The sequence below is a fragment of the Salmo trutta genome, chromosome 20, assembly GCF_901001165.1.
Source record: "Salmo trutta chromosome 20, fSalTru1.1, whole genome shotgun sequence".
Taxonomy (NCBI): domain Eukaryota; kingdom Metazoa; phylum Chordata; class Actinopteri; order Salmoniformes; family Salmonidae; genus Salmo; species Salmo trutta.
In genome coordinates, this window is record NC_042976.1 from 12,874,910 (window position 1) to 12,946,998 (window position 72,089).

The 72,089-nt window shown below is 43.9% G+C and overlaps 3 protein-coding genes across 6 annotated transcripts; 2 read left to right on the top strand and 1 right to left on the bottom strand.

The window, feature by feature from the left end:
• Window positions 1–5,176: 5,176 nt before the first annotated feature.
• LOC115155563 (cyclic AMP-responsive element-binding protein 1) lies at window positions 5,177–29,258 on the top strand. Of its 4 annotated transcripts, XM_029702277.1 has the most exons (9): window positions 5,177–5,307; window positions 7,348–7,448; window positions 17,712–17,806; window positions 22,285–22,455; window positions 22,663–22,763; window positions 22,852–23,000; window positions 24,707–24,889; window positions 25,119–25,275; window positions 25,488–29,258. In XM_029702277.1, the coding sequence occupies exons 3-9, from the start codon at window positions 17,720–17,722 to the stop codon at window positions 25,630–25,632; spliced, it is 993 nt and encodes a 330-aa protein (XP_029558137.1). In that variant the 5' UTR covers window positions 5,177–5,307; window positions 7,348–7,448; window positions 17,712–17,719; the 3' UTR covers window positions 25,633–29,258. The 4 variants fall into 4 exon arrangements, with proteins under 4 accessions (XP_029558137.1, XP_029558136.1, XP_029558138.1 ...); XM_029702276.1 differs by lacking the exon at window positions 7,348–7,448; XM_029702278.1 differs by lacking the exon at window positions 7,348–7,448 and having other exon boundaries at window positions 22,288–22,455.
• A 5,745-nt stretch (window positions 29,259–35,003) lies between these two features.
• On the top strand, window positions 35,004–49,554 carry LOC115155565 (cyclin-Y-like protein 1). The gene is made up of 10 exons (XM_029702281.1): window positions 35,004–36,299; window positions 40,211–40,291; window positions 40,585–40,628; window positions 42,488–42,588; window positions 42,677–42,712; window positions 42,868–42,919; window positions 44,325–44,444; window positions 46,885–47,051; window positions 48,613–48,775; window positions 48,934–49,554. Exons 1-10 carry the CDS (start codon window positions 36,143–36,145, stop codon window positions 49,048–49,050), a joined length of 1,038 nt encoding a protein of 345 aa, XP_029558141.1. The 5' UTR covers window positions 35,004–36,142; the 3' UTR covers window positions 49,051–49,554.
• A 96-nt stretch (window positions 49,555–49,650) lies between these two features.
• On the bottom strand, window positions 49,651–54,368 carry LOC115155564 (frizzled-5-like). The gene has a single exon (XM_029702280.1). The coding sequence runs from the start codon at window positions 53,433–53,435 to the stop codon at window positions 51,600–51,602; it is 1,836 nt and encodes a 611-aa protein (XP_029558140.1). The 5' UTR covers window positions 53,436–54,368; the 3' UTR covers window positions 49,651–51,599.
• Between the last annotated feature and the right edge of the window lie 17,721 nt (window positions 54,369–72,089).

Genomic DNA, 72,089 nt, shown 5'->3' on the forward strand with positions numbered 1-72,089 from the left:
GAAAGCTTGCTTGGCTTTGGAACATTCTCAGCACATTTAAGGAACTTGACAAAAAAAGGTTATTTTCTTACTTTATTTCATTACTTTAACAGAACGTTATATTTCATTTTGGTAATGTTCTCCAACTGGTTTGACATTGGAAATGTTCTCAAATACTGTAGTCAAGAGAATGTTAAGAAACAATGTTCTTCTGTGGGAATTTCAGTACTTCAGCATAACGTTTCCTTGTGGTTGTATTTAAAGTCATGTTGTCAGAACAATAAGAAAACGTTCCACAAAAACCACAAGAAAATGTTAGTAACGTTTTAAGAATGTTATTTAAAAACATTCATTCCGTTCTCAGCATCAACAAAACTCTCTCTAGCCTCGCTCTTGTTAAGTGTGTTCAGGTGTGTTGGCCACGCCCACTTATTGGAAATACCTGAGCTTAATGAATTCTTGTTTCCTTTGAAATGGGGTCTGTTTGAATAGACTAAAATGAACAGCTTTGTATCAGTTAAGAAAACATGGCATGCTAGCTCCATCCTTGTCATGCATTGGAGTAATTCCATGGATAGAGAACAGAAGATCATTAAAAGTCTTATTGAAACATTCAGTGGAAGGTTTAAGGAACCTCCCTGCAACCTAAAAATGAACATTCCCAGAACAGGCAAAATTTTCTCTTCCGTTCTCAGAACGTTCAAAAAACGGTCAGTTTTACCAGTCAGGAAACGTATGGCTTCATTCCCAGAACCAATGGGAAACTAAAATGTACATTCCCACAACTTCCAAGGAACCAAATGTACTAGCTGGATTGTCCCTTGCTCATTCAGGCCTAGCTAGTTAACTGCACATTGAAAAAGCTTTTCCTCGCAGAGGGAGAAAAAGGTGACAACAATGGACCCTAACACCTCCTCAACACAGAAACTCATGAGTTCCTTTTAGCTGGGGATGAACTGCAAATAAATGCTTTTGGATGTTACATAAGGGCCTACAGTATGTAATCTAAGATGATCAAATAAAACAAAAACCATTACAGTTCTACTCCAAACTGATGGTAAAAAAAAAAGAACCATGTATAAAATCTAGCCTATATTTTGTTGTCGTTTGCTTCTGAAAACAAACACCACACAAGAGATCATTCATACATAGCTACAGTATTGGGTTGTTCTATTCAATTTCAAACTGAGTGTTTTGAGGAAGCTTTAGAGGGGGAACAACAAAGGGAGTCTGAGATACAGTGCAGACTGTGAGGAACAAACAGTGACCAATATTAGATAATACCACACCAAGCCCCTTTGGTAACCAGGGTAAATACACGCTGACAGAAATTCAGAAACGCACCATGAACAGTATCATACACCAAGCCACCTGTCTCTTTCCTTTGAATTACCATTTGGTTATTTATGCATTTTCAAAGCTTGCGGCATAGTTAGGCCTTTGATGCGCACACCCCCCCCCCCCCCCCCCCCCGCTTTTTTAATCCTTTTTTGGTGGAGCACCTTGGCAGTATGAAAGGGGCTCCTAAAGGAGAGCAGAGTAATTCAGCTAGCGCGTCAGGATGGCTCCATGCTAGCCCAGGGATACGGTGGCGGGGAGCGTGGGGCGGGGAGCCAGAGAGAGAGCGAGTGCTAACCCAGGGGAAGACGCACAGCAGGGGCTCAGAGGGAAAGAAAGCGAGCCTCTGCGGCCCACTCTCCTCCAACTGTGCCTGCTTTCTCAAGGTCAATCACAGAGCCGGGTACACACACACATGTAGTAGCTGAGCGAGCACACACACACTCACAGACACACTCACACACACACACACACACACACACACACACTCACAGACACACACTCACACACACACTCACACACACGCACACTCACAGACACCCACTCACACACACACACAGACACACACTCACTCACAGACACCCACTCACACACACACTCACAGACACACACTCACAGAGCCGGGAACACAAACACACTCACAGAGTCACACACACGCAAACACACACAGCCGGGCACACACACACACACACACACACACACGCACACCCTGAGCACTAGACACACATTCACTCAGGGTAAAAAGAGAAGTGGCTCCCTGCATCTCTTTCTATTGTGACATAGCTACAATATAATACATCCACTATTGTGACATATCTACTATATAATATGTACACTATTGTGACATATCCACTATATAATATATCTACTAATGTTACACATCTACTATATAATATATCTACTATTGTGACACACCTACTATATAATATATCTACTATTGTGACATATCTACTATATAATATCTACTATTGTGACATATCTACTATATATCTACTATATAATATATCTACTATTGTGACATACCTACTATATAATATATCTACTATAGTGACACATCTAATATATAATATGTATACTATTGTGACATATCTACTATATAGTATATATATATATATACTATTGTGACATATCTACTATATAATACATCTACTATTGTGACATATCTACTATATAATATGTATACTATTGTGACACATCTACTATATAATATATCTACTATTGTGACATATCTACTATATTATATCTACTATTGTGACATATCTACTATATAATATCTACTATTGTGATACATCTACTATATAATATATCTACTATTATGACACATCTAATATATAATATGTATACGATTGTGACGTATCTACTATATAATATATATACTATTGTGACACATGTACTATATAATATATATACTATTGTGACATATCTACTATATAATATATCTACTATTGTGACACATCTACTATATAATATAGCTACTATTGTTACACATCTACTATATAATATGTATACTATTGTGACACATGTACTATATAATATATATACTATTGTGACATATCTACTATATAATATATCTACTATTGTGACACATCTACTATATAATATATCTACTATTGTGACACATCTACTATATAATATGTATACTATTGTGACACATTTACTATATAATATCTATACTTTTGTTACTTATCTACTATATAATATATCTACTATTGTGATATATCTACTATATAATATATCTACTATTGTGACATATATACAATGCAATATATCTACTATTGTGACATATCCACTATATAACAAAATCTAGTATTTATTAGCAGTCAAAATGTCAACCACGGGGTGATAAAAAGCTGATTATTCTAACACAGATGCACAGTGTATTTATGGTAATAGACCAAATACTTCTATTGATTATTGTGTGTGTGTATGTGATCACTGTGTTAGCTCGATTGTGAGGTTTTTTTCTGCATTTAAAGCCCACTAAGTCCCTCTTGTAAAAGATCATTTCACCTCTTGGTCAAAATTGTATTTTTTTCTCCTTTGGGGTTTTAGCCAAACAGCTGCAAATTCACCGTTGGGTCATTAACGAGGCAGGGTCAATTCCCCAAACAATGTGTTTCATGTCACAATAAAAAGCCGTTTTTTATGCCTTGTATCTGTAAAGCAGTATTAAACAGATAAAACACGTAGAAACAAGCATCTGGAGGATTATAAAAAGAATTGCCTTGATAAACTCACAGATCCACGGCAGAAGCGACACCCCCCTCTTGAACAGGCAGCAGGAGGTTGAGACTGGAAACCATGGGTCCTTATCCTGTACACTGTGATATGCTGCCCTCATCTGGACACAAAATATGCTGTCAGTAACCAGGCAAACCCAAATATAGTGGTTTTATACCGCCCTCTTGCTGTCTTGACAGAAATTTCACACATTTGAAGTGACATTAAGAAAAAAACAGTAACACCAACCATTATTTGCGTACCTATATGTATATTATTCTAAAATAATAACTGTCTGTCATGTTGTTGGTGCTAAAGGATCAATCATTTTCGCAACTGAAGTTCATAATTTCATTGTTGGAAACATGTGGGGTTGACTTGAACTTTATCTGCAACTTTATATTCCAATTTGTTGGACTCGAGTGATACTTCTCCGTGTAATATAACGTTGCGGATAAAGTTTGGAATGACACAATCTCACGTGTACAACATCTAAAAACCTGCATCACTATACTGAGAGCCTTTCCGTTTGTAAAAGGACTTATTTGGGTGTTTTTGGAATGTACTGGGCTGTATGCACTACCCTAAAACAAGTGACATCACACAAAAAGTGTCTGGACACTTCTATAACATACCATTTACATCCAAAATATCGATTTGGTAAAAAAAAAGTGCTCTTGGAGGAAAGGTGGTTTCAATAAACCTCTTGGCGCTCAAAAACCACACCTCAAGCAATTGTAAAGACAGCGTGCATGGCCCTCAAATGGCTGTCAAACATGACAGCAACAACACCTGACAGCCTACCCAGGAAGTATTTTTGGTGTAACAATAACATTATAGGCCTACTATGCTATGCTATTATATTTGGTTCTCTAATGTAAAATGCTAATTAATCATTCTTTACTAAACGAGCACACATCTAACCTACAGTCTTTATTCTCACCACCGCCAGAGAAAAGACAGGGACGAAATCCTAATTCACTTACCTCTAGGTTGCTATACATATTTATTTGATTTGTCATTATTTTGTTTTTCATGGAATGTTAGTGGTAATTAAACAAAATGTATTTAGAATTTATCCTAATTAATTTTCCAGAAATAGTTTAACCAGCTCCATGTATTCTCAAATTGAAAAAAGTGAGGGAGCATTAGTTGCCCTGTGCTCCAGGTACCACTACACCCCTGTTCCTACACTGTCAATGGTAGAAATTATTAGTCTTGTTTTTTATTTATTTAGTTAAGATCAATAATACATTTAAAAACAGGTCAAATACAGGCTACATAGCTAATGATATCAAATAAATAAAACACCAGGTTAAGAAAATGTAAAAAAACGTATAGTCGTAAATCAAGACACACCACAGGTAGCCACATCCTAACTAACAATTGTACTTGGCAGGTGCCAACTAGTAGCTACAAAGTAACCTCCCAAAATGTAAAAAAAAAATATATATATATATATATGCTACATTGTAACAGAAAGATTACATTTTGGACAGCGTTTGCTGCAACGTGTCTAGCTTAAATGTTCGTTATTTTCCGTTCACTTTCGGGATCACTTCGGTGAACTCCGTCAGCCATTCGGCTTGTTCCGACTATCATTCGGTTGTTCTCGATTGTGCCGCTGACGATTTGATTTTCCTCCCTCTCGTTCTCTGTTGTTGTTCTCGGTGACGCGATGGAGGTGTAGCCTGACGCGGTCTCTTACGTGTCGGCCTGAATAAAAGTGGAGCTCCGAGGGCCCGGGAGTGACGGAGGGAGTCTGTATCGGTAAGAGAAGACTAGTGTCCGGGAGGAAGAGAGACAAGGCGCGTCCCAAATAAGATATAATCTGTCCGGGTTCGGCCCGGAGGGACAAAGAGATCATGGCGGCGGGCTTGTTACAGGCAGTCTTGGAGGGAGGGGAGGCTGCTGCGGCGAGTAGCCTGGAAAAGACAGGGAATGAGGAGTAGGCTAGCCCGCCAGCAGGATCGAGTGGAACGTTGCTTGTTTGGACAGCATATTATGTGATGCGATTTTACAAGCAAATTCGCCCTGTCATGAAACCATAGTTTGTCCCTATAAAGATTGAAGGATAATTTGCGCGCATTTGGTCTTGCCCAGCAGCCTAGCCTGTAGAACAGAAATGCAAAGGTAGCTGTCTAGATTGCATGTAGCCTACAAAATGTAGGGGTTAAACCAAACTCATCTGCTATATGTTTGTTACGAAAAATCTGGGTATTATTTAACTTCAATTCTTAAAGTGCAAGATTATGTATCGGCTTCATCATAATATGAAATTGAGATTTGCCGATAAAAAAAAAAGAAATTGTCCACTAGTTAATCAACTATTTTTGGGGAAGAGCGTTGTTGCTTGCCTTGTCTAAAATAAATGAACCTAGATACGTGCCCAGATTTGGGTGTGGTTTATGTGTCCATATGCCTGGGTCGCTACAATATGGCCCGTCATGCTAGTCTTTGTTTCTAGTCGTTTTGTTTGCCAAAACAAAGTTATGTAAGTGTAGCCTAGTCGAAACCTTCTCAAACACAGGCCACTGAGTATTTTTGCAGGCCTATTTTGGATATTTACTTATTATACAGAATTATATTGTTTCATATTGCTCCCAAAAGTTGACCTAAATGATCTTGAACTAAATGTAAAACCAATGGTAACCTATGTATGTATTATATGTGGCTCTCTGCCTTGTCACTGAGTTTAGCCTATTTTCTAATCTACTGAGTGGTAGTGATGTGCAGTTTGTGGACGATTCGTTCTTTTTGAACGACTCTTTTTCCTGACTGAAGAGATATGCTTCGTTTTTCCGAGTGACTCGTTCATTTTAGTCGTTCGTTTGACCTGCTGGCCGCAATGAATTGAACAGCACAATTACGCGCTCCTCCGGCTCAGTCAATTATGTATATAAACCCTGGATTGCTGATGCTATGTGTTGGCCATTGAGAGGCTCTGAAGCCGACGGTCTAAACGTGGGTAGCTGCAGTCCAATATGGCGGCCGGAGTATGGAAAACAAATCATCTAATTGGGCAGATTTGTTGCCACTCCTGACCGTTTTGAATGCGCGACAAGACGATAGGCAGGCGACCAGTGCTGTGTCGACGTGCCTGCGAACTTGAAGTGCTTCCTGCTGCCTTTAAAATATATATATATATATATATATAAATAACTAGGCAAGTCAGTTAAGGGACACATTTTTATTTACAGCCTAACCCAGACGACGCTGGGCAAATTGTGCGCCACACTATGGTTGTGATACAGCCTGGATTCGAACCAAGGTCTGTAGTGACGCCTCTAGCACTGAGATTCCGTGCCTTAGACCGCTGCGCCACTCGGGACCCATGCCTGCTGGGTATCAAGGTTGTGTTGCTGCGGGTAGCTAACTTGGCCATATTTATTTTTTCTCATGTGATTTTATTTCAAGCAGGATAGCAGCCAACACAAGAAATAACTAATACTGATAACCATGTAGATGTTACGTTGATACATAGTCTACTATCAATGGAAAGGTCATGAGGCGGCAGGTAGCCTAGTGGTCAGAGCGTTGGGCCACTAACTGAAAGGTTGCTGGGTCGAATCCACGAGCTGATAAGGTAAAAATGTGTCGTTCTGCTAGGAAGGGGCAGTATAGCGTATTTTATGATATCCCAGTATTTATGCAGGGACCGATTTGGGTATTTACTTTACCTTCTATACCGTTATTTGAATGTTTGCTTTGTTAAAATGTGAGACGCCATGTGTAATGTCAATTTTTATAGTTTACTTAGCAACTTGAGTCATCCCTCCGTTCTTTCTCTCTGCGCCACTTTCAACACAGACATAGCCACGCCCCCTGTCACTCAAGGAGCGCATTTGGAGTTCCTCAACCACGAGACCCCTGTGTTCAGTCTGCAGGGTAGTGATGGGCCTTCCAGCACAGTGAGCCGGCTCTTTAAATAAAATATGTTTTGTATTTTTTCCCTGACACGTAAAAGTACTCAAATCAAATGCAAATAGTCCGGGTAGCCATGTGATTACCTGTTCAGGAGTCTTATGGCTTGGGGGTAAAAACTGTTGAGAAGCCTTTTTGTCCTAGACTTGGCACTCCGGTACCACTTGCCATGCGGTAGTAGAGAGAACAGTCTATGACTGGGGTGGCTGGGGTCTTTGACCATTTTTAGGGTCTTCCTCTGACACCGCCTGGTGTAGAGGTCCTGGATGGCAGGAAGCTTAGCCCCAGTGATGTACTGGGCCGTACACACTACCCTCTGTAGTGCCTTGCGGTCGGAGGCCGAGCAATTGCCGCACCAGGCAGTGATGCAACCAGTCAGGATACTCGTTACATTTTGAATGCTTAACAGGACAGGAAAATGGTCCAATTCAAGCACTTGTCAAGAGAACATCCCTGGTCATCTACAGCCTCTGATCTGAAGGACTCACTAAACAGAAATGCTTTGTTTGTAAATTATGTCTGAGTGTTGGAGTGTGTCCCTGGCTATCTGTAAATAAAAAAACAAGAAAATTGTGGCCATCTCGTTTGCTTAATATAAGGAATTTGAAATTATTTATTATTTTACTTTTGATACTTAAGTACATTTAAAACCAAAAACTTTTCAACTTTTACTCAAGTAGTATTTTACTGGATGACTTTTACTTGAGTCATTTTCTATTAAGGTATCTTTACTTTTACTCAAGTATGACAATTGGGTACTTTTTCCACCACTGCAATTGAGTGCAGGAAATGCAGAAATGATAAAAGTGCTGAAATTTGTTTTGGTTGAATTGAACAGTATAAAACAATCAGAATGGAGGAAGACTCATTGAAATCACTTGTAGAATGTACGTGTTGCCACCCTAGGAACACTCACTACTCATAAAGCAAATGTGGAACTTGTATTATTATTCAAAAACTAAAAATACCGTCATACCGTCCAATTGTTTTAAAATACCGTGATATATTTTGGCCATATCGCCCAGCCCAACGTTCTGCCCCTGAACAAGGCAGTTAACCCACTGTTCCCCTGGGAGGCCGGTGTTGTAAATAAGAATTTGATCTTAACTGACTTGCCTAGTTAAATACAAAAAAACGAATGGCAACAACACGGGGGGATAGTGCCCTTCTCTCCAACTTAACAAGCACTACTGTCCGGCAAGGCATGGGAAGTCTACCTAGTAGCCAATATCAGGGTGACAGTCACAGTAAGCACACTCATACAACGCTTTAAGCAACAATACACCCATCATCAATACCTTTAATCCAAAATAAACAATCCGCAGTTTTCTAACTGAAAATGTACCATTATTTGTGTAAAACTAACAGTGATATACGACTAAGACTCATCCTCTGGCTTCAAAACAGAAGTCCAAACTTTTGCAGTATAATAGCTCAATGTACGGTAGTTGCGCAGTAGAAAACACAGCTCAATCAAGTCTAACCTATAGCAGGGCACTTTCAAAATACCCACTCGCCCATACTCCGGTCGCCATATTGGGATGCCACTACCACAGATTGACCAATAAACCAGATATTTCACCAGAGTAAAACATTTGAAGCATACAGCTGCCGTTTCCACTCACTACCAAATATGGCCAGCAGTGGGAGAAGATGGAGCGAGATGGATTTTGGCCGACATTCTGCTCATTTTCTTATTGATGAAACATTTGATCTCCATACAGTTTCCAAAACTAGAATGTGTAACAAAAGAGTGGACTGCGTTTTGTAGACTTTACCCTTCGCCAAAGTTTCTGAAAATTGCGTTGTTTAGAAGGAATGAAGGGTGAATTGAGTTATTACACACACGCACTTCACAGCTATAACGGAAATATACAAATAAATGCTACAACCAATAGGATCTCACTAGCTTGTGTTTGGCCCCACCTACCTCCTTGCTTGTTCTGCCCACTATGATTTATTTCCTCCCATTGGAAACGACAGGTTCTGGTCTATCTTGGGTTAGTTATAAAAATATTTACCTCTTCACGGGTCAGCCATATCCACACTCCACCTAGATGGATTAGCTGACAATGTTGGGAAAACGATGTGCACGCTTCAATAGGGCAGAAGTCTGTGAGTTGTTGTCATTCTGGATGGCCAGGTAGCTACCAACAAATATAAGAAACTGTCATGTGGGGAATTGTGACTGGTTTCATCTTGTTCTTGATAACATGTCTTGTTTAGAGGTGTTTTCACTGATTTCATGTCAATGCTAATGTGGCTACAATTTGCTATAACAATCACAGCAGGTGCTCATTGTGCAAGTTTATTTATGTTTTCAATAAACATTGGATGCAACATATAGTTTACATGTTGTCAACAATCTAAGCCGACCCCGTCTGCTTTGCCCCATAGTTGCATTGGTTTTGTTGCTAAACAACCAACCCGTCTATAGGAATACATGGAATTCTACACTATTTCAGTTAAATGTTTTAAGGACAAAGTTACGGTGCATTCGGAAAGTATTCAGACCCCTTCCCTTTTTCCACGTTTTATTACGTTACAGCCTTATTCTAAAATTGATTAAATATATGTTTTTCTTCATCAATCTACACACAATACCCCATAATGACAAAGTGAAAACAGGTTTTTAGAAATGTTTGCAAAAAACAGAAATACCTTATTTACATAAGTATTCAGACCCTTTGTTATGAGACTCGAAATTGAGCTCCGGTGCATCCTGTTTCCATTGATCATCCTTGAGATGTTTCTACAACTTGATTGAAGTCCACCTGTGGTAAATTCAATTGATTGGACATGATTTGGAAAGGCACACACCTGTCGATATAAGGTGCCACAGTGCATGTCAGAGCAAAAACCAAGCCATGAGGTTGAAGGAATTGTCCGGACGGAAGCCACTCCTCAGTAAAAGGCATATGACAGCCACTTGGAGTTTGCCAAAAGGCACCTAAAGACTCTCAGACCATGAGAAACAACATTCTCTGGTCTGATGAAACCAAGATTGGAGGAAACCTGGCACCATCCCTACTGTGAAGCATGGTGGTGGCAGTATCATGCTGTGGGGATGTTTTTCAGTGGCAGGGACTGGGAGACTAGTCAGGATCGAGGGAAAGATGAACGGAGCAAAGTACAGACACCTTCCAACAGGACAACGACCCTAAGCACACAGCCAAGACAACGCAGGAGTGGCTTTGCGACAAGTGTCTGAATGGCCCAGCCAGGACTCGGGACTTGAACTCAATCGAACATCTCTGGAGAGACCTGAAAATAGCTGAGCAGTGACGCTCCCCATCCAACCTGACAGAGCTTGAGAGGATCTGCAGAGAAGAATCAGAGAAACTCCCCAAATACAGGTGTGCCAAGCAGTGGTGGAAAAAAGTATAAATCATTTTAAATTCCTTATATAAAGCAGACGGCATCATTTTCTTTTTTTCTTTCCAGATAGCCAGGGGCATGGTCCAACACCATAATTTACAAACAAAGCATGTGCTTAGTGAGTCCGCCAGATCAGAGGCAGTAGGGATGACCAGGGATGTTCTCTTGATAAGTGTGTGAATTAGACAATTATCCTGTCCTGCTAAGCATTCAAAATGTAACGAGTACTTTTGGGTGTCAGGGAAAATGTATGGAGTAAAAAGTACATTATTTTCTTTAGGAATGTAGTGAAGTAAAAGTTGTAAAAAATATCAATAGTAAAGTACACATACCCCAAAAAACGACATAAGTAGTACTTTCATGTATTTTTACTTAATTACTTTACTCCACTGGTGCCAAGCTTGTAGCGTCATACCCAAGAAGACTCAAGGCTGTAATTGCTGCCAAAGGTGCTTCAACAAAGTACTGAGTAAAGGGTCTGAATACTTATGTAAATGCGAAATTGCCGTTGTTTTATTTTTTATAAATTTGCGAGAAAAGAAACAAACTGTTTTTGCTTTGTCATTATGGGGTATTGTGTGTAGATTGATGAGGGGGGGAACTATTTAATACATTTTAGAATAAGGCTGTAACGTAACCAAATGTGGAAAACGTCAAGGGGTCTGAATACTTTCCAAATGCACTTTAAGCATTTTTTTGTTGTTGTAGAGGAGACAGTAACATTAGTCATCTAAAATGTTTTTAGAAGTATGCATTAAGGTGTCTATAATAGAATACATCTGGCAAAAAGGAATGTAGACATTTCTATAGCTTCCCAAATATTTTTTACAATGGTGGGGGAGTTCCAAGATGGAGACATGGTGGCTTCAACACAATGTGTGGGGAGTTGCAAGATGGAGGCATGGTGGCTTCAACACGATGGTGGGGGAGTGCCAAGATGGAGGCATTGTGGCTTCAACACAGCACCCCTAATTAGTCATCTAGTGTGTATATATAAATCATTGGGCTCAGCATCTGCTCTGACCACCAACTGTCTGTCATGTGCGCGCAGAGAAATAGATCATGCTGCAGGCAGCATAGAGAGGGAAAAATACGTGTTTAGAGCTGATAAATGACCACACGGTACAAGAGTGAATGCAGTCAATTGATTATTGAATGTTATCAATGGACACAGCTTTGTAGAACCAAAACATGCATAGCCTGCCTCTGCTCAACACTCAAACTCGAATGAATCATTGGGTGGCTGCTGCAGTCCGCAAGTGATAGCCTATTGGGCAAATCTCTCTCGGGGCAGTCAAGCAATTGCATTCCGTTCATAATGTATTCCTGTGGCGGCCGCACCTAGACTTCGTTTCAAATGTAAAAAAAAATGACCTTATTTGTATGCTTAGCAATCACAATTGACATTGGTTTCACACGCAGTTTTATACGTGTCAGTCACAGATGACAGCTCCAATAAAGATGAGAGCCCCAATATGCCCCCTATGGTGAACGAGAGGCTTGTAGAATCATGATTCTTTAGAGTTTTTAGTTCAGCGTTCGCCGGTAGGGGATCCAGCGTGTTCTGGGCATTGCTGAATCAAATGAACCAAATGAGTCGAAATGTTTGTTATTTTGACTGAAAGAGTCTAAAAGATCCAAGTCAATAAAAAGAGCCGAACTTCCCATCACTACTGAATGGGCCTAGCATTAGCATTTAGCAGTTAGCATTTTTCGTCGTTGAATCTTGTTCTGGAGCCAGCTCAGCAGTGGTCACTACCTAGCACAACCACAAAGTCATCAAATCTGATTTTAAACCTAACTTTAACCACACTGCTAACCCTAATGCCTAACCTTAAATTAAGACCAAAAAACACATTTTTGTTTTCATACATTTAGCAATTTAGGATTTTTTTTACTTTTCAGCTGGCTTACTTGAATTGCAAGGCAGAGTTAGTGCATTTGGCTGTTTCTCTTCCTGTGTCTGCACCTGGCTCCTCTTCCATGACCTTTCTTTACCACTGAAGAGGAGGGCTTGTGGCTGCTGGCCCTCTCCACAACCAGACTTCCATGTCTAGCAGTAGGTGGATTTCCAATATGGGATTCTCTGACAGAACTAGCTCTGTTGGGGTGGCAAACCAGACTGGCAGCACAACAAGTCACAAAACATGAGTCGTGTCGTGTGTGTGTGTGTGTCCGTCCAGTCCTAGCTATCTCTGTTAGGTGAATCATTTCTCTGACTAGTCTGGAGACATGGCATGTTGACAAGACAGCAGAAGAGAAGGGGAAAAGGGTTTTGGAAAGCAGGGGAAGAAACGGCCTGTAGGGGACAAAGCCAATGACATGTTGGTTATTGGGTTTCTCGCAGTGCGCATGCCTGCAAAGTCTCTGAGTTGGTCAGACTCGTGGAGTCTAGCAGCAGCTTGCCTATTGGTGAACATTTGAAGCCTAAAAGTCCAGAAAAGGAAGAAATTGGGATGCGTAAATAATGGCACACTATCTCCTATATAGTGCACTACGTTTGACCAGAGCCCTATGATCCCTATGGGGCCCTGCTGAAAAGTAGTGCACTGTATGGGGATAGGGTGTCATTTCAGATGCAGCCATTAGGTGGATCTACAGGCCTTCTGCTGAACAAGGTGCCCCAGAGGACTGGAGGGAAATGTCAGCTGCTCAGACACACACTAGCTGCAGGAAGGAAAGTGACACATTCCTACACAATGAAATGAATGACTTCTCCAGGGAGCGTGTATGTATATATGTGTGTGTGTGTGTGTGTGAGAGAGATGTAGAGGTCTTCACCCGTTTTGAAATGGACCTGTGTCTTTCCCACCCGGACCCAATATGCATACTTTTTTTTGTATATATAGACCCGTTCCGAACGGACCCGAGGACAGCGAGGGAGGGAAGCAGTAGAAAAGTCATTTTTTTAGGCTAACTGAGGCTGCATGCACTTTCTCATCGTACAGTTGCAAACAACAACAACTCCATTCAGAATATTAAGTATCAGCCTACCTGTTGGCTCTTGGTCGTTGTAGTCTATCCTTCTCCTTTAACATGGAGCGAGGCTCTATGACTGTAGCCTATTGCTGCTTTGGTGACCTATGATTGGCCAATAACAACAACAAGCTACACGCGCCACGCTCATGAAAAGCAAAGAGCAGCAGCATAAATTATACAATTTTTCTCTTTCTCTCTCTACTGAAGCAGTCACGTTTGGATCTATATTGGTACTTCCGGACAAGACAGTTGAAATTACACATACCCGAGACCCATGACAATCAGACCCAGACCTGTGACATTATTAGAATTCTTGATCCGGACCCTCTCGGGTATAGGTGGATCTGTGAAGGCCTGTAGTGTGATGGGCTCATGTGTTTATAACCCAGAAATGGGCCACTTCCTCACTCCACTACAATGTTGGTCTCTAAGGTATTCCTCAGCCAGAATGGAACGTTTTTTCTTTATAATCATGCCGTCAGTTTTCCAGTGGTTGTCTCAGGACATTCCTAAAATAAATGATGTTGTTGAAGGGTTGGCCTAACTCCCTCACTTACATGTACTGTACATTCACAGTATATACACTGAGTGTACAAAACATTAAGAACACCTACCTAATATATACAAGGTGTCGAATGTTCTGGCCCATGTTGTATCAAGTTGCCTGGATGTCCTTTGGGTGGTGGACAGTTCTTGATACACACGGCAACAGTTGAGCGTGAAAAACCCAGCAGCATTGCAGTTCTTGACACAAACCGGTGCGCCTGGCACCTACTACCATATACCGTTCAAAGGTACTTCAAAATCCTTTATCTTGCCCATTCACCATCTGAATGGCACACATGCACAATCCATGTCTCAATTGTCTCAAGACATAACACTATTTTATTTAACCTGTCTCCTCCCCTTCATCTACACTGATTGAAGTGGATTTAACAAGTGACATCAATAAGGGTTCATAGCTTTCACCTGGATTCACCTGGTCAGTCTGTGTCATGGGAAAAGCATCTTAATGTTTTTTTATAAACTGTGTGGGTCGAAGCCCTGAATGCTGATTGGCTGACCGCCATTGAATATATCAGATCATATACCATGGGTATGAGACAACATGTATTTGTTCTGCTCTAATTACATTGGTAAGCAGTTTATAATAGCAATAAGGCACCTCAGGGTTTGTGGTATATGACCAATATATCATGGCTAAGGGCTGTGTCCAGGCACTCTGTATTGTGTCTTGATTAAGAACAGCCCTTAGCCGTGGTATATTGGCCATATACCACCCCCCTCCAGGCCTTATTGCTTAAGTATAGTCAGTGTGGAAGACTATGATAAAGCTCAGGAATAGCCTTGAGCTCTGTCTGTGACTGCCATATTAACCTTCACTTGACCTCTCAGTCACATCTGTGAGAAGTGGCTTCGCCCTGCCGTACTTCTAAGAAGGTACAAGCTATCATGTTGACATTTAAGTGACACAAGTCATATACAACTTTGTCAGTTATAAACAGAATCATTATCCACGTCTATTTCAGTTATTAGCTACTTTATTCATAAAAGATGGAAGGACATCTGTGGTCATAGTTTTATATGGACAAACAAACTTGGTTAACAGACAGAGAGTTGGTTGATTCTAGAGAAACTTTCCACTAGAGGTCGACCGATTATGATTTTTCAACGCCTATACCAATTATTGGAGGGCCAAAAAAAGCCGCTACCGATTAATCGGCCGATTTTTTTAAAAAAAATGTATTTATTATTGGTAATAATGACCATTACAACAATACTGAATTAACACTTATTTTAACTTAATATAATACATCAATAAAATCAATTTAGCCTCAAATAAATAATGAAACATGTTCAATTTGATTTAAATAATGCAAAAACAAAGTGTTGGAGAAGAAAGTAAAAGTGCAATATGTGCCATGTAAGAAAGCTAACGTTTAAGTTCCTTGCTCAGAACATGAGAACATATGAAAGCTGGTGGTTCCTTTTAACATGAGTCTTCAATATTCCCAGGTAAGATGTTTTAGGTTGTAGGTATTATAGGAATTATAGGACTATTTATCTCTATACGATTTGTATTTCATATACCTTTGACTATTGGATGTTCTTATAGGCACTTTAGTATTGCCAGTGTAACAGTATAGCTTCCGTCCCTCTCCTCGCTCCTACCTGGGCTTGAACCAGGAACACATCGACAACAGCCACCCTCGAAGCAGCGTTACCCATGCAGAGCAAGGGGAACAACTACTCCAAGTCTCCGAGCGAGTGACGTTTGAAACGCTATTAGCGCGCACCCGGCTAACTAGCTAGCCATTTCACATCGGTTACACCAGCCTAATCTCGGGAGTTGACAGGCTTGAAGTCATAAACAGCTCAATACTTGAAGCATTGCGAAGAGCTGCTGGCAAAACGCACGAAAGTGCTATTTTGAAAGAATGCTTACGAGCCTGCTGGTGCCTACCACCGCTCAGTCAGACTGCTCTATCAAATCATAGACTTAATTATAACATAATAACACACAGAAATACGAGCCTTAGGTCATTAATATGGTCGAATCCGGAAACTATCATCTCGAAAACAAAACGTTATTCCTGTTACATTGCACAACCTTCAGTGTTATGTCATAATTACGTAAAATTCAGACAAATTACCCAAAGTGTTGCATATACCCTGACTGCGTGCAATGAACGCAAAATGACACAATTTCACCTGGTTAATATTGCCTGCTAACCTGGATTTCATTTAGCTAAATATGCAGGTTTAAAAATAATACTTCTGTGTATTGATTTTAAGAAAGGCATTGATGTTTATGGTTAGGTACAGTCGTGCAACGATTGTGCTTTTCTCGCAAATGCGCTTTTGTTAAATCATCCCCGTTTGGCGAAGTTGGCTGTCTTTGTTAGGAAGAAATAGTCTTCACAGTTCGCAACGAGCCAGGCGGCCCAAACTGCTGCATATACCCTGACTCTGTTTGCAAGAGAAGTGACACATTTTCCCAAGTTAAAAGAAATTCATGTTAGCAGGCAATATTAACTAAATATGCAGGTTTAAAAATATATACTTGTGTATTGATTTTAAGAAAGGCATTGATGTTTATGGTTGGAGCATCGTGTACCTAAGCGATTATATGCAACGCAGGACAGGCTAGATAAACTAGTAATATCATCAACCATGTGTAGTTAACTAGTGATTATGATTGATTGATTGTTTTTATAAGATAAGTTTAATGCTAGCTAGCAACTTACCTTGGCTTCTTACTGCATTCGCGTAACCTCGTGGAGTGCAATGTAAAGCAGGTGGTTAGAGCGTTGGACTAGTTAACCGTAAGGTTGCAAGATTGAATCCCTGAGCTGACAAGGTATAAATCTGTCTTTCTGCCCCTGAACAAGGCAGTTAACCCACTGTTCCTAGGCCGTCATTGAAAATAAGAAAGTTAAGAACACAGACTTGCCTAGTTAAATAAAGGTAAAAAAATAATAAAAAATAATAAATAAAAAAATAAAAAAATTGGCGTCCAAAAATACCGATTTCCGATTTGTTATGACAACTTGAAATCGACCCTAATTAATCGGCCATTCTGATTAATCGGTCGACCTCTACTTTCCACTGATGTCCTTCCAATGAACTCTACAGGAAGATTCATGAAATGCATTTCTCACGATGTGCTATTACATGATAATACCAGTTAACTATCAATTGTGTTGAAGTCTTCAGAATATTTACTTGTAGAAAATACTACTAAGCAGTCAGGCTACTGCCATGTTGTCAATAAAAACCAGCTGAAAGGATCATTAGCATTACTGTGAGTTTCTCCTTGTTGATCATAACAAGATATGCATCAGAAAGTCTTCTGGAACCCTCTTATACTCCGCTCCTCTTTTCCCCAACAGCTAAGTCGATGACCATGGAGTCGGCAGTAGAGGTTCAGCAGGGAGGAGACACAGCAGTGTCAGAGACAGACAGCCAACAGATCGCCCACTCACAGGTTAGTACCCTGCCACATACTGGTACAGTACCTCATCACTACTACCACTCACAGGTTAGTACCCTACCACATACTGGTACAGTACCTCATCACTACTACCACTCACAGGTTAGTACCCTGCCACATACTGGTACAGTACCTCATCACTACTACCACTCACATGTTAGTACCCTGCCACATACTGGTACAGTACCTCATCACTACTACCACTCACAGGTTAGTACCCTGCCACATACTGGTACAGTACCTCATCACTACTACCACTCACAGGTTAGTACCCTGCCACATACTGGTACAGTACCTCATCACTACTACCACTCACATGTTAGTACCCTGCCACATACTGGCACAGTACCTCATCACTACTACCACTCACAGGTTAGTACCCTGCCACATACTGGTACAGTACCTCATCACTACTACCACTCACAGGTTAGTACCCTGCCACATACTGGTACATCTACCACATACTGCTACTACACACTACTACATACTCACTGACTGATAGGGTATGTGCTGACACTCCACACACACAGCAGAGATCTATGACTGACAGAGAGACGGTAATCAGCATGACCCTGTAGTACTAGAAATCTGGTCATCTACTAGAGGAGGTTGGTGGGAGGAGCTATAGGAGGACGGCTCATTGTAATGGTTGGAATGCAAGCAGGAGACAGTAAAATGGCCAGGTGACCAGGCCGAGACAGTAGGATGTCACGGGCCGAGACAGTAGGATGTCACGGGCCGAGACAGTAGGATGTCACGGGTCGAGACAGTAGGATGTCACAGAATATACTGTACATACTTACATCACTCACACTACCGTTTCATTCTCATACACACAAGAAATTTGTACAGTTGAAGTCGGAAGTTTACATACACTTAGGCTGGCGTCATTAACAAACTATAGTTTTGGCAAGTCGGTTAGGACATCTACTGTGTGCATGACACAAGTAATTTTTCCAACAATTGTTTACAGACAGATTATTTAACTTATAACTCACTGTATCACAATTCCAGTGGGTCAGAAGTTTACATGCACTAAGTTGACTGTGCCTTTAAACTGCTTGGAAAATTCTAGAAAATGATGTCATGGCTTTAGAAGCTTCTGATAGGCTAATTGACATCATTTGAGTCAATTGGAGGTGTACCTGTGGATGTATTTCAAGGCCTGCCTTCAAACTCAGTGCCTCTTTGCTTGACATCATGGGAAAATCAAAAGAAATCAACCAAGACCTCAGAAAAAAAAATTGTAGACCTCCACAAGTCTGGTTCATCCTTGGGACCAATTTCCAAACACCTGAAGGTACCACGTTCATCTGTACAAACATTAGTACCAAAGGAAAAGCACCATAGCCGTCATACCACTCAGGAAAGAGACGCGTTCTGTCTCCTAGAGATGAACGTACTTTGGTGCGAAAAGTGCAAATCAATCCCAGAACAACAGCAAAGGACCTTGTGAAGATGCTGGAGGAAACGGCTACTAAAGTATCTATATCCACAGTAAAACAAGTCCTATATCGACATAACCTGAAAGGCCGCTCAGCAAGGAAGAAACCACTGCTACAAAACCGCCATAAAAAAGCCAGACTATGGTTTGGATCGTACTTCTTGGAGAAATGTCCTCTGGTCTGATGAAACAAAAATAGAACTGTTTGGCCATAATGACCATCGTTATGTTTGGAGGAAAAAGGGGGAGGCTTGCAAGCCGAAGAACACCATCCCAACCGTGAAACATGGGGGTGGCAGCATCATGTTGTGAGGGTGCTTTGCTGCAGGAGGGACTGGTGCACTTCACAAAATAGATGGCATCATGAGGCAGGAAAATTATGTGGATATATTGAAGCAGCATCTCAAGACATCAGTCAGGAAGTTAAGGCTTGGTCGGAAATGGGTCTTCCAAATGGACAATGATGTCACGGTTGTCGTCGGTGAAGGAGGACCAAAACGCAGCAGGTATGTGTATGCTCATCTTGCTTTTTAATAAATACAAAATGAACACCAAAATAACAAAGAACGAACGATCAACAAAAAACAGTCTGGTAAGGCACAAGGCTAAACACAGAACAATCTCCCACAAAATACAAGACAAACACACCCAACTAATATAGGACTTCCAATCAAAGGCAACACCAAACAGCTGCCTTCAATTGGAAGTCCAACCCCAATTAACTCAACATAGAACCACACACACTAGACTAAACATAGAATACATGAAAACCAAACAGTGCCCAAAAACCCCGGAATACTTATTCAAACACCCTTTTAACCTGTTTGGGGTAGGGGGCAGTATTGAGAATTTTGGAAAAAATATGTTCCCATTTTTAACTGCCTCCTACACCAACTCAGAAGCTAGAATATGCATATTATTGTTCAGGTTTGGATAGAAAACACTCTGAATTTTCTAAAACTGTTTGAATGGTGTCTGTGAGTATAACAGAACTCCTATGGCAGGCAAAAACCTGACAAGGTTTCAAGCAGGAAGTACCCTGTCTGACAAGGAGTCGTGCGTCTTGCATCTTTTTATTGAAAAGTAAGGATCTTAGCTGTAACGTGACAATTCCCAGGGCTCCAATAGGCTCTCAGAGCCCGCGAAATAACTGAAGGTTTACGAGGGAGCCTCAGGTTGAAACAGATTATCGCCTTTTGTAAGTGGATGCTCCGAGGACCTTTGAATGATGCGCGTGCATGAGTCGCTTCTGAGGAGAAATTTTATTCGGCTGTTTAGGCTCAATGCATACTCCCGGTCGGAATATTATCACTAATCTACGAGTTGAATGGCATAAAAATTGGTTTTAAACAGCGGTTGACATGCTTCGAAGTACGGTAATGGAATAGTTAGACATTTTTGACACGCCAATGCGCCATGCGCGAGACCGGGAAGAAGCATTCTAGAACTCACGAACAAAACGTCGCTGTTTGGATATAACGATGGATTATTTGGGACCAAACCAACATTTGTTATTGAAGTAGAAGTCCTGGCAGTGTATTCTGATGAAGAACAAGCAAGGTAAGAACATTTTTCTTATAGGAAATGTGATTTTGTTGGATGCTGACCTGGGTGGGTATCTAAATAGCTAGCCCTGTAATGCCGGGCTATGTACTTAGATTATTGCAAAATGTGCTTCATCCGAAAAGCTATTTTAAAATCGGACATATCGAGTGCATAGAGGAGTAATGTATCTATAATTCTTAAAATAATTGTTATGCTTTTTGTGAACGTTTATCGTGAGTAATTTAGCAAACTGTTAGTAAATTCAACGGAAGTTTGCCGGGGGTTATGCGTTTTCTGAACGTCACATGCTAATGCAAAAAGCTGTTTTTTGATATAAATATGAACTTGATTGAACAGACATGCATGTATTGTATAACACAATGTCCTAGGTGTGTCATCTGATGAAGATCATCAAAGGTTAGTGCTGCATTTAGCTGTGGTTTGGGTTTTTGTGACATTATATGCTAGCTTGAAAAATGGCTGTCTGATTTTTTCTGGCTGGGCACTCTGCTGACATAATCTAATGTTTTGCTTTCGTTGTAAAGCCTTTTTGAAATCGGACAGTGGGGTTAGATTAACGAGATTCTTGTCTTTAAATAGCTGTAAAATAGTCATATGTTTGAGAAATTGAAGTAATAGTATTTCTAACGATTCAAAAATCGCGCCACTGGAATTTCAGTAGCTGTTACGTAGGTGGGACGAAATCGTCCCACATACCCGAGAGAGGTTAACAAACACACCGCCCTGAACCACATAAAACAAATACCCTCTGCCACGTCCTGACCAAACTACAATACTAATTAACCCTTATACTGGCCAGAACGTGACAAATGACCCCAAGCATACTTTCAAAGTTGTGGCAAAATGGCTTAAGGACAACAAAGTCAAGGTATTGGAGTGGCCATCACAAAGCCCTGACCTCAATCCTATAGAACATTTGTGGGCAGAACTGAAAAAGCATGTGAGTCAGCTTTGTAGGCCTCCTTGCTCGCAGTTACACCAACTCTGTCAGGAGGAATGAGCCAAAATTCACCCAACTTATTGTGGGAAGCTTGTGGAAGGCTACCCTAAACGTTTGACACAAGTTAAACAATTTAAAGGCAATGCTACCAAATACTAATTGAGTGTATGTAAACTTCTGACCCACTGGGAATGTGATGAAAGAAATAAAAGCTGAAATAAATAATTTGCTCTACTAGTATTCTGACATTTCACATTCTTAAAATAAAGTGGTGATCCTAACTGACCTAAGACAGGGAATTTTTACTCGGATTAAATGTCAGGAATTGTGAAAAACTGAGTTTAAATGTATTTGGCTAAGGTGTATTTAAACTTCCAAATTCAACTGTACCCGTACAGACACAAAATAATGTAGCAAACAGGTATTTTATAAACGTACGTATTAGGGCCCAGAAAACCCCAAGTTTTTCCATACTAGGAGAGACTCGGGGGTTCTAGTCATAGGTGTGTCCCCCCTGGACAGCAGGATTATGTTTATGCTTTGCAGGTTTCCATGGCAGCAGGCCACGCCACGTCCAGTGGTCCTACGGTCACCCTGGTGCAGCTGCCCAACGGTCAGACGGTCCAGGTTCACGGGGTCATCCAGGCCGCTCAGCCCTCGGTCATACAGTCACCACAGGTCCAGACTGTTCAGGTGAGTAGACCTTTTCATCTAACCTTTTATTTGTAGAGGTTTGTCTCATTAAGATAAAAAAATACCTAAAACTTTAGCTTAGATACACCAACTTTGCACCCTGGGTACAACGCTGACCACGACAACAGACCACAAGAAGAATATACTGTGATGGAGCTAGTATTATTTCACAGCGCAGCACTAACACACCTGATTGAACTGTTTCAGATCTCCAACATAGCAGAGAGTGAAGACTCCCAGGAGTCAGTTGACAGTGTGATTGACTCTCAGAAACGCAGAGAGATCCTCTCACGACGCCCCTCATACAGGTACACTTTGATGTTTGTGTGATAATGCTGTACTGTGACGACTGTTAGTGTGTGTTTTATCTAACGTCCTGACCTCTGACCCTAACAGGAAGATCCTGAATGACCTGTCATCAGGTGACACCCCGGGGGTTCCCAGGATTGAGGAAGAGAAGTCGGAGGAGGACCTAGCGCCCGCCATCACCACGGTTACCATGCCCACATCATGCCCTATCTACCAGACCAGCAGTGGCCAGTACAGTACGTCACCTTTGACCTTTCGTTCTTTTACTCAACAATGTCACTGACAAAGAGGTTATTTACAGTAAGAGGGTAGTTTAAGCAAGATCTTTAGTTGTGTATGTTGCAACCTTATTCACAAACTCTCTCTCATATCTGTCGTGTCTTTGGCATCATTAAACTGAAGACATGTTTATCAAATAACTCTCTGTAATTATTATTACGCGATTAAACTGATTAATCGTGTAACTGTAATTAACTAGGAGGTCGGGGCACCAAGGAAAATATTCAGATTACAAAGTTATAATTTTCCTAATATAACTTTCAGATATTTTAATATCCGATCATTTAGTCTTCGAATTAATGAATTATTATTTACCTCACGCCAGTCTCATTCCAAACGTCGTAAATTGTTGTTTATCTGCACGAACCCAGTCTTCACTATGAGTCATCCATACATCAATTGTCTTAAAATCATTTATTTACTAACTAAGTAATTCTCAGAAATGCATAACAAACAGTAGGTATCGTTACAAAGAAATGATAAAGGAATGTGCCCTAGTGGGCTAAACCGGCATGGCGACTTGTTAGACAAAAGGGGAGTGGGGTCAGCGGAGAAGACACTAGAGTTGATAAATATTAACAATTGAAATGCTGATCCTTTGCACATGAACGCTCACTCATTCGGGAACAATTGCAATCAATATATATATATATATATATATATATATTTACGCTCAGTGTGTTGTCGGGATCTTTGTTGGAGAGTTTTGTTCTGTTGGAGAGGTTGTCCTCGCGTTCTCTCTCTCTCTCTCTCTCTCTCTCGGTTAGAATGAATATTTCAAAGTGACATTCATTAATGTCGTTATAAGACGGGTCTTTCGTCGGTCTTCGCATTCAATGATACCGAATTCCTAGCTGCAGACTAGTAATTAATATCAAAGACTTGTTATTATTCTGTCGGTATCAATAGTCTAAGAGTTTAACCACGTGGTATGGTTAAAGTTCAAAACGAGGAATGCATGGTCAAATCTTTAGCCACTCTTAATGGAGGTAATCTCGGTCTGGTGATAGAAAATCTGGGTGAGGGTTATATTCGGAAAATAAAAAAGGCTGTCTCATGACGCCAGGTCCCGCCTGTTCATGGGGGCGTGCCAATGACTTGGTGAAACTTTAAACAGAAATACAATTCTCTCACATTAACATCAGTACATAGCATCTCAACATATTCCAAATAGCTTTATCCTTATTCATTCATTTTATACAACCATTAGATGTAAGTCTCACAACTGAGGCTATTATATAAACAGTGCCATGGTAATGTGGCCGTATCATGAGCTTCACAAAATTGTACCAAACGGACCAGTTCGTAGCTGGATTCTTCACCAATCTTTTATACCTTCTCCAGAACATAAATGTCATTCGGTTCTCCAGTCCTGTGAGGTGGAAGAATTCCTGGGTTCTTTCTATGAAACCCACTCTCTCTTTATACTGTGGCCATGAGGCGGGACATTTTCTTAGGAATTTACGACTGCTCTCACAGAGCCTGGGTAGGGGGAGGTAGGGGTAGGGGGATGGTGCATAGAAAACCCAAAGAGGGCAACGTCATGACATATCTCTCATCTCTCTCTGTCTCCCTCTCTCTCTGCCTATCTTTCTGCCTCTCATTCTCTCTCACCCCCTCCCTCTCTTTCTATCTCTCCCTCCCCCTCCCTCTCCTCTCTCAGTCGCCATCACCCAAGGCGGTGCGATCCAGTTGGCCAATAACGGAACAGACGCGGTCCAGGGACTGCAGACCCTGACCATGTCCAACGCTGCGGCCGCCCAGCAGGGCACCACCATCCTGCAGTATGCCCAGACCTCGGATGGCCAGCAGATCCTGGTGCCCAGCAACCAGGTGGTAGTGCAAGGTGAGTGGTAGTGCAGACACTGGCCTTACCTCTTGATATTGATGAACACACAAACAGACAATCGGTGTGTTTGAATGGAATCAGTTTGAGCTCATCTAAATCAGATAATGAGTAGTTATCCTGAGTGCCAGGTCATCTGTATATCAGTAATCCATATCAACTGCAATGTAGTAGATTTCAAACACATGGTTCCATATTTGACCTCCTGGATCATTCCATTGTTCCCCAGCTGCGTCTGGAGATGTGCAGGCCTACCAGATCCGCACGGTCCCCAACAGCACCATTGCTTCTGGGGTGGTCATGGCTTCCTCCCCTGCCCTGTCTGGCCAGGGGGGCCCAGAGGTAGAAGTTACCCGCAAGAGAGAGGTCAGACTCATGAAGAACAGGTAAGGACATAGTCAGAGTGAGGTTCTCTTTGGTTATGGTCCACTGTGAACTCCATTTAGCCAAACATTATAAGGGCTCATACATGCTACAAGTAAAGCGTTACATCTATCCGCATTAAGTAAAGTGTAACCAAGATCCTAGAGAGATGCTGTGTACCATCCCATACAATAGGTTTCCCTGACTGTGTCTTGGTCCTTGTTGTGCCACACAGAGAGGCGGCCCGCGAGTGTCGCAGGAAGAAGAAGGAGTATGTCAAGTGTCTGGAGAACCGCGTGGCCGTGCTGGAGAACCAGAATAAAACCCTGATAGAAGAACTGAAAGCTCTTAAAGACCTGTACTGCCATAAATCTGAGTAGCCCCAAACTACCGCATCAGACTGCCCACTGACCTGTACAGAGACTCTGCCAAGCATTTGCCCCCAGGCATGACCCCTGACATCTGAAGCAAGAGGATGTGAGAGAGAAGACAGAATGAAAATGGATTGATGGATGGGAGATCAGTGACGGACAGTGCTTTGTGGGAATTGTAGTTTTGTAGGTAAACACAACCACCCCGGCCCATACGTCCCCCAATCTCCCATCCACCAATCTATTTTCACCATGTCTTCTCTCTCACATCCTCTTGCTTCCACTCCTTCTTCTCCCGCTCACTTGTTATCCACCTTTTCATCTATCTTCTCCTCTCCCAACTTGTCTCAATGTTATCACATCGTGGAACACGAAGGATGAGGATTCATGTGTCAGTTGTGGATCCAGAGAGAACGTGATGAAACAAAACACAAACTCTTACACTATTCGAGCTTCTTGTTTGGGGTTTGTTTACTTGGAAGTCAAGTCACAGACTTCCCACATTGTTAGTCATTTTTTTATTAACCCGAAGCCTCTTATGTAATCACTAACAATGGTTAGCCAATCAAACAAGAGGGTTAGTGTCTGACTGTCCAATAAGCTCAAGAGGAGGTCAAAACAAGGAAGTCAAGACAGCCTCTAGAACCCTGGTATTGGAGTCAGTTAGGACATGTATATGAGATTGCTTTGCACAGTAGATCAGATGAGATCAGATCATGTTGTTTTGAGTTAAACCTCCATGATCAAGATAACCCATCAACTCGGATTCATCTTCCATTTCAACTGTCTTGGGTGTTTTCTTCCTTTTGTTACTTGTTGATATCTGAGATTTTATAAACTTTTGTTACACTCTAAAGATGTAGGTTGTTGCTGGGTGGCGGTGGAATTTGGATCTCATATACCTACTAAAGGAAACACATTCATATCTGCAGATAGGAACCAATTGTCAGTACACTCCACAGCCTGAAATTCACCCAAGTAAATCTGGCTGGAATAGATCATTTTGTTATCTCTGGCATAGATACATACACATATTTACAGTGAGTGAATGACTGTACATGCATACATATGATTGCATTAACAATACGTTACTAGGTTTACATAGGACTTGGGATCCATCTTCCAACGTCACAGACAGAGATACTTTGTGTTCTGTTTATGATTGGGTAAAGTAGTACCATATTGTATTACATATGAGTTATTTTTGTTTTGATATTATTATTGTACATGGAGCCTACAGCATGTGTAGATTTTACTATGATATTTCTATTGATTTGGGAGAAAAAAAATCTTATGCATAATATGAAACCAATATAGATTTACGTATTTGTATCATACACTGCAGTACATAAAATGTAAACAATATATAGTACATCTATATTCCTTTAGCTTACCAGGCTTATCACAATGTTGGCAGCTAAAAGGCCTTTTTTAAACTCCTCTGCTCACCTTTAGGTTTTGTTAACCTAACGTAGCGGGCGTTTCTCTTTCTGGTCCTGACGTGAAAAAGAAACTGTCAGGAGAGGTTCTCTTCTGCACTGTTGAACCAATCTAGTACATGTGGAGGAGGAGTTAAGATGGAGTGTCGCCTTGTTAACGTCCAAAAACGGAAGTGTCATCACAGGCTCTCTTTCCATTTCCCCTGAAAACCGGATGCATCCGGTAGAGTCCGACCCCGCACAGAGTGCCTTTTCTAGACAGGCGAGTGGACAGCCTGTTTGAAGCTATTACGGACCTACAAGATATATCACTTCAATTATTGCTCTAGGTTTCATTTGGCTGTAAGTGGCTAAGAAATCAATTTGATGCTTCCTGCCACACCACTCATCTGTACAGAGGACTGAGAGCCCCAAGTGGTTGTAAAATCCTCGAGCGAATGTTGTAACAGGTTTACTACAAATGTATTTTATCACAGAGGCCTGTGAAATGTATCTTTTTTTTACTGGTTATATTTTTCCTCGTAGAAAAGGCAGCAACACCATGATGCACCGAAAGCTGTTTTCCTTTTTGTTAGGTATTATGTCATGTGTAATGTCACAGTACAGTAAATGCATTTGTTTTAGTTTTTATTCATTGTGTTTTATGAATAAGAATTAATTTTAGACACCAGAACACACTATGGTTCAGCCAAATACGAACCTGTAATATCTCAATACAAAACTTGATTTGTGGAAATAATCTGTACCAAAATCCTAGTATGTTAGTCTTTTTGTATTCAGGAGGATGCATCAGGAATCGAAATATTTTCAATCTGGGTGAACCATGAAAAACAAATCAACACATTGGAATTTGAAAAACTATCTTCAATGTGAATAGCCAGATTCATCTCCCACACTAACATAACAAAGCATTGCTTCTTGAGTTTTCAGTTTGCTGTTGGGGTGGGGATAAAGAGTAGCCTAAATATGACTGATGAAGTTTAATGGTTTGTATTTTTACTGTGTTTGTATGTTAAGATTAAGTCAATCCAGTGTTGCTCTTTTTATATACATTAAATGACTGTTTAAAATGTACTGTATTCATCATGTTATCTGAATGTTGTAAATAGGAAAGTGGATTGGGGTGAAATTGTCACAGAAAGAAATGTGCTTGTGATTGTACAATGGCAGCACTGTAATTTTGTTATTCTGTTGTGAGCAAACGGCAAAGCCATCCATTGATTTGTATGGATAATCCCTCTTTCCTGGCCCTACTCTGTTTCACACAGACGATTTGACGTGATAAATTGCAGGGGTGATCTCTTAGCAGAGCTTTTTCAGGGTAGATCACGCATTCATGCTGAGGGGATGCAATTTGACACAGCACACCTTGAGCCTCAGCTTTGCCGGCTTTGAAAAAACTATTATTTTATGACAGAAGAGCAGATCTGACAAGAGCAGGACCCAGTTTACCAAAAGCATCTTTTGAAAAATTATCAATTTCACAGGCCTCTGTGATAAAATACATTGTAGTAAACCTGTTACAACATTTGCTCGAGGCTTTTACAACCAACCACTTGGGGCTCTCGGCCCTCTGTACAGATGAGCGGTGTGGCAGGCAGCATCAAATTGATTTCTTAGCCACTTACAGCAAAATGAAACCTAGTGCATTTTGGGAAACCGAGCCCAGGTCAATGCCTCTAACAACACAGCATGTGAGATTTGCTTGAAAAGAACATGAATTGTCATCTTGACAAAATACCAGTGAAGATGCCAATCGGTCAATTTGCCTATAGGCTTGTTTATTTGTATTAAATTCAGTTTAAGTAGCTGAATTAATTGAAGAATATCTATATCTTATAGTGGTTTGGTTTCTGGAGCATTTTGAGGTTCATAGAAACCTGGCTTTACTTCTTGCATGAACAGCCTGTCATAGCCAAACTTTGAACAATAACCTATTTCTAAACTTTTGTGCCCTGTTTGTATATTGCTAATTTTACAAGTTGTAATCTTTAAATACTGTTTATTGTACATAATGTAATCCTGTTAGGGGAGGTTGTATTGTGATTCAGTTGTGTATCAGTCAGTTGTATATACTGTGAACAGCATTACTTTGCTAAACACGCCACACTCAAGACAGATTTGAAAGTGCTATGTAACACTTATTGTACCGCTCTTTTGGAAACATTTATGCCACAATAAATTGCATTCAAAGTGTCTTATTTGTCATCATTTTATAAAGTGATCAAACCTTAAAACATATAAGCTACAGGGCCTTATAGGAGCACTACTGTTTTCACCCAATGAGAAACCTTTCTGCTGTCCTGGATGTGTGACAATACCTTTTCATACTAAGAACATAAAGTACCTTTATCAAGATCGGGTTGAAGAGAACATTTTTGACAAGAGTTCTGCTCTTTTTTTGTCTAAAATGAAGCTATCTTATAATTCATGCCAAACCGTAGCTCATAATCAATGGTACAAGTGAGGCCTCTGAGGTCCTATAGATATCCAATCCACCAACAGCCAGTTGAAGTGATAACATTGATTGAAACACTAAGTTTAAAAGGGCGCTGAGAGAGCTCTTTGGACAGACAGACAGAACAATGCCATGATGTTGTGGAGCACTTGCAATAGGGCCTGTAGTCATTAATCACATGCACCATAGACTAGATACAGACTTGCTGAGGAAGCTCTTAGGACTGTTGACAATGGTATAGAGGATCAATATGGTTGATGATCCCAGATGATATTACACACCAGTGACATCAACCAACACGACAGGATACAATTAGGAGCTTCAATCCAACTCATACAGGCCTGCTTTTCACTCCGCGTGAGTTTCTTATGATAGCTACGTAATGTATTGTCCTCTTGTACAGTGGTATTTGAAAAGCATTGCAGCAGAAGGCTATGTGCCCATTTTTAAACCAAAATTGTTTCAACCCAGTTCTACTGTGTTTTTGATCTGTGCTGACACTCTTTGTTTAAAGGCACAGTGCAGTCAAAAACTAGATTTTCTTGTGTTTTATATATACAGTACCAGTCAAAGGTTTGGACACACTAACTCATTCAAGGGTTTTTCTTTATATTTACTATTTTCTACATTGTAGAATAATAGTGAAGACATCAAAACTATGAAATAACACACATGGAATCATGTAGTAACCAAAAAAAGTGTTAAGAAAATCAAAATATATTTTATATTTGAGATTCTTCAAGGTAGCCACCATTTGCCTTGATGACAGCTTTGCACACACTTGGCACTCTATCAACCAGCTTCATGAGGTAGTCACCTGGAATGCATTTCAATTAACAGGTGTGCCTTGTTAAAAGTTAATTTGTGGAATTTCTTTCCTTAATGCGTTTGAGCCAATCAGTTCTGTTGTGAGAAGGTAGGGGTGGTATACAGAAGATAGCCCTATTTGGTAAAATAACAAGTCCATATCATGGCAAGAGCAACTCAAATAAGCAAAGAGAAACGACAGTCCATAATTACTTTAAGACATGAAGGTCAGTCAATGAGGAAAATATCAAGAACTTTGAAGGTTTCTTCAAGTGCAGTCGCAAAGACCATCAAACGCTATGATGAAACTGGCTCTCATGAGGACAGCCACAGGAATGGAAGACCCAGAGTTACCTTTGCTGCAGAGGATAAGTTCATTAGAGTTACCAGCCTCAGAAATTGCAGCCCAAATAAACGCTTCACAAAGTTCAAGTAACAGACACATCTCTATATCAACTGTTCAGAGGAGACTGCGTGAATCAGGCCATCATGGTTGAATTGCTGCAAAGAAACCACTACTAAAGGACACCAATAAGAAGAAGAGACTTGCTTGGGCCAAGAGACACGAGCAATGGACATTAGACCAGTGGAAATCTGTCCGTTAGTCTGATGAGTCCAAATTTGAGATTTTTGGTTCCAACTGCCGTGTCTTTCTGGGATGCAGGGTAGGTGAACGGATGATCGTTGCATGTGTGGTTCCTACCGTGAAGCAAGGAGGAGGAGGTGTGATGGTGTGGGGGTGCTTTGCTGATGACACTGTCTGTAATTTATTTACAATTCAAGGCACACTTAACCAGCATGGCTACCACAGCATTCTGCAGCGATACATTTGCACTTTTACTTTTGTTTATTTAACCTTTATTTAACTAGGCAAGTCAGCTAAGAATAAATTCTTATTTACAATGAAGGCCTACACCGGCCAAACCCGGACAACGCTGGGCCAAATGTGCACCACCCTAGGGGACTCCCAATCACGGCCAGTTGTGATACAGCCTGGATTCAATCCAGGTCGTCTGTAGTGACGTCTCAAGCACTGAGATGCAGTGCCTTAGACCACTGTGCCACTCGGGAGCAGCGGGAATGTCATTTGTTTTTCAACAGGACAATAACCCAGCACACCTGCAGGCTGATGGAGTGATGGAGTGCTGTATCAGATGACCTGGCCTCCACAATCACCCAACCTCAACCCAATTGAGATGGTTTGGGATGAGTTAAACCGCAAAGTGAAGGACAAGCAGCCAACAACTGCTCATCATATGTGGGAACTCCTTCAAGACTGTTGGAAAACCATTCCAAGTGAAGCTGGTTAAGAGAATGCAAAGAGTGTGCAAACCTGTCATCAAGGCAAAGGCTGGCTACTTTGAAGAATCTAAAATCTAAATAATATTTTTATTTGTTTAACATTTTTTTGGTTACTACATGATTCCGTATGTGTAATTTCATAGTTTTGATGTCTTCACTGTTATTCTACAATGTGGAAAATAGTAAAAATAAAGAAAAAACCCTTGAATGAGTAGGTGTGTCCAAACTTTTGAGTGGTATTGTATATAGTATGTCCACATCATGAGGTTGGAATAATATTGTGAAATTGTGAAAATGACGATAATGCCCTTTTAGAGTAAGAGCTGTTTGATAAGGGGGTAGTAGGGTAGTGGGCATTAGATGGTAGTGCGAACGGCCCAGTACATCACTGTGGCCAAGCTTCCTGCAATCCAGGACCTCTATACCAGGCGGTGTCAGAGGAAGGCCCTAAAAATGTTCAAAGACTCCAGCCACCCCAGTCATAGACTGTTCTCTCTGCTACCACACGGCAAGCGGTACCAGAGCGCCAAGTCTAGGTCCAAGAGGCTTCTAAACAGCTTCTACACCTAAGCCATAAGAGTCCTGAACATCTAGTCAAATGGCTACCCAGACTATTTGCATTGCCCCCCCCCCCCCCCTCCACACCACTGCCACTCTCTGTTGTCATCTCCGCATAGTCACTTTAATTAACTCCACCTACATGTACATACTACCTCAACTAACCAGTGCCCCCACACATTGACTCTGTACCGGCACCCCCTGGTATATATTGTTATTTTTTACTGCTGCTCTTTAATTACTTGTTACTTTTATCTCTTATTCTTATCTGTATTTTTTAAACTACACTGTGGGTTAAGGGCTTGTAAGTAAGCATTTCACTGTAAGGTCTACACCTGTTGTATTCGGTGCATGTGACTAATACATTTTTGATATGATTTGATTTGAAAAGACTGGCTGTAATTTCAGCCTGTAATGAATGTTCAATTGAGTTTTGGCCTTGCATGGTGACACCACCATGCAGTAAATTAGTTAACACACCAATAAAAAAGAGAGTTCCAAACCTCTCTGCCAATAACAGCAAATGTTCTGTTTTCCTCTCCTCACTCAGACCACTCCCAGACAGTCCTAGCAAAAGCTAAGAAGCTTCATTTTTAAAAAAATCAATTTGAATTGAAAACAATCACAGTCCAAATGTGAGATGTTTGTTCTGAAAGGAGCTGTCAATCCATCAGATTGTAACATCTCTGAAATAGATACTGTAACCTACCTCGGTGTAAAAATCACCAAAAATCTTAAGGCTGTGAATGATCTTAATTTGAACCATGTAACTGAATCTGTCAAAAAAATGTATTCTCATCTTTAGGGAGGGATTTAAGTCTTCAAGGAAGCTTTCATCCAGAGCTGAGGGGCTATCTCGTGCAGCCTATCTTTTTTCATCTATTGCCATTCCCAAATCCACTAGCTGTACCTTAGATAGGCTATTGTACAACTACATATGGGAAAACAAGCCACATAAGATAAAAAGAGATGTTACCACCAGGGTTTGTGATGGCGGTCTAAATGTCTTAGATTTCACTCTCTTTAATCAGATATCAAAGGTCAACTGGGTAAAAAGGTACTTAAAAAATCCTCATAGATTCTGGAATATTATACCTCATTTTGTTTTTCAGAAGCTCGGAGGGCTTACATTTTTAACTACAATGTCCCTATATTGTGGGTAAACTTCCTGTGAAATTGTTGGCTTTTCACAAGCAGGCTTTAATGTGCTGGGCTTTGCTATATAAATACAACTTTCCACCTCATAAATGTTTAATATGGATTAATGGGTTGATATTACAAGGAAACAAGATGTTGTTTTACCATAACTGGTTCTCGAAAAACATTGTCCTTGTCAGCCAATTAGTTATTATTAGTGGGAATCTATTTACGCGGAGAGAATTTATGGAAATATACAACTTTGAGGTTTCAAGCAAGGAATATGACACTGTTATTAAAGCTATACCTAGTGGGATAAAATCTTTACTTCAGAGTAATGCGTACTTTGAAATATCTCCTATTGTAAGCGATATCCAGGTGAATGGCATAGGTTTACTAGATAAGAAATTCAACAATTGTTTATTAAGGAATATTTTCTACAAGAAGTCTATTCCCTCTGCGATATTTTGTTGGGCTTCATCGTTTGATGTAAACTGGCGCCGTGCTTGGCTCACTCCACACACATTTATGGTGACCAATAAAGTGAAGGAGATCTCCTTCCAGATTATCCATAGATGCTATCCGTGTAAGTGATTGATTTCTAAATCTATACCTGATGTTACCAGTGAACGCAGTTTTTGTGAACTAGAAACTGAATCTATTGAACATTTATTCTGTCATTGTTTACATAGTGAAGTGTTCCGGGCTGATGCAAAACTATATCTTGGCAACAAAATGCATATGAACATTGAATATCTAAGTTTGACATGTTATTTTACTACACTGATTCCACAATTGAACGTGAGTATGTCATAAATCTCTTTATGTTATTAGTAAAATGTTTCATACACAAATCAAAATTTATAAAAGAAAAAGGCCCTTTTCTTATTTTTTTTAATCTGATTTGGAAAGCTATTTAGAATCATTAAAACGTATACAAAACAAAATGTCTAAAACATCTATTCCCTACATGTCTGTATTTTAATTGATATAATGTGGATTTGTATTATTATTATTTTTGAACTCCTCCTTATTTATTTGTGGAATCCCTCTGGCTGTTCTGTTTTTGGGGTTTTGCATGTTACTGTTTAATAATAAAAATAATAAAAATAAAATAAAGGTATTTTAAAACGGCTGCATTGGACCTTCAAGAATAATTTAGGTACAGTCCTCTCCGTGGTTTTTGTCCAATCAAATGTACGATTAACCAAGAGGTTGTCTCTCTATGGGTAGATGATTGACATGTACATAGAGCAATGAGAGAAGGACACTCTTGATTTGTTAAAGACCAATAGGGATGAAGATGTAGGTACTGAATGTAGTTATTGGTCAGTTATTGGTCGTGTTTCAACCAATTGCCATCGAAACATTCCCCTTTGTTTTGAGTAATTTATGGTTCTGTAAGTGGGTGGGTCAACTCTGCGTGCCAGATGTGCGTTCAGTTCGCTTGAACGTTTGCTACGTTACGGAACAGTTTGTACTGAACGAATCGTTTCCCCAAAACGTTCGTGTACGTTCTTGAACAGACTTTGAGGATCGTTTGCTCACGTTTGGTGGGTGTGGCGAGGTGTGGCTTGAAGCAATGAGTGACGAATTTGCCAATTTAAAGGGCAGTGGCCATGCTGACCGCGTTTCCCCAACCCACCCCGTCAACTGGTCGTTCAGTACGATTGTCACTTGTTACCACTCCCAGAAACCCCTCCTATTTTGACAATTTATCATCTTATAATGTGATTTTAAACTGAATTCTAACCTTATACCTAACCCTAAATTAAGATTTAAGTGCGATTGTATTTATTTATGAATTGTTTTGCTATAGCCACATGTTCCGTTCAATTGAACGTTCCCAAACGTAAGGACGTACTGAACGCAGCCCAGGCAGCGGCGTGTTCGGAGCTGATGGCGGCGGCGGCGGGTAGCGGACCGCAGAACTGGCCGGTGGAGAGGAGGGGATAACCTAGGTTCTTTACACCACAAATTGTGAGATCGAAAATTTAACTTCGACAAAGGCTTAACCAAATTACATTCACTAAATGATTTGAAACTCTCCGGGCTTTGATTTCTTTATCAAGCGGGTAGCTACGTTTTAGTGTAGGCCTCAAGCCTCGGATAAAGTTGTCGTCTGATCCTGGGATTGGGAATCAAAGGAAGATCTCTCACGCCAGTCCCATCTCGGACAATTGGGAATCCCTGTTCGGAAACTATTGGGGATCCATGCTTGGAAAAACTAGCTAGGGGCATATGAGTGGAGCCGTTTTTTTTTGTTGAATGATTGTTTAAACGGCAGCCCCGGAGGTGTTGATGTATATTGGTAAAGTTATTAAAGGGACGAGCTAACTAGTTAATCGCCCTACAGACGGTGTTTCATTGCTGCTAGTTAGCTGATTTTAGCTAGCAAAGGAATGCCGAGTGGATGAATGGGCAACCGCTTGTAAATGCTCGGATTTAAACAGCTGCTTGATGACCTCAGTGTTACAAATAATTAGTTTCGTTAGTTAGCAACCTTGTAAATAATAGAGTATAGAGCACTCGAACAAACATCGATTTGTATTTTTGCTGTGCAGCCGGAGCTCACACTCAGATGGCCAGGAGTGCAATTTATTGACATTACTGGTCAGCAATTTAGTTGATCATTTACGTGTTTCTCTCATCTTCTGTTTTAATTCTAGACGTGTTGTTTTTAAATCCTCGGACTTGTAGCTGAATCATAGGCTTATGTAATGTATTGGTATGTAGCTGTACTGCTACCTATCTGGCATCCTTGATTTGAAGGAACTTTGCACTACTTAAATAGTGTTGAGGTTATCCCTGGTTTGGAATGGGGAATACGGTTTCATGCTGCGTGTCGCCCGAGGGGAGCCCGAAGCTACCAAGGCAACCGGTGGACCGCCACGAAGACTACCAAATAATTACAGACGTGAGTGACGACACCGGCCCGTACCTGCAGCACATCAGCGACAGAGAGGTCCCAGACGGTAGGTGTCACACACCCGAGAGCATAGCTAGGATTGGACATATTTACAGAATGTGACTGGTTACTAGAAAGACAGAATCGGTAGGGGTCTGTCCTGTGTTTGGTTGGTTTCCTCCAAATCTACAATATCATTGGCTGTGGTGGTTGCAGCAGTAGAGATGCAGTACTAAAATATACAACATCCGTTTAGCCTTTTTAACACACTTTTTCTCATACACCTCTCTCTGAGGCCTGTAGCCAACTGAATTACAGGCAAATAAGGTTAGGTGAGGCTGTCAATTGGGAAGGAGGGGTATTTGATCTATAGCCCCCTGGTGTCCCGCCCCTCCCTCTCAGCAGGGTTTGATGTTGTTGGTTGTTTACAGCTTTTTACTACTGTTGATTTTAGGCCCTGCATGGTGTTGCACCCCTGGGGTAAAACCACACACACACACTTCCTGCTGCTGCAACACTAGGCATTATGCACTCATCCATTTAGACCCCCATTGACTGAGAGCAGAGGAGCTCAGACTGGTGTTGCCACCATCATTGATCTCAGTGATAAGAGCATTCCACTGTACCAGCCCAACTATCTCAGCTAAATCAAATTGTATGTCACACGCCGAATACAACAGGTGTAGACTTTACCGTGATATGCTTACTTACGAGCCCTTCCCCAGCAATGCAGAGTTAAAAAGTAAGACAAAATTATCAAAAAAGGAAATGGTAACACAATAAAATAACAAACTATAAACAAGGAGTACCAGTACCGAGTCAATGTGCAGGGGTAGGAGGTAATTGAGGTAATATGTACATATAGGTAGGTTTAAAAGTGACTAGGCAATCATTACAGTTGCCATACCAAGCCAGTCAAGATGCTCTCGATGGTGCAGTTATAGAACATTTTAAGGATCTGGGGACCATGAGACATTTTTTTCAACCTCCTGAGGGGGAAGAGGTGTTGTCGTGCCCTCTTCAAATCAAAGTTGATTGGTCGCGTACATTTTGTGACATGTTTGTTTGTAAAATTGCGCGACTGAGCTCCTCTGCAAAAATGTCAATTAATGGTAGATTTATTGAGAAATCTCAGATTAATTCTGACTTCTGAGGAAGTGTATACTGGCTACGGTGTCTCAAAATGGACAAACAGTACTATTGCCTCTTATTTTTTGTATTCTTGTTTTTCAAGTAAAGGTCTTTCAAGGGAATATGCCAGCACATTCGTTCGGTTGGGATAAGCGAGTTTGGCTAAGCGCCAGCTGAACTGAAGCATGCTGACGCCTTAACATGCCAACCAGGCCTCACCCACCCTTAGTGCTGCAAGGTATTTCCTCGGCAGGAAGACTCCAGTCCAGGGAAAGGCAGGGAGTGATTGATGGAGGTTGGTGGAGGAAGGAGAGTGGAGCTGGGAAGGGGAGCTGAGGCTCCATCTTATCTAGGCTGGAGTAATCACAGGATGGTGTCTGACAGACTCATCTTAGTGGATCTGATAGGCTGAAGAACTTTGTGTCGCACCATGGTTTGTGTTGTAAAAGACTGTTTGGTTCGGTAGCATGTCTGCCTGTCTGCAGATGGGTTGGCATGACTGCTCCCACTTCCTGTTTCTCTGCGTGCTGGCCAAGGTGGGAGGGGTGTAGAGTGAGGACAGTGTTTTCCACAGAGACCCCAGACAAAGGTCTCCTTGTTGCCTCCTCCCTGCCAGTCCCATACCACCATCCCCACCCCCTGCCACAGAGCCACAGCCTGAGTGGGCATTGGGCACACGCTGCCAAGCCACCCGTCTGGCCTCGCATCCCCCTGGCCCTGCCTGCCACGTCTGATCCAGACCAGGGGCACCCAATCCCAGACAGAGGTAGTTGTTAATACATTAGGGTAAGATGGGGATGTCTAACAGCTGAACCTGGCCATTGAGCCTGTAATGTGGTGTGGTTGCAAACGAGATCATCAAATTCATCTGCATCATTAGTATGCGATGCTCCTGCTGTCCAAGTGTGTTTTGTTACATAGCCTGGCTGCCGTACACACATTTGTTTCATTTCATTCACTTACTCACTCATTCATCTATCTAACTGAGTAAAAGTAGGGCTGGAAGTTGCCAGGGACCTCACGATACAATATTATCACCATCCGTAGCTGCCGATATGTAACTGTGGAAAAAGTCAAGGGCTTGGAATACTTTCCAAATGCACTGTAACTGTATCCATTTCCCCACCACTAGGTACTGTCATCTCCCTGTCAATACCAAATGCACTGTAACTGTATCCATTTTCCCCACCACTAGGTACTGTCATCTCCCTGTCAATACCAAATGCACTGTAACTGTATCCATTTTCCCCACCACTAGGTACTGTCATCTCCCTGTCAATACCAAATGCACTGTAACTGTATCCATTTCCCCACCACTAGGTACTGTCATCTCCCTGTCAATACCAAATGCACTGTAACTGTATCCATTTCCCCACCACTAGGTACTGTCATCTCCCTGTCAATACCAAATGCACTGTAACTGTATCCATTTCCCCACCACTAGGTACTGTCATCTCCCTGTCAATACCAAATGCACTGTAACTGTATCCATTTTCCCCACCACTAGGTACTGTCATCTCCCTGTCAATACCAAATGCACTGTAACTGTATCCATTTTCCCCACCACTAGGTACTGTCATCTCCCTGTCAATACCAAATGCACTGTAACTGTATCCATTTCCCCACCACTAGGTACTGTCATCTCCCTGTCAATACCAAATGCACTGTAACTGTATCCATTTCCCCACCACTAGGTACTGTCATCTCCCTGTCAATACCAAATGCACTGTAACTGTATCCATTTCCCCACCACTAGGTACTATCATAGCATGCCTTCCTTCCAGGTACTGCAGCACAGGGATAGTTCAAATGGTTGAGTGACATCCTGCACCGGACGGTACGTTATAGAACGGGTTGTGCTGATTGGTTGATATGCTGGAGTTCTGGGACAACTCCCACAAAATACAATTTCTTGTTAATGTCATAATTCCACTGTCTGTAGCCCAGGCAGGAAATTCATAACCTTCATCTCCCTTGTGGGGAGAATCAACACATTTTTCCATGCTACTATTTGGTTTGCAACAGTTGGGGGTTATAAACCTAGCTGTCTGCCTCTGACCTGGGCAACAATGTATCATTTTACAAATGAGATATCTCCCGTGCCAGCAGAGAGGCATGCACTGGCTGTCACCAAGCAGCACCAGGACCATAGCTAGTTTTCCCACTCCTGTACCATCAACGGAAACGTCTCTGTTAACATCACCAACTAGCTTGGTTAGCTCAGACTCACCAACCATAATAGTTGTTGCCTATGTAGGCCTATTGGATAATTATTAAATCATTCATTATTGAAGTTGTCTCATCATCATTGAATATCTGCTAGCTAGCTACATGCTAAGGACTTGTTTAGCATAGCGAAGTCGAATGAATAGAGATTAGAACGAACGACTAGGTCAACAAGAGAAAATGACTAAGAAGACCAACCCACTTGGGTAGCAAACTTTTGAATGTAAAAACAAATTTACTCGTTAAAATGTTTTTAATTCATATTTTCATAAATATGTTGGCAACATATTACCTTCAAACCCTGGAATTATCATGTGATAACTTCGCCCCGGGCCTCAGAACAGCCCTTGTCGGAAGTTGTCACGATAATTCCCGGGTTGTCAGGCATTATTGCTTAGGTTCAGTAAGCTACAGCTCACTGTTCTCTGTCAAGTCTCATTTTCCTCTCACCGGCTTCAAGTCAACATACTCACCTCAGGTGAACTAAGGTAGTTTACCCCCTAAACAGGTGGTTTTCTGGATCACTAACCTTCCAAGTTAGGTTCTTCTGTTTCTTAGTCTGTGTCATTACCCTGGTTGTCTACTTTGTTTCTAATGGTCAGCGGCGTCTTTGTGTTCCAGAACTGGCCCAGGAGTCCAACCCATCAGACCATGCCCGAGCCAGCACCATCTTCCTCTGCAAGTCCCAGACAGACAGCGAATGTAAGTACTCTACCCTGGTCACATCACACAGGAGAAACGATCATGATACCATGTCAGCCAATACGGCACACGTCTCAAACTCTCGTCTTACACACTTTAGCTACTTGGTACGGTGGTAACTCACCCTGTCTCTGCTCTAGCAAGCTATGTAGAGAGATGGTACTTAGGCTACTGTAAGTGACTCTGATATGACTTTCTCTTAAGCACAATGTGACTCAGTACCGTTCCTCATTATTTTCAACATGACTGTTTTGTCTGGGTCTGTAATGGCCTATTTTTCTTTTTCCTTCCAGTGCGAGACAAGAGGAAAAGCAATCACATAAACCATGTTAGTCATGTAAGTATTTCAATACCAAGTTTTAATTTTGTGTTAACCAACAATAATGAATTGTGTGTGACTACTGTGTGGGCATGCATGTGAGAGTTGGGTTGCGAGTTGTGAGAATACATCTATAATCTCATACTTTCCTCGTAACTTGGGTCAGTGGAGGACAATTTGGGTCACGGGAGGATGGTCAATTTGTCATTTGGGTCTCGAGCTGAAACAGGTTTAAGAACCCCTGCTCTAGAGGACAACACCAAGCTCATGCAAATGTAACTCTCTGACCATCACACCTTATTGGTCAGCTCTTATAGGATGTAGCCCTTCTACTGGTTGAAAAGGGCAGATTGGGACACTAAATTGGAAAACAGTGGCTGTACAGTAACATGCTATACATGACGTCAGCACTCAAGTCTCCGCCTCACTGCTCTCTGACAGCCGTTCTGAAACACCACACCACAGGAAGTTGCCCCCAATCCTTCCCTCTAATTGGACAATGTTTGCACATTTTTGGTTGTTTGAGTGAGGGAAATGCTGTAAATTACGAGGACTCGATGTATTTTGAAAGATGAGATGTTGAAGATTATAATCAATACCCCTTTATTTCATAAAAGGAAGCCAAACATCCAGGAGTCCAAATGTGTACTTCACATTTCCATATCATAAAACTCATGTGATATACAGTGTGAAGGTTCATGATCACTATGTTTGATGTATAGTTACAAGATGGCATGGCGTTATACCCTGGGTTGTCCTGAACAGAAAGAGACAATGTTTGTTGTATTGTGAAGAAAATGTGCAATATTTTTCTTATGTTGCACCTACCCCAAATTTTCCAAGAATATTCTTATGTTACTGATTGTATCCAGAGTATTATCAGATTTCGTTATCAACAAATGTGGCGACGGGTACAGTGTATATATAAAATGCACACTAAATCAACGGTATAATGTGTTGAACTGTTGTCCTCACCTTTCCTCTAATAATTTCCCATAATCCCCAAACTGTTCCTTTTTAATTGCTGCCATGGTTATTCTTTTTTTATTTAACCTTTATGTAACTAGGCAAGTTTGTTAAGAACCAATTCTTATTTACAATGACCCCGGCCAAACCCGGACGACATTTGGCCAATTGTGCGCCGCCCTATGGGACTCCCAATCACGGTTGGATGTGATACAGTCTGGATTCGAACCAAGGACTGTGGTGACGCCTCTTGCACTGAGATGCAGTGCCTCAGACCGCTGCATCACTCGGGATACCATATGCTTTCTATAATTCTTCTGTAAGAAACATTTCAATTTAGCCCTTTAGGTCAGTTCCCACGAGTAAGTAGTTAAGCAGAGGGTTGGCTGGGGTTATGGCTGCCTTCTTTTACACCAAGCTCTAATAATATAGCCCCACTGTGGAAACTAGCTAAGTGCCAAGACCTTTTGACCTGGTCAAATAAAAGGCAGGGCTGTGTTCCCCTTGCCTGCTACCCTACTGTGTGTGTGTGTGTGTGTGTGTGTGTGTGTTCATGTTGACCACAATAGAACAGTCTGTAACCGCTGTGGTGTCCTTTAGCTAGAAGACAGATAAAGAGGAGACCTGGTATGAATGTTTAGCGGGTGTCCACCCTCAACTCCATCTCATTCTCTCTGTATTATAGAGCAACAGCCCTGACCCAAGACTACATAGCCCAGTTTAGCCACATTACAAACCAAACCTTTTACCTTGGAAATAGTTCATGACCCAGGAGTGACTTATTGGTGATGTCATTATTTGGCTAAGGCCACCACAGGCTAACATTAGCATCCAGTACCTCAGAAGGATTGGGTTCAACAGGACCCACATTAGCAGCGGCTGACTTCCATGTCTCACATTTAATTTTGCAGACCTCTCCTGGCCCTCTCTCTAAGAAGTACAGTTCCTGTTCCACCATCTTTATAGATGACAGCACGGTCAGCCAGCCTAACTTGAAAAGCACAATTAAATGGTGGGTACCCTCTACCTTCATATGCACACACAGGAAACCTTTCTGGTTGAACTCTGGCCTAATGAATTCTGTCTGTCTTGTTTTCCAGTGTTACATTAGCAATATACTACCACATTAAAAACAGGTGAGTGGCAGTGTTTTGACTTGTTCAGTTTGAGTATGCACAGGTATTACTTTTAATGGGGGATCAGAAGGTGCCCTTGAGGCCTGACAGAATGTCTGTATTGGACAGTATTTGGTTCATAGTGGAGGCCTCCTCTCTGTTCCTCTCTCTCTCAGGGACTCAGACAGGTCACTGGACATTTTTGATGAGAAGATGCATCCCTTATCGGTGAGTGGTCGGTTCAATTTGACCATAATCCACTCAGGGTTTACAGGAAGTGAATAGCTGTTGTGTGTTTACAGGAAGTGAATAGCTGTTGTGTGTTTACAGGAAGTGAATAGCTGTTGTGTGTTTACAGGAAGTGAATAGCTGTTGTGTGTTTACAGGAAGTGAATAGCTGTTGTGTGTTTACAGGAAGTGAATAGCTTATGTATTCCAAAGACGTGCTGCTAATACAGGTTTACATCAAAACAGAGGTCTGCAGAAGATGTGGCAGTATTGGTTTCTCAGCCCTTGTCTACATCAATATCTGGCATCAGCCAGCCTCCTCACTCCCTTCTAGACCTTACGGTGCAACTTGATATGCCCCATAGCCCAGCATAGCACATACCACTGCTCTTAGCTTCAACTTCAGCATAGCACATACCACTGCTCTTAGCTTCAACTTCAGCATAGCACACACCACTGCTCTTAGCTTCAACTTCAGCATAGCACATACCACTGCTCTTAGCTTCAACTTCAGCATAGCACACACCACTGCTCTTAGCTTCAACTTCAGCATAGCACACACCACTGCTCTTAGCTTCAACTTCAGCATAGCACATACCACTGCTCTTAGCTTCAACTTCAGCATAGCACATACCACTGCTCTTAGCTTCAACTTCAGCATAGCACATACCACTGCTCTTAGCTTCAACTTCAGCATAGCACATACCACTGCTCTTAGCTTCAACTTCAGCATAGCACATACCACTGCTCTTAGCTTCAACTTCAGCATAGCACACACCACTGCTCTTAGCTTCAACTTCAGCATAGCACACACCACTGCTCTTAGCTTCAACTTCAGCATAGCACACACCACTGCTCTTAGCTTCAACTTCAGCATAGCACATACCACTGCTCTTAGCTTCAACTTCAGCATAGCACATACCACTGCTCTTAGCTTCAACTTCAGCATAGCACATACCACTGCTCTTAGCTTCAACTTCAGCATAGCACACACCACTGCTCTTAGCTTCAACTTCAGCATAGCACATACCACTGCTCTTAGCTTCAACTTCAGCATAGCACATACCACTGCTCTTAGCTTCAACTTCAGCATAGCACATACCACTGCTCTTAGCTTCAACTTCAGCATAGCACATACCACAGCTCTTAGCTTCAACTTCAGCATAGCACATACCACTGCTCTTAGCTTCAACTTCAGCATAGCACACACCACTGCAGGGGGAATGAGGAAGTTAGTTTAGCTCTGGTAGGAAAGTCAACATAAAACCATTAGGAAATTGAGAAATTACTTAAATGTTTCCTTATCTTGTTGAGGGTAGTCTTATGTGCTATTCAAGACATGAATGTGTGTTTTGTGTTGTCTCTGGGCTGGTATGTGTTGTCTAACACTGTCTTCTCCCTGCAGAGAGAACAGGTCCCTGACAACTACTCTGTTATGGACCCTGAGCACAAACTCATCTACCGCTTTGTCAGAACTCTGTTCAGCGCTGCACAGCTCACTGCAGAGTGTGCCATCGTCACCTTGGTGAGGAGTCCAGTCAGCAACCATCAAAACACATACAGTTGAAGTCAGAAGTTTACATATAGCCAAATACATTTAAACTCAGTTTTTCACAATTCCTGACATCTAATCCTAGTAAAAATTCCCTGTCTTGGGTCAGTTAGGATCACCACTTTATTTTAAGAATGTGAAATGTCAGAATAAGAGAGAATTTATTTCAGCTTTTATTTCTTTTATCACATTCCCAGTGGGTCAGAAGTTTACATACACTCAATTCGTATTTGGTAGCATTGCCTTTAAATTGTTTAACTTGGGTCAAACGTTTCAGGCAGCCTTCCACAAGTGTCCCACAATAATTTGGGTGAATTTTGGCCCATTCCTCCTGACAGAGTTGGTGTAACGGAGTCAGGGTTGTAGGCCTCCTTGCTCGCACACACTTTTTCAGTTCCGCTCACACATTTTTCTATAGGATTGAGGTCAGGGCTTTGTCATGGCCACTCCAATACCTTGACTTTGTTGTCCTTAAGCCATTTTGCCACAACCTTGGCAGTATGCTTGGGGGTCATTGTCTATTTGGAAGACCCATTTGCGACCAAGCTTTAACTTCCTGACTGATGTTGCTTCAATATATCCACATACTTTTCCTGCCTCATGATGCCATCTATTTTGTGAAGTGCACCAGTCCCTCCTGCAGCAAAGCACCCCCACAACATGATGCTGCCACCCCAGTGCTTCATGGTTGGGATGGTGTTCTTCGGCTTGCAAGCCTCCCCATTTTTCCTCCAAACATAACGATGGTCATTATTGCCAAACAGTTCTATTTTTGTTTCATCAGACCAGAGGACATTTCTCAAAAAAGTACAATCTTTGTCCCCATGTGCAGTTGCAAACCGTAGTCTGGCTTTTTTATGGTGGTAGCAGTGGCTTCTTCCTTGCAGAGCGGCCTTTCAGGTTATGTCGATATAGAACTTGTTTTACTGTGGATATAGATACTTTTGTACCTGTTTCCTCCAGCATCTTCACAAGGTCCTTTGCTGTTGTTCTGGGATTGATTTGCACTTTTCGCACCAAAGTACGTTCATCTCTAGGAGACAGAACACGTCTCCTTCCTGAGCGGTATGACGGCTGCGTGGTCCCATGGTGTTTATACTTGCGTACTATTGTTTGTACAGATGAATGTGGTACCTTCAGGCGTTTGGAAATTGCTCCCAAGGATGAACCAGACTTGTGGAGGTCTACAATTTTTTATTCTGAGGTCTTGGCTGATTTCTTTTGATTTTCCCATGATGTCAAGCAGAGGCACTGAGTTTGAAGGCAGGCCTTGAAATACATCCACAGGTGCACCTCCAATTGATTCAAATGATGTCAATTAGCCTATCAGAACCTTCTAAAGCCATGACATCATTTTCTGGAATTTTCCAAGCTGTTTAAAGGCACAGTCACTTAGTGTATGTAAACTTCTGACCCACTAGAATTGTGATACAGTGAATTATAAGTTAAATAATCTGTCTGTAAACAATTGTTGGAAAAATTGCTTGTGTCATGCACAAAGTAGATGTCCTAACCAACTTGCCAAAACTATAGTTTATTAACAAGAAATTTGTGGAGTGGTTGAAAAATGAGTTTTAATGACTCCAACCTAAGTGTATGTAATCTTCCGACTTCAACTGTGCCTGTATTGAAGCTCAGATGGTAGAGCATGACGCTTGTAATGCCAGGGGAATGGGTTTGATTCCTGGGACCACCCATACGTAAAATGTAATCACGCGTGACTAAGTCACTTTGGATGAAAGCGTCTGCTAAATGTAATTTATTCTTATAATGTACTGTATTGTGGGGTTGTATTAACCTACATGATACGCTAGAATACATCTGCACTAACTCACCACCGGGGGGCAGCAGAGTAATAGAAACCATTGACGAAGCACAGCAAGTACATTTAAAAAATGTTTTTTTATTTAACTGGGCAAGTCAGTTAAGAACAAATTCTTTACAATGACGGCCTACCCCGGCCAAACCCTAACATGGACCATGCTGGGCCAATTGTATGCTGCCCTATGGGACTCCCAATCACAGCCGGTAGTGATACGGCCTGGAATCGAACCAGGGTTTGTAGTGATGCCTCTAGCACTGAGATGCAGTGCCTTAAGCCGCTGCGCCACTCAAGAGCCCAAGTGAACAGAGCCTAGTTTCAATTTAAACAGACAGTAGACCTGCATTTGATTAATACAATATGATTGGTTCTAATATATCAAGCATGCCTTATTTCCTCGACTCCAACCATAACAAAGTACTATTTCTCACTTGTGTGTGTGTGTGTGTGTGTAGATAGATAGATATCTATCTCAATAACATGCCCTTTTCCCTACTGGTTTTCTATGTTGGGCACATCACATTTCTGAATGGAAATAACCACCTGAGGTTTGTCAGCACACGATGAGTGTAAGACTCTAACCTTCACCAGGTGTACCTGGAGCGTCTGCTGACCTACGCTGAGATGGACATCTGTCCGTGCAACTGGAAGCGTATCGTACTGGGAGCCATCCTGCTGGCCTCCAAGGTGTGGGACGACCAGGCCGTGTGGAACGTAGACTACTGCCAGATCCTCAAAGACATCACTGTGGAGGACATGTGAGTGGACAGGACACACACACACTCAAGATACACCTTTCTCACGATTGTGCCAACCTAAACCGTACTTTAATGTTCAGCTTCAGATATGTTCTTTTCACTTTGAGGGCGGAGGCGGATTGGTAGTGATTTGAGGGGGGATTGGTAGTGATTTGAGGGGGGATTGGTAGTGATTTGAGGGGGGATTGGTAGTGATTTGAGGGGGGATTGGTAGTGATTTGAGGGGGGATTGGTAGTGATTTGAGGGCGGAGAACAGACGTAGACTGGAGCCTTCTTCCCCCCTGGTCTGATAATCATTCATTGGGCTGTAGTCTATAGACTGGTCCAGCTGTCCAGTCTCTAGCTCTCATCAGGGCTGTGTGAGATGAGGACCCTGCTTTGGGCACCAAGGGAGTGAAGACTAGGCCCAGAGAGAGGGACATTCAGGGAGGTGGAGTACTGGTTGTGTACAGGAGGCGATCTCTAAGCCATCAGTAGGCTCCTTACTGAACTACTGGCTTAAATTCCAGTAGCTTTTTGAGTGGGCTGGGGTTGGCTGTTGTCTCTTAAGTTAGTTTGTTTCAGTGTGTACATGTGTCAAATAAGGGGTGCTTATATTTGTCCTGTTTCACACATGACAGTGTATTATGAAATGTTTTTTTTGCATATCCCAACTCTTTCTCAGACACCCTCAGAGTGGGGTCACGTCCAGGGTCAGCCATTATCAACGGCGACCAAGGAGAAATTGTGGTTAAGTGCCTTGCTCAAGGGCAGATCAACATTTAAAAAAATGTTTTTTATATCTAGTCAGAATTCCAGAGCTAACTAACGTTACTGGCCCAATGCTCTGGGCTACCTGCCACCCTGTGTGTGTGAGCCCATGTCCCTCCCTCTCTTTCGATTTGCAGTCTACTGTCCTGTCTTTGTGAGCTGGGGAGTCTGGAGTGGCTCTCATCTCTCCTACATAATGGCAGAAGCCCTCACACACTCCATTAGTTGCCCTGGGAGACCAGCCTTCCAACACACACCCTCCAGCCACCCTGGCCCTCTCATGTCTCCTCTCCCACAAAGCATCCTGGATGCTGTCTCCGTGGTGACTGGCATGTGGTGGTGATAAGGATGAGGCGAATCTGTTCGAGAGACATGAAGCGAGCCGAATGGGTCTTCATTGTAGTTAGAATGAATAGGCCAGCCCTCAGTTGCTCTAGTTTGTTGAGTTGTATTTTTTCTTTTTAAATGGAATTCCTGTTTGTCCTTTTGAGTAATTACTTGAAAAATGATTTGAATAATAAACATTTTAATAAGATGGGTTGAATAGCACTCCTGCAGACATGCACCCTTCTCCTTGCTGCTGTAAGGGAAAGACAAGTGAAGTTTTTGCTATTGGTTAGACTCTCGCCCTATGAGGGCTGGCCCGTGGTTGACGTTACCCCTGGCCCGTGGTTGACGTTGATCTAAGGTCTATTTGGCATTTCTCCCCTGTTCATTTTCAGGGTTGATCCTAGATCTGTGCCTGAGAGCAACTTTTTTTTATTAGGAGTGTCTCTATTAACCTTGTTTAATCCGCTCTCCCTCCGTCAGGAACGAGATGGAGCGGCACTTCCTGGAGCTGCTGCAGTTCAACATCAATGTCCCGGCCAGTGTTTACGCCAAGTACTACTTTGACCTGCGCTCTCTGGCCGAGGACAACAACCTCCTCTTTCCCCTCGAGCCACTCAGCAACGAGAGGGCACAGAAACTGGAGGTAAGGTAGTGAAGGGTATGATGGAGCTTACAGGTAGCAGTAGAAGAAAAGATGGCAGCTGAGACGGAGAGCGAGACATGAATGGTCAAAAGGGAAGTGTTGTTATTAACCAGTGCATTAGGTATGAAGCCAATGAGCCTGTGTATTGTGTTGTCCAGGCCATCTCCAGACTGTGTGAAGACAAGTACAAGGACCTGAGCCGAGCGGCCATGAGGAGGTCCTTCAGCGCTGACAACCTGGTGGGCATCCGCCGCTCCAACGCTGTGCTCTCATAGGCCAGCCACACTTCAGCGTTATGCTCTCATTAGTCAGCGACACATCTGTCACGCCCAACACTGCTCTCTCATAGGACAGCCACAATGGTGGAGTTCATTTGGCATGGCCCTGTGCCCCGGGTGGGTGAAGTTTGCTCATTTTAGACTTCCATTGGTCCTTAAGTGAAAAGTCCACCCGCCTGGAGCACTGAGCCATGCAAAATTAACTCCACCAATATCTGACCTCTACAGCCCAACCAACACCCCAGGATACCTGCCTCAAACCCTCTTACAAACCCAGCCCCTCTGAGAGACTGGTCGTAGCAGCACCATAGGCCCCGCCTGTCCCGTCCCAGATCCTGAGTGCAAAATAACTTCTTCACTACATAGAAGGGGGGGAAAAATACTTTTTGTTTTGTTTTTTTGCTTACTATGTAGGCTACTAGCTGTGAAATGTACCTGTTTTTAAATTGAAAATAAATTTGGAGATGGAGTATTTTAAATAAACATTAATCATGTAACAAATCAGTGGCTTTCATTGGAGTGGAGGTGAGAACATGGAAGTGTGGGAGCGCATTGTAAACATTTTACTTTAGACATCAAATGACGCATACTCAAACAGATTGGTCCACAGTTTAATTCTCTAGCAGTGAGAGCTAAATGAAACCAGAGTAGGGGAGAGCTGCATCTTCAGAAATATCTAGAAAAAAATCTCTCGGAAAATCTCAGCAATGAATTTGCCACATTGAATGTAGTACACACACAGCTGCAGTCCAGACTAGTGAAGGACACCAAAGCAGACTTACAAATGATGGGGTAGAACACTCACACTGAACGTCAGGAAACAGACTAATAAATTACACACTGGAACATTTACACACTAGTCTGGTTAGAAAAACTCTGAAGCACAACAACGTAGAAAGGCAGAAAACAGCAACTGGACAAGGTTTTAGTTCACCCAGAGTTAACCATGTTCTAGTCTAGCAGTCCACCAGTTCCTACAGCCAGTATATCCCTTGTGAGAAGACAGTTTGATGTGTAGACCTATGCCTGCTGGATGCCATTGAACAGAAATATTCTGACCATTTTGTAAACGTCTGACTCAATGTGAGTACTGACGCGGTCATTAAACGTATACAGAGCCATAGGTGACGTGTCCTCGGGTTCAGTGCAGTTTACAGGTGATCGAAACCTGTACATTCACCATTGGGTTGGTGTGAACAGTTCCAGTGTGTACCACTAGGGGGTGTAACGCACCTGGAGGCCAGGTGCACTTTGGCCATCCCTTCTCTTCTGGCCTGTGAGACTGATCAGACAAACAGGCAATAGTCCCTCCAAACCACTTTACATGGTCCATATCAAAACTATTCCAAAGCATTAAACTCCCTACAACTGCTATGTGTTTTATAGAGGCTACTTTTGACAATGATTTCTAACAGAAAATACTGGTTGAGAAAAAGAGGCCCTTGTTTACTGATATACTAGTAGGCTACACATCCATTTTCAGATGACCTCTGAAAGCTGATTTAACCATAGGTCCAGTCCAAAATCTGGTCAACAGTTGGGCTAGAGATCTTTATACTGACCGGCTAGGGTGTTTACAGACCTGTCAGTCAACCAAGCTGGATGTTACCGGGCAGAATAGGGCAAAGAGTGTACCAATACACACATACTGGATTAATTGAACTGGAGCAGCATACAAACACATTCATACCACAGATACACCACACATTTACTAGATTCATACTGAATAGTGATTCAAATCACTGGGATTGCAACAAAACACATGAAATATTTTCTTCATTCTGTTCCTAGATTTGTTTTCACCCATTAAGGACCCTGTGTCCACACTGAATAATAAGAATGCCCCTGGATAATGGGGGCATTCTGGGTAAACAAAATCCATAGTCTTTTATAGAGCATCATATTTACAGGAATAAATAGTGAGTCATCTAATGGTCCAGGTGGACAGGTTAATAAATCCATCCACAGTCTGATGAAAACACAACAGAGAATGTTCTAGTGCCCTCAAACTCAACTCTGGACCGCGAAGCCAGTGTCACTGCATTTGTTTCGTTGTTCCCCTCTAATCAGGGACTGATTTAGACCTGGGACACCAGGTGGGTGCAATTAATGATCAGGTAGAACAGAAAACCAGTAGGGTAAAAGTTGAATACTCCTGTGGGTCTGTTGAAGTAGTGGTACTTTGCCAAAGCAGCAATAAGTACCAGTTGTAGCAAAGAGCTCATATGATACAAACGTCCCTACTCATTCAAAGAAATTCACATTGTGATTTCTCCGATATCCCTCTTCTGTTAAAAACACATTTGTTCCTGATCTATGTTCCATGAAAAGAGTCAGTGAGGCAGGGTTGTTGATAAATGTTGTATTTACAACCTGTGGAATGACTTGGTTATCTCCTGGTCGTCCTCTGACCCTTTTGCTTCCAGAGAACTGCTTTATCACATTCACCATCTTGTCCAACGTCAAGGTGAGGCCCGTTCTCACATATGACGGGGCTACCACTGGACACATGGCCTTCGGGGCTCCTCTACCCTCCAGGGTCCCATTCACACGTGTGAGGGCGGGGCAGGTTTGTGGTAGGACCCTGGTGGCAGAGCTGCCCCGGAGTGTCCCGTGAGGACTGTGCTGGCCTCGATGTACATGGAGGGGGGCACGGTGGGCTTGGAGACCCAACAGGGGCAGCAGCGAGCAGTGAACCTCCTCCAGGACTCCAGGGTCTTCCCAGACCAGATCCACACCCCTGACGTGATGCCCACCACCAGACACATGAAGTACTTCAACATGAAGACGGCGTAGTCAGGCCCCAGGCCCAGCCTCTGTCTCTCAGCCTGACAGGAGCAGGATAGAGCCCGGTCCCAGCCAGACCTGTAGTGCTGCTCGTACACCAGGCAAGCTACTACTATAGTAGCAGGAACGGTGTAGAGCACCGTAAACAACCCAATCCGGATCATCAGCTTCTCCAGTTTATCCGTCTTGGTCCCTCCCTGTTTGATGATGCTGCGGATGCGGAACAGAGACACAAAGCCCGCTAGGAGGAACAGGGAGCCGGTGAAGAGGTAGACCACCAGGGGAGCTAACACAAACCCCCGCAGGCTCTCCAGACTCTGGTTCCCCACGTAGCAGATCCCCACCACCGGGTCTCCGTCCACAGAGCTCAGAGCGAGGACCGCGATGGACTTGACACTGGGAATCAGCCAGGCAGCCAAGTGGAAGTACTGGGAGTAGCCAGCGATTGCCTCATTGCCCCACTTCATGCCCGCAGCCAGGAACCAGGTGAGGGAGAGCACCACCCACCAGATGGAGCTGGACATACTGAAGAAGTAGATGAGCAGGAAGACCAGGGTACACAGGGCAGGGCCGGTGGTGTCATACAGGATGTGCTGCTGGTCTCCGCTCCCAGTGCACGCCACCCTCTCGTGACCCGCCACTAGTCGTATAATGTAGCCCAGGGAGACAAAGAGATAGCAGGCAGCCAGGAAGATGATGGGTCTCTCAGGGTACTGGAAGCGCTCCATGTCGATGAGGAAGGTGGCAACGGTGGTCAGGGTGGAGACGAAGCACAGGATGGACCACAGGCCGATCCAGAAGGTGGTGAAGGTGCGTTCGTCCTGGGAGAAGTAAGGGTGGTGGCAGGGCTGGGCACAGTTATCCACAGGGCCAGTGTGGACACGGTTGTATAAGGGATGGGCGTCTTTCTTGATGGGCACCAGAGGGTCCCGACAGCGGCAGTCCCGGTCACACTCCTGGGGGGCGGGGGGCTTGGGGGCGGGCTGCCTGCGGCGGGTGCCCTTGGGGGTGGGTTTGGGGAAGGGAGGGGAGAGGGTAGTGGTCTCGCTACTGTTCTGGTCCATACACAGAGTCTCCTCTCCCAGCTGAGGCAGCTGCTCACAGCTCATCCTCTCTGGCCACTCAAAACCATACTGGATCATGAGGGGGGAGCAGCCTCGCTTGGCCCGCTCACACACAGAGCGGCAGGGGGGCAGGGGCTTCTTGTAGTCCTGCAGACAGATTGGGGTGTACATGGAACACAGGAAGAAGAGCAGGTCTGGGGAGCAGCGGATGCGAACTAAGGGCCAGAACTGATGGACCTCCAGCCCCACCTCCTCCTGGGTGTCGTGGTTGAACTGGTTGGGCATGTAGGTGAGGTTGTACCCAATGCCCTTACACATGGGAACCGTGATGGGCTCGCACACTATGTCCTTGGAGGCAGCGTGCGCGAGCAGGGGCAGCTGGGAGAGGAGCAGCGCGAGCAGCCAGCGGACGACACCCCACAGCCGGGGTTTGACTGTGGTCGCCATGGGGAAGTGGGATATTTCCGTAGAAAAATGACAGGAATTGCGTTGTGGACTTAGGTATTTTCTAAGCTCAGGCTTTCCTTTCATTTATGACTGCATCTCCGACATATGAAATCCCAGGAGAGCGTAATTGCTCCAGCAGCATGTTCACAGTCCTCTGTTCTATAAATCACAGACAAGTTTCATTCCAGACTGCAGGACGCGCATTCTCTTCCAACAGCATGAGCACCTTTCGAATGAACCATGGTGATTATAAATGCAGCAGCCAAGATCCGAAAAACCCCGAAATAAAGTGCCACTGTTTTATCCAATAAATCTTGTGAGGATTTCGGGAAGATGGACTATGAACACCAAGCCGACCGAGGCTCTAAATAGGTTGCATTCAATCGAAAATCATTCACCAAGCTTTGCAATTACTTAAGTTGACAATTAATTTACACTTTCCTTGCATTTCGGCCACGCGTCAATAAATGTGGTAACTGTAACCACAGGCTTAAACAAGAAACTATTTTATATTCCTCCAGTTTGTATTCCGCGTGACAGGTGAAGTCGCCCGTGCCTTGAAAAGAGGAACCCTCTCACCGCGTCTCTCTGAACAATAAAAGCACTTGGAAGCAAAACTGTTAGAAAAATAATCTCAACGTTTCTCTCCGCTATGGTGCCTAACACGTCCCGTGCGTTTCATTTAAAGTCCACATTCAAATCCAATAAAAACAGAATCCGCTCCTAATGCAGCCGCTCTCGGGGTCTGAACCTCGGGGTAGAGAACAGGTTTCGGATAAACGTCCACTTTACGCTCCTCTCTCTCCAAAGTTTGGGAAACTCGTTGCGCTTTCCTTTGTCCAACCAAATGTATCATCACTTGGACAACCCCAGAGTCGTCTCATTGAAAACTTCAGCACTTGTTTTCCAAACTTATCTCCAAAGATTGTAAGCAGGTATCGCTGTGTCTCGCTACACATCTCAAAGTGCTTGCCAAAATAACTCGCTCCGCTGCCCAAGAGGAAGAGCCCCCTCCTGCTGCAGAACGCCCACCTCATCCACAGCGCCAGCCCTCGAGCGCTCAGTTCTATTGACCAAGGACTGTTTGGATAGCTTCACCACGCCTACTCGCACTCCGCCGCGCTCCGCCGCGCTCCTTGTACCTTTTGGACTAATCAGGACTTGAGTTTGAGCTACAACGTTGACCAAATCAGTTAATATCTGGATTAACAAAATGTACCGGATGTGGAGGGACAGGTGGCATTTGAAGACAATACCGCACCTGCACCTAAAGCTGTATACTGTATATGCATCGTGGAGAAAATGAATAAAGATAGTCAAAATATCATTTTGGAAAGTTTTTTCCGGGTTCCTGTACTGCATAGGTGTTTACCCGGGTTGGGTGGGTTACTTTCTAAATGTAATCCGTTAAAAAGTTACTAGTTAACTGTCCTAAATTGTAATCAGTAACGGAACTTTTGGATTACCCAAACTCAGTAACGTAATCTGATTACATTCTGTTACTTTTAGATTACTTTCCCCTTAAGAGGCATTAGAAGAAGACCAAAATGTATGTTACTAATTGAAAGACATCTGTGGCTCAGTTGGTAGAGCATGGTGTTTGCAACGCCAGCATGGTGTGTGCAACGCCAGGGTTGTGGGTTCGATTCCCACGGGGGGCCAGTACAAAAAACATTAAAAAATGCATAAAATGAAATGTATGTAGTCGCTCTGGATAAGAGCGTCTGCTAAATGACTAAAATGTAAATCTATTGCAGGATAAATCAATGTTAAAGTTTACATAGCTGGCCATATATGGATAATACATTTTACTTTATGGGTTGGTTATGTAGGCTTCTTCTAACACATCACTTTCTACTACATATAATAATAAGATTAAATTATATATTTCCATTAAAAAACAAATATCAGAATTCCAGAAATATTGGAAATATAGATTAGCCAAATTGTTTTACCTGAGCATGACCCAGTGGCGATTTTAGCAAACAAAAAAAACAAAAATAATTATCCATGCCAGCAAAGCCACTATACAACACTAAACAATACATTAATTGCACTATAATGGTGACAAACGGTGCCCACAAACTGTTATGGCCTACATAAAGCTGTCCAAACAGCAGAGTCCTAACAGCTGTCCCAACACCTTACCACTGCTACACCTGGCTATCAGAGGAACCTTGTCTGGCAGCGATTCAGCCTCATTTACTGCCTTTTTAAAAAACATAGCTGATGTGGCTGACTTGTTTAAACAAATGTGGTTAATACTGACAATTGAGATGTACAAACTATGGCATAAGAGAACGATGAGTAGATAAGATGCAATCCGATTAAGACATTAATGAGCGAGCTAGGAAGGACGTTGTCAATATAACGATTTGTTCAGCACTTTTGAAATGTACATCGACAGAATTCAGAACATGGGCAGTTCTTACAGTATTCTCCCTGTACACCAAGTCAGAACCATAGGATAAATAACAGGGGCATATATGCAGACAATGAAAGCTCTTACAATATTCAATGATTACATTTCTCTAAAACAGGCTATAGGCTAATTAAGAGGGAGAAAGGGACCATATTATTAGCATGAGGCACATGGGTTACTAACAGCTTACTACATAACATAGCAAGTAATGTTATTACTTTCTTAGCTACAGTATACATATCTCCATGGCATATTACATCATTTACGCAGCAACATTTTTGGACTCACCTTGTGCTGTGCTCACTTCCTTCCAAACCACTCATTGATACATTTCCAACTTGATGTGTAATGTTTGTCTAATGGCACCGATATGTTTTATCTATAGTTTCTCTTCATTATTTATCTTCATATGACAAGGATTGAAAAGGATTTGCCAATAGATTGTAGACTTGATTCATGATGATGACTGCTAGCTAAGATTTTGAAAGTATGATATTGACATGATCAGTCTAATCAAAGCTACTGTACATAAAACGTGATTAGACGTCATTCTATCTGTGGCCAATGACCTTGAGCCTTCTTGGATGGGCATTTCTAATGTAACGCTATGTCAGCAGCCAAAGGGCTAGAATTTGCGAGGTCTCCCCTTACACTTCACAATGATGTAGTTTCCCTATGAGTGACAGAACACTCAGCCAATCACGGCGCAACGCTCCGCATTTTCCGCTGGCTGCCCCACCACCACAGAAAGCACTGAGCTAGAATGAAACACCTGCATTTTGGAGCTGCCTTACTCAAGAAAACACAAAAGAGACCATGTTTGTATGCGGCTTTATTAACTCAATGATATATACATATATATTTTTACATTGTTTGCAAACTGGTATGTGACATGTATTAATGCCAAAATAAAAGCCGCACTTGTATTCCATGGGCTTGGATCCGCACTGCAGCAAGACCGCATTTTTCACTGGCTTCAAAACTGGTTTCAAAAACAATGATTGACAAACAGCTTAAACTTCTTGAATTCAACCATTATTGGGTTCAAATACACATTTAGATTTGTGAACAGCCATCCACAACAACCACAATCCGTAAGGCGCAAATAGCTAAATGAGAGAGCAGCAGTGATTCACATCAATACGCTATGTAGATATCAATAATAAGTGATATCCATATCACCGTAGACTAAACCACTGCTGTCATCCTTACCTCCAAGCATTTACTCAAGTTGGATAATCTTTGGATGCCGACAGCAGTCGCACCATTGGAAGACATAGCTTGGACTGTAGCCTACAAAAGCCTATTCCTGCTCTTTTCCCGCGATCCATCAAACACATTTGGTGTGTCATCACAGTGGTCTATCTCTAACTTGTGGTCAGACTCGCTCAGGTGGAACAAACTTAAACTTGGGCCTTTTTTCAATGCTGATTTGAAGAAAACAGAAATGTAAAAAAAAAAAAATTCACAAACATCCTTTCTGAATTTAAAAGTTTAGTTTAAAAATCTAGTTTTTCAAAAGTATCTGTAATCCAATTACAATATTTTTGCTGGTAGCATAACGGATTACAGTTACCATTTTTTGTAATCCCTTACATGTAATGGATTACATGTAATCCGTGAGTGTTTACCCTGGAGGTCATAACAGATTACAGTTACTGTTTTCTGTAATCCCTTACATGTAATGGATTATGGTATCAAATATGGATTATGGTATCAAATACATAAAAACACATGGTTTCCGGGCATTATTATGAGCTGTTCTCCCCTCAGCAGCCTCCTGTGCAAGGGACCCATTCCTGCAGCCTGAATCATCAACACACACCTGCAAAAAAAAAAACATAGGTAGGGAGGTAGATTGGGAGAGAGGTTGGTAGGTAGGTAGGTAGGGAGAGAGAGAGAGAGAGGTTGGTAGAAAGGTAGGGAGGTAGGTAGGTAGGTAGGTAGGTAGGGAGGGAGGGGAGAGGTTGGTAGGTAGATAGGGAGTGAGGGAGGTTGGTAGGTAGGTAGGAAGGTAGGTAGGTAGGTAGGTAGGGAGGGAGGGAGGGAGATTGGTAGGTAGGTAGGTAGGGAGGGAGGGAGGGAGGTTGGTTGGTTGGTTGGTTGGTAGGGAGGGAGGGAGGGAGGGAGGTAGGTAGGTAGGTAGGTAGGTAGATAGGTAGGTAGGGAGGGAGGGAGGGAGGTAGGGAGGGAGGGATGTTGGTAGGTAGGTAAGTAGAGAAAAAGGTAGGGAGGGAGATAGGTTGGTAGGTAGGTAGGTTGGGAGGGAGGTTGATAGGTAGGTAGATAGGTAGGTAGGGAGGGAGGTTTGTAGGTAGGTAGATAGGTAGGTAGGTTTGTAGGTAGGGAGGGGGGAGGTTGGTAGGTAGGTAGGTAGGTAAGTAGGGAGACAGGTAGGTAGGTAGGTAGGTAGGTAGGTGGGTAGGTAGGTAGGGAGTGAGGGAGGTTGGTAGGGAGGGAGGGAGGGAAGTAGATAGGTAGGTAGGTAGGGAGGTTGGTAGGCAGGTAGGGAGTGAGGGAGGGAATTTGGTAGGGAGGAAGGAAGGAAGGTTGGTAGGTAGGTAGGTAGGTAGAGAAAGAGGTTGGTAGGTAGATAGGTAGGTAGGGAGGTAGGTAGGTAGGTAGGGAGGGAGTTTGGTAGGGAGGGAGGGAGGGAGGGAGGTAGGTAGGTAGGTAGGGAAAGAGGTTGATAGGTAGGTTGGTAAGTAGGGTGGGAGGTAGGTAGGTAGGGAGCCAGGGAGGGAGGGAGAGAGATTGGTAGGTAGGTAGGTAGGTAGGTAGGTTAGCAGGGAGACAGGTTAGTAGGGAGGGAGGTAGGTAGGTAGGTAGGGGGGAGATAGGTAGGTAGGTAGGGAGGGAGGGAGGGAGGTTGATAGGTAGGTAGGTATGTTGAGGGAGGGAGGTTGGTAGGTAGGTAGGTAGGTAGAGAAATAAGTTGATAAGTAGGTAGGTAGAGAGATAGGTTGGCAAGTAGGTAGGTAGATAGGTAGGGAGAGAGTTTGGTAGGGAGGGAGTTGCTGCTTACGAACCCAAGAACACCATCTCCACCGTCAAACATTGAGGGGTGTTTTTCTGCTAAGGGGACAGGACAACTTCACCGCATCAAAGGGACGATGGACGGGGCCATGTACCGTCAAATCTTGGGTGAGAACCTCCTTCCCTCAGCCAGGGCATTGAAAATGGGTCGTGGATGGGTATTCCAGCATGACAATTACCCAAAACACACGGCCAAGGCAACAAAGGAGTGGCTCAAGAAGAAGCACATTAAGGTCTTGGAGTGGCTTAGCCAGTCTCCAGACCTTAATCCCATAGAAAATTTGTGGAGGGAGCTGAAGGTTCGAGTTGCCAAATGTCAGCCTCGAAACCTTAATGACTTGGAGAAGATCTGCAAAGAGGAGTGGGACAAAATCCCTCCTGAGATGTGTGCAAACCTGGTGGCCAACTACAAGAAACGTCTGACCTCTGTGTTTGCCAACAAGGGTTTTGCCACCAAGTACTAAGTCATGTTTTGCAGAGGGGTCAAATACTTATTTCCCTCATTAAAACGCAAATCATTTCCTAAAATTTTTGACATGTGTTTTTCTGGATTTTGTTGTTGTTATTCTGTCTCTCACTGTTCAAATAAACCTACCATTAAAATTATAGACTGATCATTTCTTTGTCAGTGGGCAAATGTACAAAATCAGCAGGGGATCAAATACTTTTTCCCCCCACTGTAGGTAGGTAGGTAGGTAGGTTGGTAGGTAGGGAGAGAGGTTGGTAGGTAGGGAGGGAGGTTGGTTGGTAGGTAGGTAGACCTATAGGTAAGGTAAACAACAGGCATGCTTTGTGTGTTGACCTAACAGGACTGAGTCTAAACATGCATGACAATGGGTCCAACACGCAAGAAATCTGCCCTGTGTTCACATGGAGGGGCTCTTCCACAAAGCATGGATGTGTCCCAAATGGCACCCTATTCAGTTCACTACTTTTGATCAGAGCTCTATGGGTCGTGGTCAAAAGTAGTGCACTATATAGGGAAGATGGGGGCCATTTGGGACGAAGGCCATGTTTTCACTCTTAGCTTGTTTCTCTTGACCTGTCTCTTTAAGGTCAGGGAACATTCATACAGGATAGGGTTGATATTTTCTCACACAACTAGATTTGCTCTCCTTGTCCTATCACTCAAACAGACTCCAACTATAACCATGGGTTGCTACTCTGATATAAACTGACTGTACAATGTTTACCTAATTGCTTTGAAATACAAAGTACACCACATACCATAGGTGTAGATAGATAGCATTAGCATGGGTGTGTAGTGTGGTTGATGTGTGGGTACTAGAGTATACACCACCTACAACACTACATTACAGCATTGCTCAGGAGAATAGTTATGGTTTCTTTACTATGTGCAGTCAAACAAACACAAGTAGACTTGAGGAATGTTTTGGAATTCTTTGTGAAGGAGTCTCTCTCTCTCTCTCGACACAAGAGTGTTGAGGCTTTCTGAAGTCCAAAGGTCTTTCAGGGTGTCTGACTGACTGTGTGCGCATCTGTCTGACTGACTGTGTGTCTTTCATAACTGTCAAGTCAAGCATTTCTATTGCTTGTTAATACCCAGATTCCATTGGCTAAACTGCGTGTTACCAAGATACATGAGTCGATAGAAAGCTCCACATTCCTGAAAGCCTCTGTGGTAACAATCATAGACAGTGACACATACACACTCACACTAAAACTTTAAAGTCCACACACAGGGTCACTCTTGGTAAATGTCCCTGGTGCCTAAGATGTTTGATTAAGACTTGACACTGAAGGAACACATTCAAACCATCCCTGACCTGCATCATTGACCAATCTGCTAACCAATGGTTACAGAGCACAGCAAATCAACAGATCTGACAGCTATGCACACCTAGCCATCAACTGCCCACACAGGCAGTGCTGCTCTGTGATTGGTTGTTGTGTCACTCTGTCCAATCACTTGATTGTCATTTCTTCTTTCTCTGGAATCAAAACAACCACCTGAACTCACCTACAAAAAACACACGGTAATGATTGTGGGCTCCATTTCAGTTAACTTGGGTATGTGAATGAAATGGAGTGCTGTGGGACATTGATCCCCAACCTGGCTCTTCTGTCCACACTCCTCCCTGGCACCTCTCTCCCTCCCCTCTCACCACCTCCCTCCTTCCAGGGCCAGGGATGAGCCTGCGTGCCCGTACAGGTGTCTACACAAAAGCCTTTATCCTACTCCTCATTCAGCCTCCTCCATAGAAACACACACACACACACACAAAAGGCTGATGACACAATGTTACAAATGTTCACGTTTGTAAATGCATTCTCATTTTCCTGTCTCCACTCTTCCTTCCTCTCTCTGGTTTATCCTTTATGTACAGAGACATGAGGTCAGGGTTACACAATACCAGACACAATTACTCATAACACCCCTAATCCCACGTTTAGGGACCAACAACCATGTGTAAATCCCACATTTTGTGTGATAAAATGATGTAAACCCAATCTCATCTTTATAATAGCAGTATTTCGCATAACAGTCATATTTTCTTTCTACAGTGTTGTCACACAGTGAGGAGCCTCAGCCTATAAGTAGGGCCAGAGTGTTTCCTGGTTAGTTGACATGGTAAAAGGTAGAAAAAAACCTGACCCTATTTATAAAACATAACTAGGGCCAGGAATATACCCTAACTAAATATCTCTATCCATGAGCCTGGGCCCTGCAAACAACTCAATAACATGTTCAGACTTTTAGTCAGAGGGCAAAGAGAGCATCAGTAGACAGAGGGCTGTGACAGTTTATAGAGGGGGTTGGGTTGGGTTGGGTTGTAACAGGTTATAGAGGGGTTGGGTTGTAACAGGTTATAGAGGGGGTTGGGTTGGGTTGTAACAGGTTATAGAGGGGGTTGGGTTGGGTTGAAACAGGTTATAGAGGGGGTTGGGTTGTGTTGGGTTGTAACAGGTTATAGAGGGTGTTGGGTTGTAACAGGTTATAGAGGGGGTTGGGTTGTGTTGGGTTGTAACAGGTTATAGAGGGGGTTGGGTTGTGTTGGGTTGTAACAGGTTATAGAGGGGGTTGGGTTGTAACAGGTTATAGAGGGGGTTGGGTTGTAACAGGTTATAGAGGGGGTTGGGTTGTAACAGGTTAGAGAGGGGGTTGGGTTGTGACAGGTTATAGAGGGGTTGGGTTGTGACAGGTTATAGAGGGGTTGGGTTGTGACAGGTTATTGAGGGGGTTGGGTTGTGACAGGTTATTGAGGGGGGGGTTGTGACAGGTTATTGAGGGGGTTGGGTTGTGACAGGTTATAGAGGGGTTGGGTTGTGACAGGTTATAGAGGGGTTGGGTTGTGACAGGTTATAGAGGGGGTTGGGTTGTGACAGGTTATAGAGGGGTTGGGTTGTGACAGGTTATAGAGGGGGTTGGGTTGTGACAGGTTATAGAGGGGTTGGGTTGTAACAGGTTATAGAGGGGTTGGGTTGTAACAGGTTATAGAGGGGTTGGGTTGGTTTTTGACAGGTTATAGAGGGGGTTGGGTTGTGACAGGTTATAGAGGGGTTGGGTTGTGACAGGTTATAGAGGGGTTGGGTTGTGACAGGTTATAGAGGGGGTTGGGTTGTGACAGGTTATAGAGGGGTTGGGTTGTGACAGGTTATAGAGGGGGTTGGGTTGTAACAGGTTATAGAGGGGTTGGGTTGGTTTTTGACAGGTTATAGAGGGGGTTGGGTTGTGACAGGTTATAGAGGGGTTGGGTTGGGGTGGGTTATGACAGGTTATATAGGGGGTTGTGTTGTAACAGGTTATAGAGAGGGTTGGGTTGGGCTGGGTTGTAACAGGTTATAGAGGGGTTGGGTTGTGACAGGTTATAGAGGGGTTGGGTTGTGACAGGTTATAGAGGGGTTGGGTTGTGACAGGTTATAGAGGGGTTGGGTTGGGTTGTGACAGGTTATAGAGGGGGTTGTGTTGTAACAGGTTATAGAGGGGGTTGGGTTGTGACAGGTTATAGAGGGGGTTGTGTTGTAACAGGTAATAAAGGGGGTTGGGTTGGGTTGTGACAGGTTATACAGGGGGTTGGGTTGTGACAGGTTATAGAGGGGTTGGGTTGTGACAGGTTATACAGGGGGTTGGGATGTGACAGGTTATAGAGGGGGTTGGGGTTGGGTTGTGACAGGTTATACAGGGGGTTGGGTTGTGACAGGTTATAGAGGGGGTTGGGGTTGGGTTGTGACAGGTTAGAGGGGGTTGGGTTGTGACAAGTTAGAGAGGGGGTTGGGTTGGGTTATGACAGGTTATAGAGGGGGTTTGGGTGGATTGTGACAGGTTATAGAGGGGGTTTGGGTGGATTGTGACAGGTTATAGAGGGGGTTTGGGTGGATTGTGACAGATTATAGAAGGGATTGAGTTGGTTTTTGACAGGTTATAGAGGGGGTTGGGTTGGTTGTGACAGGTTATAGAGGGGGTTGGGTTGGTTGTGACAGGTTATAGAGGGGGTTGGGTTGGTTGTGACAGGTTATAGAGGGGGTTGGGTTGGTTTTTGACAGGTTATAGAGGGGGTTGGGTGGGTTGTGACAGGTTAGAGAGGGGGTTGGGTGGGTTGTAACAGGTTATAGAGGGGGTTGGGTGGGTTGTAACAGGTTATAGAGGGGGTTGGGTTGGTTGTGACAGGTTAGAGAGGGGGTTGGGTTGGTTGTGACAGGTTAGAGAGGGGGTTGGGTTGGTTTTTGACAGGTTATAGAGGGGGGTTGGGTGGGTTGTGACAGGTTATAGAGGGGGTTGGGTTGGTTGTGACAGGTTATAGAGGGGGTTGGGTTGGTTTGTGACAGGTTAGAGAGGGGGTTGGGTTGGTTGTGACAGGTTAGAGAGGGGGTTGGGTTGGTTTTTGACAGGTTATAGAGGGGGTTGGGTGGGTTGTGACAGGTTATAGAGGGGGTTGGGTTGGTTTTTGACAGGTTATAGAGGGGGTTGGGTGGGTTGTGACAGGTTAGAGAGGGGGTTGGGTTGGTTTTTGACAGGTTATAGAGGGGGTTGGGTGGGTTGTGACAGGTTAGAGAGGGGGTTGGGTGGGTTGTAACAGGTTAGAGAGGGGGTTGGGTGGGTTGTAACAGGTTATAGAGGGGGTTGGGTTGGTTGTGACAGGTTAGAGAGGGGGTTGGGTTGGTTGTGACAGGTTAGAGAAGGGGTTGGGTTGGTTTTTGACAGGTTATAGAGGGGGTTGGGTGGGTTGTGACAGGTTATAGAGGGGGTTGGGTTGGTTGTGACAGGTTATAGAGGGGGTTGGGTTGGTTGTGACAGGTTAGAGAGGGGGTTGGGTTGGTTGTGACAGGTTAGAGAGGGGGTTGGGTTGGTTTTTGACAGGTTATAGAGGGGGTTGGGTGGGTTGTGACAGGTTATAGAGCGGGTTGGGTTGGTTTTTGACAGGTTATAGAGGGGGTTGGGTGGGTTGTGACAGGTTAGAGAGGGGGTTGGGTTGGTTTTTGACAGGTTATAGAGGGGGTTGGGTGGGTTGTGACAGGTTATAGAGGGGGTTGGGTGGGTTGTGACAGGTTATAGAGGGGGTTGGGTGGGTTGTGACAGGTTATAGAGGGGGTTGGGTGGGTTGTGACAGGTTATAGAGGGGGTTGGGTGGGTTGTGACAGGTTATAGAGGGGGTTGGGTGGGTTGTGACAGGTTATAGAGGGGGTTGGGTTGGTTGTGACAGGTTAGAGAGGGGGTTGGGTGGGTTGTGACAGGTTATAGAGGGGGTTGGGTGGGTTGTGACAGGTTATAGAGGGGGTTGGGTGGGTTGTGACAGGTTATAGAGGGGGTCGGGTGGGTTGTGACAGGTTATAGAGGGGGTCGGGTGGGTTGTGACAGGTTATAGAGGGGGTCGGGTGGGTTGTGACAGGTTATAAAGGGGGTCGGGTGGGTTGTGACAGGTTATAGAGGGGGTTGGGTGGGTTGTGACAGGTTATAGAGGGGGTTGGGTGGGTTGTGACAGGTTATAGAGGGGGTTGGGTGGGTTGTGACAGGTTATAGAGGGGCTGGGTTGGTTGTGACAGGTTAGAGAGGGGGTTGGGTGGGTTGTGACAGGTTATAGAGGGGGTTGGGTGGGTTGTGACAGGTTATAGAGGGGGTTGGGTTGTGTTGGGTTGTAACAGGTTATAGAGGGTGTTGGGTTGTAACAGGTTATAGAGGGGGTTGGGTTGTGTTGGGTTGTAACAGGTTATAGAGGGGGTTGGGTTGTGTTGGGTTGTAACAGGTTATAGAGGGGGTTGGGTTGTAACAGGTTATAGAGGGGGTTGGGTTGTAACAGGTTATAGAGGGGGTTGGGTTGTAACAGGTTAGAGAGGGGGTTGGGTTGTGACAGGTTATAGAGGGGGTTGGGTTGGTTGTGACAGGTTAGAGAGGGGGTTGGGTGGGTTGTGACAGGTTATAGAGGGGGTTGGGTGGGTTGTGACAGGTTATAGAGGGGGTTGGGTGGGTTGTGACAGGTTATAGAGGGGGTCGGGTGGGTTGTGACAGGTTATAGAGGGGGTCGGGTGGGTTGTGACAGGATATAGAGGGGGTTGGGTGGGTTGTGACAGGTTATAGAGGGGGTTGGGTGGGTTGTGACAGGTTATAGAGGGGGTTGGGTGGGTTGTGACAGGTTATAGAGGGGGTTGGGTTGGTTGTGACAGGTTAGAGAGGGGGTTGGGTGGGTTGTGACAGGTTATAGAGGGGGTTGGGTGGGTTGTGACAGGTTATAGAGGGGGTTGGGTTGTGTTGGGTTGTAACAGGTTATAGAGGGTGTTGGGTTGTAACAGGTTATAGAGGGGGTTGGGTTGTGTTGGGTTGTAACAGGTTATAGAGGGGGTTGGGTGGGTTGTGACAGGTTATAGAGGGGGTTGGGTGGGTTGTGACAGGTTATAGAGGGGGTTGGGTGGGTTGTGACAGGTTATAGAGGGGGTTGGGTGGGTTGTGACAGGTTATAGAGGGGGTGGGTGGTTTGTGACAGGTTATAGAGGGGGTTGGGTTGGTTGTGACAGGTTAGAGAGGGGGTTGGGTGGGTTGTGACAGGTTATAGAGGGGGTTGGGTGGGTTTGTGACAGGTTATAGAGGGGGTTGGTGGGTTGTGACAGGTTATAGAGGGGGTCGGGTGGGTTGTGACAGGTTATAGAGGGGGTTGGGTGGGTTGTGACAGGTTATAGAGGGGGTTGGGTGGGTTGTGACAGGTTATAGAGGGGGTTGGGTGGGTTGTGACAGGTTATAGAGGGGGTTGGGTGGGTTGTGACAGGATAGAGGGTGGTGGGTGGGTTGTGACAGGTTATAGAGGGGGTCGGGTGGGTTGTGACAGGTTATAGAGGGGGTCGGGTGGGTTGTGACAGGTTATAGAGGGGGTTGGGTGGGTTGTGACAGGTTATAGAGGGGGTTGGGTGGGTTGTGACAGGTTATAGAGGGGGTTGGGTGGGTTGTGACAGGTTATAGAGGGGGTTGGGTGGGTTGTGACAGGTTATAGAGGGGGTTGGGTTGGTTGTGACAGGTTAGAGAGGGGGTTGGGTGGGTTGTGACAGGTTATAGAGGGGGTTGGGTGGGTTGTGACAGGTTATAGAGGGGGGTGGGGTGGGTTGTGACAGGTTATAGAGGGGGTCGGGTGGGTTGTGACAGGTTATAGAGGGGGTCGGGTGGGTTGTGACAGGTTATAGAGGGGGTTGGGTGGGTTGTGACAGGTTATAGAGGGGGTTGGGTGGGTTGTGACAGGTTATAGAGGGGGTTGGGTGGGTTGTGACAGGTTATAGAGGGGGTTGGGTTGGTTGTGACAGGTTAGAGAGGGGGTTGGGTTGGTTGTGACAGGTTAGAGAGGGGGTTGGGTTGGTTTTTGACAGGTTATAGAGGGGGTTGGGTGGGTTGTGACAGGTTATAGAGCGGGTTGGGTTGGTTTTTGACAGGTTATAGAGGGGGTTGGGTGGGTTGTGACAGGTTAGAGAGGGGGTTGGGTTGGTTTTTGACAGGTTATAGAGGGGGTTGGGTGGGTTGTGACAGGTTATAGAGGGGGTTGGGTTGGTTTTTGACAGGTTATAGAGGGGGTTGGGTGGGTTGTGACAGGTTATAGAGGGGGTTGGGTGGGTTGTGACAGGTTATAGAGGGGGTTGGGTGGGTTGTAACAGGTTATAGAGGGGGTTGGGTGGGTTGTGACAGGTTATAGAGGGGGTTGGGTGGGTTGTGACAGGTTATAGAGGGGGTCGGGTGGGTTGTGACAGGTTATAGAGGGGGCTGGGTGGGTTGTGACAGGTTATAGAGGGGGCTGGGTGGGTTGTGACAGGTTATAGAGGGGGTTGGGTGGGTTGTGACAGGTTATAGAGGGGGTTGGGTGGGTTGTGACAGGTTATAGAGGGGGCTGGGTGGGTTGTGACAGGTTATAGAGGGGGTTGGGTGGGTTGTGACAGGTTATAGAGGGGGCTGGGTGGGTTGTGACAGGTTATAGAGGGGGCTGGGTGGGTTGTGACAGGTTATAGAGGGGGTTGGGTGGGTTGTGACAGGTTATAGGTCAACTCCATCTTTATTCAGTCAACTAAGGAAGTCAATTGGAATTCCACTTTATGAATAAAACAATTCTTATTGAAAATAAATGGCCTCTAAAATTCTTTAATTTTAATTTAAATCAAATGGAACTGACCCCAACCGATCTACTAACTTAAGTAAAGCACATTTTTTCTGAGCAGACCAACTATCTAAAGTTTAGATTCATAGGCTTTCACACAAGGACATAGGTCCAAACTAGAGGCCCCAGTCTGAATATACCATGAGGCAACAGTTGTAATTTTACAGAGCAGCAGTACTAGCTACTCTCGCTCTGATCCAGGTCACCCGGAACAGCAGGGTCCAGTGTGCCTTTGTGTGGCTGCTCAACGTCAGGGGGCCAGTGTGTGTGTGTGTGTGTGTGTCAGAGAACGGGGGGATGGTGGAGGGGGGGGGTTTCAAAGCCACTATTTTCCTCCTTTCACAAGCACCGACCCTCACCCCTCGCGTTCCATCCCATGTTACCCCCTCCTCCCTCTCCCCTTTGCACCCATCCTCTCTCCCATCGTCTTTTTCTCCTTAAACCATCTTTTGTTTTCTTTTTCTGATGGCATTTCTCCTCTCTTGTTGTCAAGGCCCTAAATGAGTCTTGACCGGCCCCCGGGTCACTGGAGAAGCACAAAGGATTGTGTTCCGCTCGCTAGTTGAGCCATTGTGGCTGCTGACAACGCACTAATTGGCAATGACAATTAAGCGCTGTCGACACTCAGGTTCAATTTGCCTGCTCCTCAATACAAATCACAGGCAAATGAGTCAGGCGATACACAGTTTGAACACACACACACATTGTTTTGTTACAGTTTTCTCTTGCCTGGTTGGGGACTTGTGGGAAGCCTGCAGACTTGCCTGGTTTGGGACTGGTTGGGAAGCCCGCAGACTCTTGCCTCGTTTGGGACTGGTTGGGAAGCCCGCAGACTCTTGCCTCGTTTGGGACTGGTTGGGAAGCCTGCAGACTCTTGCCTCGTTTGGGAAGCCTGCAGACTCTTGCCTCGTTTGGGAAGCCTGCAGACGGAACAAGGACAGGAACAAGGCTGAGCTCATTTTCTTTCAACCACATTTTGTCATGTCAGCAAACTGCATGCAGAGTTCATAGTTTCAAAGTCCATTGACATTTTACAGGGCTTTCATTCCTCTGGTAAGTACATGCATTTCCAATAAAAGAGATGGAATGTTTCAACCCTTCCACTCACTCATTTCATACATTTACAGAGAGAAAACACTCACAAACTTGGTGTAGTTAAACAACCTCACACTGAAAATCTGTTTTAAATCTTAAATGGTTACAAAGCCTGTAACCCTTGTGTCCCCCAGGGAAAGAAATGTGTGAGGGCTCCATTTAGAAGAGAGAGAGAGAGGGCAGAGAGGTGAGACTTCAACTCTGACCTGCCCAACATTAAGATCTTAATGGGGTTTGGAATCAACAGAGCGGCAAGGCTCAAGGACCCTCTAAAAACAACCCAAACCTTTCAGATCTCTCTGCCACTTTATGAAAAAAAGAATGTGGCGGGCACACACGCACAAACACACATCCACGACAGGCGGGCGTGTTCCAGCCCATCGTCGGGCCTCAAATGGGTCCTCAGATGCCTGTGGATTACTGCCTGTCAGCTTCAGTGCTTCATCTCTCGCTCTCTCCCAGACCAGACCAGGAGAAATGGCTGCTGCCTGCCGCAGGACAGGAAAAAAAGGCAGGGAGGAAAAGTGGAGCGTTGACAAAATAAACTACATGGGGATTGGGGAAGAGGCCACCAGAGCAGGGGGGTGGTAGGAGAGTGGGTTTCTCAAGCTTTGTGTGGACTCAGTGGTTTGCCCTGACAGATGGAACAGGGATCCCATTGGCTGCTGTATGCCCTAACCACAGAGCTAGGATCAGATGATAAGCCTACCATCAACCATTGGATGAAATAATATCTGACCCTGTATTAGTGGTTAGGGGCAACTCCTACCTACTCCTATGCCAGGCTGGAGAGTTGGTAGAATGTGATACCAGGTGGATGTTGTCTCACCCATGAGGGCATGCTAATGAATTAACCCAATGTCTCTAGGGTTCTTCCAGACCTTAACCTTTGAAAAGGATAGAACAAGATAACGTGCCAGCGTAAGCAATATAATACAATTCAGTATTAAAAAAGGACACAAAGCGAGTGGTAGAACTCAATCAGATCCTTGGTGCATCATCTTACATGACATTACAAGGCTGGTAGTATAGTGTGGTTTATGACAGGTCCTCTGGCTGGCTCTTGGTTCTCCTCCAGGGAACCTGGTCCATCTGGAAGTTAGGTTGTAATTTGGGATTAGTGAGAGTCAAGAGTTAGTGTTTGGACCTTCTCTGGCCCTAAACCAACCAAGCCCAATAGGAACCATCAGGACCATTAACAGAACTATAGGGGTAGAAATAGACAGAACTGAATCAGTTGTTCCACTCTGTAACCATTCTTAGGTTTGTTCTGGCTCATAACCAGGGAATAATTATGTATTTCATATATAGTGCATAATGTATTGTTTAACTAGGACCATGGGTTTTTCCAGACCATGTGTGACCAGAGAAGGAAAATCTCTGTGTAGGCATTGCTTTTTAACTGGTTTACGTCTCCTGCTCAGGAAAATCTTCTGTCCCTATAGTATATCATGTCTCTGATGTGAAATGACAAGCCAGATCTCAACATCACTGTAGTAGTTTGTTTTATTGGCATCAGTGGTAAAAAGAGAAAAGAAGAAAAAACAGCAGAGGAACGAGGGGTCAGGTACAGAGAGAGGTCGTCTGTTGGCTAGGATACAGACTGAAACCAAGGCAGAACGGTCGGGTCAGAGGTCGTCTGTTGGCTAGGATACAGACTGAAACCAAGGCAGAACGGTCGGGTCAGAGGTCGTCTGTTGGCTGGGATACAGACTGAAACCAAGGCAGAACGGTCGGGTCAGAGGTCGTCTGTTGGCTGGGATACAGACCGAAACCAAGGCAGAACGGTCGGGTCAGAGGTCGTCTGTTGGCTGGGATACAGACCGAAACCAAGGCAGAACGGTCGGGTCAGAGGTCATCTGTTGGCTGGGATACAGACCGAAACCAAGGCAGAACGGTCGGGTCAGAGGTCGTCTGTTGGCTGGGATACAGACCGAAACCAAGGCAGAACGGTCGGGTCAGAGGTCGTCTGTTGGCTGGGATACAGACCGAAACCAAGGCAGAACGGTCGGGTCAGAGGTCGTCTGTTGGCTGGGATACAGACCGAAACCAAGGCAGAACGGTCGGGTCAGAGGTCGTCTGTTGGCTGGGATACAGACCGAAACCAAGGCAGAACGGTCGGGTCAGAGGTCGTCTGTTGGCTGGGATACAGACCGAAACCAAGGCAGAACGGTCGGGTCAGAGGTCGTCTGTTGGCTGTGATACAGACTGAAACCAAGGCAGAACGGTCGGGTCAGAGGTCGTCTGTTGGCTGGGATACAGACTGAAACCAAGGCAGAACGGTCGGGTCAGAGGTCGTCTGTTGGCTGGGATACAGACTGAAACCAAGGCAGAACGGTCGGGTCAGAGGTCGTCTGTTGGCTGGGATACAGACTGAAACCAAGGCAGAACGGTCGGGTCAGAGGTCGTCTGTTGGCTGTGATACAGACTGAAACCAAGGCAGAACGGTCGGGTCAGAGGTCGTCTGTTGGCTGGGATACAGACTGAAACCAAGGCAGAACGGTCGGGTCAGAGGTCGTCTGTTGGCTGGGATACAGACTGAAACCAAGGCAGAACGGTCGGGTCAGAGGTCGTCTGTTGGCTGGGATACAGACTGAAACCAAGGCAGAACGGTCGGGTCAGAGGTCGTCTGTTGGCTGGGATACAGACTGAAACCAAGGCAGAACGGTCGGGTCAGAGGTCGTCTGTTGGCTGTGATACAGACTGAAACCAAGGCAGAACGGTCGGGTCAGAGGTCGTCTGTTGGCTGGGATACAGACTGAAACCAAGGCAGAACGGTCGGGTCAGAGGTCGTCTGTTGGCTGGGATACAGACTGAAACCAAGGCAGAACGGTCGGGTCAGAGGTCGTCTGTTGGCTGTGATACAGACTGAAACCAAGGCAGAACGGTCGGGTCAGAGGTCGTCTGTTGGCTGGGATACAGACTGAAACCAAGGCAGAACGGTCGGGTCAGAGGTCGTCTGTTGGCTGGGATACAGACTGAAACCAAGGCAGAACGGTCGGGTCAGAGGTCGTCTGTTGGCTGGGATACAGACTGAAACCAAGGCAGAACGGTCGGGTCAGAGGTCGTCTGTTGGCTGGGATACAGACTGAAACCAAGGCAGAACGGTCGGGTCAGAGGTCGTCTGTTGGCTGGGATACAGACTGAAACCAAGGCAGAACGGTCGGGTCAGAGGTCGTCTGTTGGCTGTGATACAGACTGAAACCAAGGCAGAACGGTCGGGTCAGAGGTCAACTGTTGGCTGTGATACAGACTGAAACCAAGGCAGAACGGTCGGGTCAGAGGTCGTCTGTTGGCTGGGATACAGACTGAAACCAAGGCAGAACGGTCGGGTCAGAGGTCATCTGTTGGCTGGGATACAGACTGAAACCAAGGCAGAACGGTCGGGTCAGAGGTCGTCTGTTGGCTGGGATACAGACTGAAACCAAGGCAGAACGGTCGGGTCAGAGGTCGTCTGTTGGCTAGGATACAGACTGAAACCAAGGCAGAACGGTCGGGTCAGAGGTCGTCTGTTGGCTGGGATACAGACTGAAACCAAGGCAGAACGGTCGGGTCAGAGGTCGTCTGTTGGCTGGGATACAGACTGAAACCAAGGCAGAACGG

Excerpts from the sequence above, each read along its gene's own strand:
- LOC115155563 (XM_029702277.1), top strand. The coding sequence starts at position 17,720 with ATGACCATGGAGTCGGCAGTAGAGGTTCAGCAGGGAGGAGACACAGCA. Across the intron at positions 17,807-22,284 it reads AACAGATCGCCCACTCACAG|CAGGATTATGTTTATGCTTT; the intron begins GTTAGTACCCTG and ends CCCCCTGGACAG. Across the intron at positions 22,456-22,662 it reads CACAGGTCCAGACTGTTCAG|ATCTCCAACATAGCAGAGAG; the intron begins GTGAGTAGACCT and ends GAACTGTTTCAG.
- LOC115155565 (XM_029702281.1), top strand. The coding sequence starts at position 36,143 with ATGGGGAATACGGTTTCATGCTGCGTGTCGCCCGAGGGGAGCCCGAAG. Across the intron at positions 36,300-40,210 it reads CGACAGAGAGGTCCCAGACG|AACTGGCCCAGGAGTCCAAC; the intron begins GTAGGTGTCACA and ends TTTGTGTTCCAG. Across the intron at positions 48,776-48,933 it reads AGAGGGCACAGAAACTGGAG|GCCATCTCCAGACTGTGTGA; the intron begins GTAAGGTAGTGA and ends TGTGTTGTCCAG.
- LOC115155564 (XM_029702280.1), bottom strand. The coding sequence starts at position 53,435 with ATGAAAGGAAAGCCTGAGCTTAGAAAATACCTAAGTCCACAACGCAAT.